The sequence below is a fragment of the Hirundo rustica genome, chromosome 18 (genome assembly GCF_015227805.2).
Source record: "Hirundo rustica isolate bHirRus1 chromosome 18, bHirRus1.pri.v3, whole genome shotgun sequence".
Taxonomy (NCBI): domain Eukaryota; kingdom Metazoa; phylum Chordata; class Aves; order Passeriformes; family Hirundinidae; genus Hirundo; species Hirundo rustica.
In genome coordinates this window covers 7,244,642-7,316,492 of record NC_053467.1, presented here as the reverse complement: position 1 = coordinate 7,316,492, position 71,851 = coordinate 7,244,642, and the positions used below count along the sequence as shown (strand labels likewise).

The 71,851-nt window shown below is 43.0% G+C and overlaps 2 protein-coding genes across 2 annotated transcripts; one reads left to right on the top strand and one right to left on the bottom strand.

The window, feature by feature from the left end:
- Nucleotides 1-7,444: 7,444 nt before the first annotated feature.
- Nucleotides 7,445-24,884, top strand: MMD (monocyte to macrophage differentiation associated). The gene is made up of 7 exons (XM_040081865.1): nucleotides 7,445-7,530; nucleotides 13,613-13,694; nucleotides 19,926-20,086; nucleotides 20,915-20,989; nucleotides 21,401-21,502; nucleotides 21,883-21,952; nucleotides 22,685-24,884. Exons 1-7 carry the CDS (start codon nucleotides 7,502-7,504, stop codon nucleotides 22,883-22,885), a joined length of 720 nt encoding a protein of 239 aa, XP_039937799.1. The 5' UTR covers nucleotides 7,445-7,501; the 3' UTR covers nucleotides 22,886-24,884.
- Nucleotides 24,885-34,216: 9,332 nt separating this feature from the next.
- On the bottom strand, nucleotides 34,217-70,019 carry HLF (HLF transcription factor, PAR bZIP family member). The gene is made up of 4 exons (XM_040081606.2): nucleotides 69,811-70,019; nucleotides 68,253-68,588; nucleotides 41,296-41,516; nucleotides 34,217-38,403 (listed from the first exon to the last, which is right to left on the bottom strand). Exons 1-4 carry the CDS (start codon nucleotides 69,914-69,916, stop codon nucleotides 38,188-38,190), a joined length of 879 nt encoding a protein of 292 aa, XP_039937540.1. The 5' UTR covers nucleotides 69,917-70,019; the 3' UTR covers nucleotides 34,217-38,187.
- Between the last annotated feature and the right edge of the window lie 1,832 nt (nucleotides 70,020-71,851).

Genomic DNA, 71,851 nt, shown 5'->3' with positions numbered 1-71,851 from the left:
GATATATCCCAAGAGTTTCCTGCTGTTCAGAAGGGACGTGGTGAAACAGAACTCCCTTTACTCTTTGTAACACACTATAACCAAGAAACAGAATATTTTGACTTTTGTCCTTAAATAACAGAAGTTATTTCTGCAGAAACACTGCAGAAACAGTCTCTAAACTTATCAGGGGAATTGCAAGTTAGACAAGCACTCAGATCTTCTTGTCCCTGCCAGGCACTCTGCTCCCTCTTCCCGAGGGTAATAGCATTATGCAGATTGGGAGATGTAGTAGGGACAGTGTGTCTGATGTTTGTTGGGCTCTATTAAAGAATATATTCATTTTGCTTCTGAATGATAGCTGTAAACATTTGTGAGCAACAGAGAAAAACCTAATTCAGATTTTATTAAGTCTGTTTAAAAAACCTAGAAGACCTGAGACAACACAATGCGTTGGAGTACAGATGTACAGTTGTAGAGATGTACAACCCTTTACAAATGTATTTAGGAAACCTAAAATAAGTAAAACTAAGAGCCTGTCAGCTAACTGGCGGAAGGGCAGGGTGAGTTCACATGTCCTATGCAGCCCCTGCCAGCGAGGCTGAGCTTCTGTGCAGATGATGCTTCATGACCTGCACAGGGCAGTGAGGCACCTCTTCAGTTTCACTGACTTACACTCACCTATATTTGTTTTTTTTTAACTATTGAGAAAACTAAGTACCATTTTAAACTGAGAGACTATCCAACCCGAGTAAAATGTCAACCGTTTAACAACTGATAATAAATCAATTTGTTTTCTTTTTCTAAATATGTTTAAAATCTCTAAGCAGTCCAAATGGGATGTAGGAATCATTTCCTCTCAGATGACAAATGACGGGCTAAATTCCACCCACTCTGTTCACTTTGGCCTGACCTAGGGCTGATAGGAAACAATGAGCGTCTTTCCGTTAACTTAAATGGATTTTGTGTCAGCCCATTAAGTAACAGCTTATTTCCCTTCATTGATTGTGATGTCAAAGATGAGGAATTAAGAGTGATTATGGATGGCAGACACATTCGCAGAGCAAAAACCCAGTGATGGAGAGAAGTAAGGAGGGGAAAAGATTTTGCATGCCAAGGTTATAAACATCAGTTAAAGATGGTCCACTGTGGACTGGGATTCAAACACAGAACTGCTTAATTTTGGCTTTGGTACAAGCGTGAACATTTTTCATTTACTTCTGAAAAGGAAGAATTTGGGGATATATTAAAATATTGGGTCCAAAGAGAAATCATTTAATTCTGCATGGGTAACACATTACTGAAAACATCTTCAAAAGCCTCCACTTTGGGGTGCTAAAATCCAGCATCTGAGAGAGGGCAAAAATGGTCTCTTTCCCCCAAGGGCAGGGTACAGCTGGGACTTTTCTTTGCAGGCCAGAATAACAAGACAGCTGGAGGATGGGGTGAGAGACCTCATCTCTTAGGATCTAATGACACTGAGAGGATATACTGTTATAATACAGTAGAGTAATTCCTTAGTCTCTGTTGTAGACTTCCTAAAGGCAGGTTGCAACACAGATCCTCATGACTCTTATCCCTTTGGTTTAAGAAATTGAACAGTGATTTTTCAGGTGGAAGCTGAAGGCAATGGCAGCTGCTTAGGTCCTGAGTCAGGTTGTCCTGATTTGGACTTTCATATAAAATTCTCTTTATGAGTGAATTTTACCTCTAATAACTCCCTCTTTGCCTGTGAGCCAAAATTCCATACTGATTTCTGCTAGAGGAACTGATAGATGTTCCAAGGGCTATAGGCCACCATCTTTTTTATGGTACAATTACTAAAAGCCAAACCCTTCTCCCATTTTTTATTTCTAATAAAGCCTTGAAATCTGGCACCTTTATGACTAAAGCTTCCCAAAGGAAGCACTAGAGAATCGATATCTGAAAGCAGGATGCTTCTGCATTTTTTTGAAGTAAAAGTTCTCTGCAGTCATTAACAGACTTGATTCATCTGATGACTCAGAATTTGTGCAGCTGGTCCAAGGCCATTGCAGAGACTGAAAAGTGCTACTTTTCTCTCCTCTAAAGAAACAATCTTTTCTCAGTTACATGAAGCACCTCCTGCCTTCGTGTCAGCTTCTTCATTTAAGGAGAAGGTTATATTCAGAACAAGCAACAGCAAGGAATTTGATTGAAAAGATAAATTAATATAAAATTTGATGTTTATTGGTTTTCCTAATATGCATTTTGAAATCTTTGAAATGTCCTTTTGTTTACTGGAAATGCAACACAGGACTATTGAGATACAAAGGCCAAATGACTGCAAAATAATGTTTCTCTGTTATTCTGCTGGAATTAAACTTCATTAGGCACATAGATAATCATCTAAAATTTCATGTTTGTCTCATTTTTTCAGGAGCTTCATGCTTATTGATTTGAAGTCCCTGAATCAGATACATTCTCTTTACATTTTGGTTCAAGTTTTTTAAACAATCAGAACTTACATTTTCGATGACACATTTAGGTTTTATTTTCATTATAAAATTCCAGTCTCACACCAGATTTTAAATGTTAATAATTCAGCCACTGCTTTTGAAGGGGTTCAATGGCTCCATTCACTGATGATTTAAATAGCCGATTTTCAATCATCACTCTCTTTTGAGAGTTTATAGCTATTCCTTTCCCATTAATTGCTGTCACAGTAAAGATTCCTATTGACTGGAAGTACTTTAATTTTATTCCCCATGGTAACTGTTTATTATTCCCACAAAATCTTGTGGGTTTGTGGGACATGAAAAATACACTTTCCTCAGAAAAAGGGACAAAAGAGAAACCTTCAGCAGAATTTGACATTTCATTATCCAGACTAATGTAATCTAATATGAAACCCATCCCTCTAAAATCCCTTGTTTCACTTGCAGGAAGTCTTTCTATGATGTGAGCAGCTATGCTGTAATCCCATTTCAGGTTTCGTGCTGGCAGCAAAAGCTGGGACATCAGGTAAATGTTTATGTTTCAACATTTCCTACTCTAAAGTCTGTGCCAAGGAGCCAGCCCTTCTTCGATACCTGTGTCATCCTGGAAAAGTTGTCCAGGCCAGAACTAATTCCATTAGTGTTTGGAAAGCTATTTATAAGCCTGCCTTCAGTGGGATGACCTTATTAATTAGACTGGGGGAAGGCTGAGGGAAGGACAGATGCTCATTTCACAAGACCATTGACATGCATTTCCAGAAGCTACGCTTCTCCTTCACACTATGCTCAAAAAGACTGTCATATAAAGCAAAAATCTGGGTCATTTTGCAGCAAGAAAAAAAGGCTATATCCATGCTGTCTGCAGGACCCAAAGCATAAACTTTTTACAAGGTAGTTCTGCTGCCACATGTCCTTGAACATGCTAACAAAACCCAAACCCTGTGTTCTCTAAATCCAAGAAAAGGAAAGAGCTTTACCACTAAAGGTTTTAAATCAAACCTCAATGAAACCACCGCCTTCCTCCATTATCATGCACACCCCTAAAATAGGAAAGCTAAATCCTCATATTGTTTTCCATGAAGTCAAAAGAAAGCAGGATACTTTTCTCCCCCTTATTTACCCCAAATGCTTGGTTTACTCTCTGGTGTAGACTGGGAGTGCAGAGGAGTTTCACCTTGCCAAACCCATTTCCTGTGCCTCACTAAGGCCTGTGCTGCTCTGCTCCCTCCCCACTGTAGTTATTTGGCTCCCTGAGCCATGGTGTCCTGCTCTGTTGCCTCTGAAGCCAGCCCATCGCCACTGCCAGCTCCAAAAAGTGAGCAGCTGGGAGCATTAGCAGTGTCTTGTCACTAATACATCCATTTTGGCAACTGAGGAACTGCTTCTCTGTTATCTGTTTAATAAATCAGGGGACTGGTTATTGTGCAGGTTTATAATAAGAACTCATCTGTGCCAAGCAGCCAAGAGAAACTCAACTTTTGTGCAGATGTTTACTTTTATCGATGTAACCTCCTGACAGAATCTCATTCACTGCTGGCATCCCAGTGGCAATTACATTTTTCATCTTGGGTGGGGAAAAGGAAGCTTTCAGCAAATCCTGCCTATTCATTTGATGGATCTGTACAACCCAGGACAATTTTGCAGTGCAGAGAAAACTACAGACCTTACTTCTGAGTCCCTCTTTGCATGATGCTATACAGATATTTAATGTCTCTTTCAGAATTCAGTATGTCTTTATGTGACAGTTTAATGCTCACCAATAGCCCAGAAGTACAAACTCATCCACCTCTAGACAAGTGCTTGTGAAGGGCTGGCAGGAGATTGTACATGGGTAAAATTTGACCTAAAAACAATAAAGACAAACCACTCATGTACTCCTGAGTGTCAAGAACTGTAATTAGTAACAGATTTGCTGTGCAAACATCTGTGAGGTACCAAATGGGTGTCAGTTGGATATCAAACTGGGATTGTCTGGTTCATTTTGGAAACCCATTTTACAAATATCTCACAGAACTAAAGTCTCGTTGTTCCATGAAAAAATAATAGGTTAAATGTCTTATTAATCAGCCCTTAGGTGTTCCTGTTCAGTATGTTTCTCCTTCCAAGCACATTACATGACTGGGCCCCACAGCAGGGATGCATTCAGTAAGAAAAGTTCTTTCACCCCTCTTGTAAACCTGACTCATTTATTAAAATACATTTCTGAATGAGTGCACAATGATATACTTCTAGTCTTAAGAACGTTTTTAATCAAAACTACTTCAGGTATTTGAAGGTTCTGGTTTTTCTTAGTTTGTAAATAAGAGTAACCAAACTTTTGCTTCCTTAATCTTGTATGCTGAATGCCAATTTTTAGAATTTAGACTTAGTGGTTCCTTGGTCCATAATAAGGGGTTTCTTTTATTGTGATTTTTTTTAAGGCACTCTGATTCATTTGATCATCAAAAGCAATTACAGAGATGAGTTCAACAAGAGTCACTGGTACTAAAAATATGTTATTGGTCAGGACTGCTCTAACAATACCTGTGCTGAGTAATTTAGTGCTCTCTTTAATAGACACAGACTTCCAGTAAAAAATCTTCCAGTTTCATCACCACTGTCATGATGGTTGGGGTGTTCTTAACCTGGTTCCACTCAGACAAGCTTTATGATATAAATGTTCTTATTTTCATTCAAAAGTAAACAAGTCTGAATGGTGATTTTTTTAAATTTTTTTTTTACTGTGTCTTGACTCTGTTTATCTTTGATGCTCCAGCAACAGGAAGTCACACTGGTTTGAGATGTGTCCACAGAACAAAGGTGGAAAAAGAGACTTTGAAAACTGTGAGGAGAAAAACTCTGTGACACATTTACAAGTAGCATCTAGATCAAATGTTCAAGGCAGCAGGGAAAGAAATGAAAACAACAGTTGCTTGGGAGAAGGCAGAAGAAAGAGTCAAAGAGGAGCAGAGGGAATGAGAAGAGATGGAGACAAGATGCAACACCTCTGCATGCACCTCTGAAGGTGTCAGTGAACTTATTTTACAGGAGTTAGCCCAGCTTTTTGCCAAAAGCAGCCAGCTGACAAAGAAGCCAGCCTTCCAGTCATGGTGTACACATCACATGTTCCAGAACATTTCTACAACCTGAAAGTGCAAATTACTGGGGGAGTTGCAGAGGAATGCAAGGATGGATGTGTGGTACTGAGCAGGAAGGCAGCTGCATCACCTCAAGTCCTACCTCAATATTGGATATTGCTGGCACTTCAGCTGTTGAAATGCAACTGTGAGCAGGTCTGGGCTCTTCAGCAGTATCCTTAAACTTTGCCCCTTTTGGATTAACAGATAACATAGGCAGTATGAAACTTTATTACCAGTGACACTGTTAAATTAGATGACAGATTGTACCAACATATTAACAGTGATACCTCACCAAGATTAACAGCAGTATTTCTCAGGGAGCTAGCTTGGCTCTGCATTTCAGGAGTTCCCCTTTCCAGCACCAAGCTCTTCCCTCATTCAGAAAAGCTGAGCAGCTGTCTGCAGAAGTCTTCTGGCCCAGGCTAACCTATCCTAGCAGCAGGCAAGTCCCTGTTGGAGAACAAAATCTGCAATTTGTATCAGAAGAGCTTATTCTTTACATCTACAGAATCTACAGAAACTACTCTTTACATCTACAGGATCTACAGAAACTATGGGGCAAGTCTTGCCATAGCAGTTTACAAAACTGTTACCACCTAATCCTTTGCTCACTGCTGGCACCAGGGAACAGTTGGTAAATGGGACCGAGTGCCATGATCAGTCAGATTGAGGCTGACATGCAGCCAAGATGTGATGCGCACACTTCCCTGTGCTGGAGGTGGTTAGCTGGCAGAGGTGACACGTTTAGCTTGGGAGAAGACTTACAAACCACGGCATAGCTGCCAGCAGATCCTGTCTCAGTTCTACTATGAAAGATGTTGACACTGGGTATGGTTTATTTGTCTAAACCCATGGTTTGCTTTGGTGTGCCTCTACTAATCGCTTTTGTTGAGGGCTGGAACTGTTCAAAATCCCACTGTAAACAAGATACTAGATTATAAGACTAGTGTGAATAAAACTTAATATTCTCCTAATTCATGCCCTGATTTGCACTGTACAAGGCAACAACACCACGTTCACCTTACAAAAATATGTTTGATATGGTCCATTCACTTGGTGAAATAACCCTTGCTTAGCAAAGTTAGGTTTCAGTAGGCAAGATTAGGGCATAGAGATGGGGGAACTCCGCCAGCCAGTTTATACAAGCAGTCTGGCCACTGTAACCTCGATTTGGAGCGGAGTAAATGATCCCAAGTGCAGGTTTACGTGACAGCAAAGCCCCAGCGTTTTGCTGTGCTCTCCTCTGCCACGCTGGGATGGACCCCATGGGCGAGTGAGCGGGTGAAGTCACCCGGCTCGGTCTGTGCCGAATCCCTCGCAGAAAGGCTCCTACAGCTCCCAGACAGGGAAGAGAAATCGTGTTGCCACCGCCAAGCCCTCCTCTCTAATGAACGAGCTGAGACAATGGCGATTGAACCGCCGCCCCCAACAGCCTCCCGGTGCTGCTCCATCCCCCTGCGGGGCTGCGGGGCGAGCTGCAGCCGGGCCCTGGGCACCGCCGCGGCCGCAGCCATCCACTGCTTCCCGGAACCCCAGCTCGGCCGGGCCACCCTCGGGAGCCAGGCCGCGGCTCCCGCTCCCATCCCGGCGCTCCCCCCCAGCCCCACTCCCCCCTTCCATCCCGCCGCTCCCCCGACCCCGTTCCCCGGTGGCACGGCGGAGCACCGACTCTCGCAGCGGGCGATGCCGCGGCTGCCCGCGCCGGGCCGGCTCCTCCCGCGCTCGGCGGCGGGGCCGGGCCGCGGTGGGCGGGCCGGGGCGGGGGTTGCGCGGAGCCAGGGCCGGTTAAAGCGGCCGCCGCCCGCCCGGCTCCGCGCTTAGCCCGCCCGGCGCCCGCCGTCTTTTGCGCGCCTTGGCTGCTCGGTCGCCAATGCGGGCCCAGAGCCCGGCCCGAGCCGCCCCCGGAGCCGCCCGCAGCCCCCCGGCCCGACCCCCCGCCCCGGACCCATGCGGCGGCTCCGGGAGCGGTTCCGGAGGTGAGCTCGCCGCGCCTCCGGCGGGGATGGATCCCCCTTCCTGCCCGAGCCGCTCCCCACGGGATGGGACCCCCGGGCGGGGTGAGGGGTGGGTGGGGGAGCCGCGGTTTTCTCGCCGGTGCCGGGCGGGGAGGGCAGCGAGGTCCCGAAGGATGCGAGCGGGCGGGGGCGAGGAGGGTCTTTTGTTCGTGTGCTTGTTTGTTCATCGCCGCCGTTAAGTGGGTGAAGGTTCGCGCATCCGGCCGTGTGTCACAGCCGCGCATCGCGGCGCTCCCGCGGGGCCCGACCTGTGGCTCCTGGGCCGGGCTGGGGCAGCACCCGCCGGCTCCGTGTGGCCATGGAGCTCCTTGTTCTGCTGCCTCCGCGGGCGCGCTGAGTATCACAGAATCACAGAATGCTCTGGGTTGGAAGCGCCTTAAAACTCGTCTCATTCCACCCCGTGCCATGGGCAGGGATACCTTGCACTAGACCAGGTTGCTCCAAGCCCTGTCCAAACTGGTCTTGGACACTGCCAGGGATGGGACAGCTGCTCCTTCTCTGTGGCAGGGCCTCAGCATCCGCACAGGGAAGAACTTCTTCCTAGTATCCAATCTAAATCTATGCCTTTTCAGTTTAAAAATCAACCCTCATTCAGCTGAAGATGCTGCTCATGTTCAGGGGAGGTCGGCTGGGTACCTGTAATCGTGGTTCTTGGATAAACATCTGTGGGCTTTGGTTCTTCTTTGTGCAGATGCCAGGCCTATAGCTGTTGATGGACTGCCCATCTCCTGGGTGAGGCCAGTTTCACTGTGGCTTCCCTGCCCAGGAACCTGCTGTAGGGCTGCCCTGCTCTCCTTTCACCAACTTGCTCAAGAAACTGAAACTTAAGTATTAAAAGGGAAATAAAACTGAAAGAGAAAAATATGAATGCGGTCGGACGTGGTTTCTGTGCGAGCCCACACCTCGGTTGGCTTGGTCCTTTGCCCCTGAGCTCAGATGTGCTGCAGCACCTGGGGTGACTTGTGATTGCTGCCCACTTTTTGCTTGAATTGCTGCCTTATGTACTTGCCAGAAGGCTGGGGAGGCTTTGAGGAGGTCAAGGGGATGCACAGACACTTTTTTCCATGACCGAATCTATGTACGATAGCAGAATTGTTTGTGGATTCTCAGAGTATTGCAGGTTTCCTTTTATCTTTAGTATCATGCTGTAAGTACATGAACCTTCACACTGCTTGTGATTTCACTGATATTTCCAAATAAGGGAACTGCTTCTGCACTGATCTGAGTTATTTCTGTGCCTCAGATGTTCAGTGTTAGTAAAGATTATGTGAACAGTTACAAACAACAGCTAGATATTTTCAAATCCAGGAAGGAAGGTGCCTAGTGCAGAGGAATATGGATCTACTTTTAACTGAATGAATTTGCAAAGAGGAAATATCAGCCAATTTGGTCAAAGCAAGCAAGCTTTTTATAAATCCTTTAGTTTCTCTTCAAAATCTAATCTAAATGGTCATCAGGAAAATGTAGTGCAGATCTGTTTTGACCTGCTTGTAATTTTTTTGTTGTTGTTGTTTTCCTCTTGAAAACAAAGAGCCTAGATGACATCATAGATATTGAAGCATATATTTAGATAATGAGGCAATTTTTAACCCCATTTGATGTATGCTACTGCTGGTTTTGTGGAGTTACACCCACCTTGTTGCAATTTCTCATATGATGTTATTTGTGGTTTATTAGGTCTAAATGGCTTCTCCTGCTGCTGGAAAGCACAAAGAAAGAAAGACACAAAAAGAGGGAATGTGCTTTTAAGCTGATAAAAGGAAGTATGAGGTCTTTTGAGCTGAATAAAGGAAATATACTTCCTGAAAAGACTAAAAAGATCCAGATCTTTGAGGCCATTATCAGTGCTTGCTGGTTTTACTGACATTTTGCTTTGTGCTTAAAATAATAATTCATTCAGCAGTTGGGAGTCGTCAATAAGGCAAGATTTGATTTCCCTTCTGCACTTTGGGGTCTAAGCTTGCTGCGATGCCAGACAAATGCCATGTAGATATGTGCAATGGATTTGGGGTTTTGTAATTTATTTTTCTAAGCTGGCTTTGCATGCAAAGACAAAGCATTAAGAACCCTCGGATCTTCCTTCTCCTTTGTCTCCCAAATATTGTCTTCTCTTCTGGAATCTCTGGGAAATATACCGCATCTATTCCTTGGAAATGAATAGGAGCTTGAGAATTAGGGTTCATCACAAAGGATGGATCAGTCTGCATGTATAGTATTTAAAATACTTGAAGTATTTCAAGATCCATGATCAAGTAGTGTGAAGGGAGGAGTATGAGTTTCTTCCCTTTTGTTTTAAACTGCCATACATCTCTCTCAATACCTTTTTCCTGCTTATAGTGGGAATATGTTCATCAAAATTTGTTTGTTTGCTGTGAAATTCTGAGTCTTGGACTTCTTGGCCTTGAGTAGATCTGAACATTGAGAATTTAAATTGTGAAAAAGAACTCACAGCTCAGTTCAGTGCAAAAGCATTCTACTCTTCTGGCTGGCTGCAGGCAGTTCTTAGTCTCTTAATTTCAGAAATTTCTTATTCTGGTATTGAAGGCATTATTATTTTGTCTTGGATATCTTGGATTGTCATGGAGAAGTATTTATGCATCCTTGTGAAATGTGCTGCATATCCTCTATTAAATGACTCTGGCTTCACCAGATCTGCTATTAAAGAATACATTAGAGATTTGCTAGAGAATTGAAAAGGCTTCAATTAAAGACATTTCCTGTAAACTGTGGTTCAGTTCAGTGGGACTTTATCAGACTGTCCTGCATTTGATAATAGCCTTAATGGCTGTGTTACAGAGAGCCTTTGTCTAGGAGTAAACGGCGTCTGAATGCTCTTTACTGAGCTTCCCCTTTTAGGAAGGTGAGATCATAATTCCCACAATTATCTTTTCCAGAAGAGGCAAACATGACCTGTAGATAGGAGGAAGAACAATGTCCCTGTGTTGGAGTATTCACAAAGCAGGAAACAAGAAACATTCATTGGTGGTGGTGGCATGGGGTTTATTTGCTTACTTATTTATCTTTAAGAAAGAACAGGGCTCTTTTGCCTCTAGAATGTGAATAAGTCTGCAACCACATTCTTCTGCCTTTGTGTTGCAATGTCATACATGTCTATAACTGCAGGAGTACATGACTGACTTTAACAGTGTGTGTCAAAATAATTTTCCTGGTTTTGATGAGCACATCACTAATATAACAGCAGCTATTTTCTAAATTCACATCTGTTTCTTTAGACATTAAACCTAAACTGCCAAGCTGGAAAGTGAAAGGAACTTCAGAGAAGTCCTGGCTAGCATTATTGCCCCTACAACCACCTTGTTAATGATCCTCCCTCTGAAGTTGTTCTTGATAACATTTATAAATAGTCAATTATCAAAAGGCAGAGGTGAGGTGAATAACTGAAACTTTGCTTTACTGAGACTGTTGCCTGTGAGTAGTGACCTGAGCATATGTTTTCAGTGTTTGGCATCAGGGGCTGCAGCCTGTTGATCCCTCTCAGAGGAGAGAGGAGGTTGCAGGTCCCTCAGATGTGAAGCAGAGTTGGTGCTGGGGCATTGTGCCACCCATTTCTGCAAGGCAGAGGTAAAGCTGAACACTTCCCCTCCTGCCAGAACACACTGATGGTGTTGGTGTTATTGGTATAAACACTGAGGTGAAGGCGATGGGTGAGGTGTTGCTAATGCCGAAATTCTGCTGGAGCTCTGGGGCAGAATATTTGCATCATTTCTGTGCTGCCACAAAGAAAATAGGGGGAAAAAACCCAACTCTGTGTAGGTAACACAGAAAGGATAGATTTGTTATTGTCTTTATGTTCTGTTCTACTAATAAATGTCTTTAAATTAGTGACAGTAAGAGGTCCTAATTTCTAAAGTGTTTGTTCATAGTTCTAAAATCTAACATTACTCCTAGATCCAATGTGATTGCTTTAGAAAGATGCAGTGTATTTCCTACTGAAAAAAAGGAAAAAAAAATAAAAGTAGTCTATTGTTGGGTAATAGAAGATCCTACTAGGAGGTGTCAATTATTTATAGAGTTTTATATGATAATTGTATCCTATATAGAAATTTGGAACAACAGGAATGATAAAGCTACTACAGAGTATAAGCTTATTCCTTTTGGTTTGAGTTTGTTTGACTTCTTTATTTTTTATTTCTTGTGAGGCTTTCAAGATACCACCACAAAGTAATGTTATAATACTCTTAATGTAACGAGTGAAAGGTTTCCCATGACTTTGAATTTATGGAGTTGGACAAGGGCAGTCCAAGCCTGGCCACTCACTGAGCCAACAGATGCTTTTATTTTTAAACATTTTCCTAACTTGGAAGCAGAACCGAGCAAACTGAATGTTCCATCTTTAGAGGATGCCGAGGTGGTGTTCAGCAGCTGTTGAAGACATAGAGGCACTGGGAAAAAAGTAATTTTCCAAATATTCTGCGAGCCTTTGTGATGGGAGTGTCATTGTCTTCTTGGAGAGGAGAGCAAGGTGCCATTTGTCACAGACAAAAGAATTACCATTTTTAACCACGTATTAACTCCTGCAGGGGTACTAATTTGCTAACCATTTGTGTTCTGTGTCTGTAAATTAAATCCACATTTTCTTAGCCTTTGTATTAGTAGCAATGAAACTGTTCCTTGAAATTACTACTGTTTGGGGAGGGATCATGACATGGTGTTATTTTCCCAATGCTGCTACATTTTCATTTTTCAGTTTAGGGGAAAAAAAAAAAAGTGGTTTAGAAGTCACTTAGTAAATCAGTCAAGAAAACCAAGTGAAATATCCCAAGAATCTGGAACTGCTTATGCCAACTGTAAGATTTGGGTTGGACTTTTTTAGTTAGTTGTTTGTTTGTTTTTCCCTGGTTTGAGATTGGCCAATATTTTTATAGATGTCATAAAAATATGATTAATTTTGATTTAAAGCAGGGGGGACATGGGGAAGGACCAGAGTTTGTCTAACAAGCTTTTTGTATAAATCTAGGTAACCAAGCTGCTCTCATTTCTGAGCATACAGACACGTTCTGTACTTCTCGTGAAGCTGTTCCTGGCTTCTGGAATAGCAGACTAATTTTCAGTGCATAGTTTTAGAATAGCCTGGAGTAAACTGGAATTATTGGTGAAAGATAATCACTTTTACAAGGGAGTCATCAGTGGTGGAATAACAGACTGGAGCTGGAGAAGTTCACAGCTTTCATTTGCCTGTTGCATATAGGTGTGTGCTGTCTTCTACAGGTGTTGTGACACAGGTTTAAATGGCTGAGTTTCACTGAAGCAGCTCAAGTGTTTGGGTTTTTTAATACACTTAAAGAAAACGTTTGCATTGGCAAGTTCTTCGGAAACTTTCTCAGGTTTCATCGTATTCTGTTCGGCTTGCATGGACTGCATTTGATGTGATTGTTTGTTTGTTAGAATGTTTGAAAATTCTTAGAGAAAAGGATGGAATGTCTATGGCAAACCTCTTGAAATGTTTCCTCTTTGGAATTGACCATCAGAGTTTCCTTTCATCATCCCGGTGTAGGGGATGTTTGGTTCTTGGTTAGAGACACGAGATCAGAAAAAATGACCCACTTCATGCTCCAAATACAAATATTGCTTGCTATAGGAGTCAAAAAGTCAGTGTTCAAGTGTTCCAAACTGGAATATTGCTGCAGTTTCAAGGACTTCTTTAAAGAGGAGTAACCCTTGACAGCTATGATAAATTCCATATTTCAAGAATAATTTGAGTTCTTACTATGTAATTTAAATAGGAAATAGTTCATTCTTCATCTGACCAAACTGTCAGAAAAGAGGGAATCTGACTGTTCTGTGTGAACTCTTGATTAAAGATAACCATCCCTTGCACCAGGCAGTCACAGGAATTTATTTAACATGTGTGTCTCGTAAGAGACTTTACTTGGGAAAAATTGCAGTTTAAATCACAGTTACTTTGAACGTCCGTACTTATAATTCTTAACATTACTAGGTTGAAAGTATTCCTTCATTTCATTCACGACACTCAGAGATGTTTTAGTAACTTTCCTAAAAATACTTCTTAATTATTCAACAGGTTCATGAACCACCCAGCTCCAGCCAACAGCCGCTACAAACCCACTTGCTATGAACATGCTGCTAACTGTTACACACATGCAGTAAGTATACTTCTGACTTATTTTCCTAATTTTTTTAACCAGATGTTTCAATAAATTTTTGTGGGTTTGGCTTGCTAAATGCTTACCTTTGCCCTCACTGTGTTCATATCAACAGCCTCTCTCTGTTTTTGTGCATAGAAGCGTTAACGGTAACCGTCCAGAAAATTGTATGCTTGGAAATATTTTGAATCTCTTGGAACTCCAGATACTTCATAAGATTCCTTTTCACCATTGTTACAGGTCTTTAACTTGCTATTTTCCCTCTCTTCCCCCCAGTCAAAGAATGCCTGTAGTAAAGGGGGTACAGGCCACTTCTAGTTAGCCTACAAGGTGGATTTCCCAGGTCTGTGCTGACGTAGTGTGCAAATTGTAAACTGGAAGTACAAGAAAGATTTATCCATGTGACAGGAGGGAAGACTTCATCAGACTATCTGTGGGTATGAACTACAAAAGCTGGAATGTTTTAATTCTGATACCTACTGACTCTTTTAAGAAATCTGCTATTTTGCAAGGTGCCCCAATAATGCTGACAGCCCTGCTGAAATTTCAAGTCTTTCCTTATTTTCGTAATGTAAGGACTATTTCTAGGTTTGAATATATGGTATTCACATGAAGAATAACAAAAGCAGTCCCCTTTTTTTTTTTTTTTTTTTTTCCTTTTAGTAATTAGGAAGTTTAATTTGCTGTCTGGCACTTTGTAAAGGACTTAAAAATGTGTTTGTTTGCTTTTTAAGATAGCATTTGCCCTTTTATAAAAACAGCTTGTGCGTCTCTTCAATCCCTCAACTCCAAACATCTGAAGTATGTTTAACATTGTCCTCAGTCTCTTATCTCCAGTGTGTCTGAGTGAGCTGCAGATATGAAAGCTCAAAGTAGTGCCTGGGACTCTTGAGTTCTAGAAGGAGCTCTGTTCTTAAGGATCCCTTCTATGTATTTCATAAGTAACCAACATACAGCTCTGTGGTGCTGGTAAAAACAGAATCACCTTGGTTTTGCATATAGACATAAAGCTGACTGATGCTCCTGTGTTCTTAAGCCAGGGGTCTCATGTACAGCATTATGTAAATATATGCTTATTTGCCTAGGGAATTAAGCAACATTCAGTTAGTTAGCACAAATATGTAGTTTATCTCATAATCCTTGTGCAAATCTTGTTTGCTCTGGCCAAAAGGTTAGATTTCAAAATATCTGGCAGACATTGCCGTGCTCCTTAGCAATTTCAGCTTTCGCCTAGTTGAAAAACAGGTATGTTTTACTCCTGCCTGTTAGCAGGAGGTGACAGCCAAGGTGGATCAGTGTTTTTTGGTAGGCTGCAGTTTCTGGTGGAGCTGTCTGATTACTTTCTGAGCAGTCAAGCTACCTGCTAAAGCATACGATGAATTGCTAAAATAAATATGCAGTAACTTTAGTTCAATATCTAAAGTCTTGAAATGGGTGTCTAAGCTGGGAAAGCACAGCAAAAGCTGGGGGGGGGATGTTTTCATCTCCTTTGTGTCACAGACTTGCTAAATGTCAAATGACTGAGTCTTTGCTGCAAGTTTTCAGTTAGACATTGATGATTCTATGAAACAGAATTCAACAATGGTTCTCCAATATATTTTCATTCCGAACGTTTATTAATAATTCAGGAAGCAGTCACCTTCTACTTTGTGTGTGGCTGTACTTCTCAGTAGGTATCCCATGTGGTTTTGGACTTAAGAATACAGAGGAATCAGTTTATGGCAGCTGCTTAATTTAAAAAAAAAAAAAGGCAACAAAAAAATAAGGATAAAGGAGGTTACAGAATCCCAGGTACAATTTTTTTGTAAAACACTTAAAAGGTAGCTTTGTGTGGCATGGTAAGGGATCTTTACATTTCTTACTTGTAAGGCTATTTTAAATGTCTGGCTTTGTTTTTTTAGCTTTAAATGAAGCATTGACTTGCCTTCAGACACTGGGAGACAGGAATGGCAGAAAAGTAGTTGAAAACAGCAAAATTGTTCTCTGTGTTCAGAGGAAGAGGAAGGAAACAGTGTGTGAGAAGAGCAAGGATTTGGGAATTGGCGGGGAGAGATGGCTTTTTCATCATGAAGCTTTCTGGTGTATGTAAGGTTTATCAGACAAAAGGTAGACAGAATTTAGACATGGCTTGCTTTATGCTGCTTTAAATATTTCTTTCAACTGCCTTAAAAGGAGTAACTATTCTTACAAATAAATTATAGTCCGTATTCCAGGTTGGGTTAGTGAAGTGCATGGAAAAACAGAAGTAGTATAAATATTTAAAAAATGAGACTTGGAGCATTTAGAAGACCATTTCAACATAGAAGAAGGGGTCATCAAAATTTCAGAAGGGCTCTTCTGATGAAAATGTCTCCATTCCCACTGAGTGATATAAGCAGTTTCTCTGATCTCTGTGTTGCACAGCCCAAGTTGCTCATGGGCCTCTCACTCCATGTTGCTGGTCTCCTAAAGTTAGGGGAAAATTGAAAAGTTGTGAGAGATGGCAACAGGAGTGCACTCCTGGAGCAAGCAGCTGGAGATGGGCACAGCCCTTCATAGTTCCCTCTAAGTGTCACCTTTTTGGGGTGAGGCTGGCAGCTTTATTGCTCTTTCTGTTGCCTTCCTTTCCAAAAAGGAAGTGCATGGACCATCTTTGTGCGCTTAGTGTTTCCCTCCCAGTGAGAGGCCCATGAGATTGCAGCAGTGAGACCATGCTCTGCTGCAGTGGCTTGTGCATCAAGGGGCATTGTCACTGCCTGCATGACGTGCAAGGAAAATAACTTCATTTTCCAGGAATGTTATATACAAAAGCAAAACTTCCAGCAGGTTTTTAAAGCTCTCCGTGGCAGAGGTTGTCTAGAGAAATATGGAAAGAATACAGGTTAAATTCTGACCATTGGAGCAGTATCCTGAACAGCCCCAGACAGATGGAAGGTACTGGATATTTTGCTGTAAGTTGGTAACCAGAGAGTGTAGTTTCCCTGAGGAGACCCTGATCACATTCACGGCTTTTTTTGTCAGACTCTTTTTTGTGCCTTAAGATTTTTTGCTTGTTGTGACAGCAGAGTTTGTGGTAGCTGGTTCCCCAAAATACACCGCACAGAAGTTGTGCTGAAATCTATTCTGAAAGACCACCTGTAGATGTAAATAAACATATTTTAATCCTTTATCTTCCTCCTTACTGCAAAGAGCTTGTAACATCATTCTCTCATTTTGTTCTGGCATTTCTCTTTAAGCTTAGGAAGCTCTTGCCTTCTCTCTTATTCTGCAGGTCTCTCCTTTCCAGCCCCACTTCTGATGCAGCCAGGATTAATCTAGGTGCTAAAATTAGTAAATTTGCACATCACAGTTTCTGGGTTTGCTCACAGTACATTCAGTTACAGGGTTTGATGATATCCACTCAGAAGACTTGCACTCCATGATGAGATAAGCCAAGATTTTGAGACTTGTAGCTGTTTTTGTTTTTTTTCCAAGGAAATGCTAAGAAATGCTTTGTCATGCTGTAAAATGACACAGCAAAATCCCACTCATTCTGTTAGTTCTGATTCTCTGATTCCGTTTTTGGTAAATTCCCCTCCTAATAAAGGGCTGATTAATGGCTTTTCCATTCTGAAAACTGGAGATTAAAATGCAATTCTTGTGCAAGTAACTTCTTCAAATGAACATGGGAAAATCTGCCTTTTTATGAACTAAAGTTTCATATTTCTTTTGTAAGATGGGTAAAGCCCACTGTACCATATGTTACCAGTTATGGCATTGTCATCTAAAGAACTTTCATCCTGTTGGCTGGAACAGCAGGGTATAATTTCTGGATTTTGTATTTTATCTAGCTATTTTTGGCCAAAAAAAAAAAAAAGTTATAAAACATCTTTTTTTGTCTAACTGTTCCCATGGTGCCTGTCAGGGACAGAGAGGAAAATGGTTCAAAAAGATCACTTAGAAAAAACAATCAGTCCTCATGGAATACAGTGCTGTTCCCTGTGAGAGGTAGAATTGTTCTTTAAAGCAAGACAAGGCAGAAAAGGATTAAGGTCTTCATTCACGTGCTGTACTCTTGATTCTGAAGGTGCAAAGAAAGAGGTGATATGAGAATTGCTTCTTTGTTTTAACCATATCACTTTATGCACAATAATTACTGGAAAAAGTGATTGACGTGAACTTCATTTTAGCCACCTTGAGCATCCCATGTCACAATTTAGCTTGTGGGATATCTGTTTGAGAAAATTAGTAAAAAGCTGGGGTGTCTGTGTAAGAGAGGCAGGTTATTCTGTGTAACATCTAAATCTAAAGCCCAAAGAGGCTCTTTTCCTATGAAGTGGTCTCTGTCTGAGTCCCTGAGCAGCTCATGCCTAGCCTGTTAGAGGGAATTAGTAGGAATTTGCTATTTTACCTGGAGTACTTTACCTGGAATTTATGGGTACTCGATCTCTCTGAAATGTTTTAGTTCTCTGTCAAGTTTACTCAAAACTGAAATTTGCACCAAAAATTGGGAAGGAAACTGAGGAATGCGGACGCAGTGGGACTGTACAGTTTAGAGCCATGGCTGCACCAGTGTTTCTCCTGTCGCCTGCAAAAACGAAACGAAGCAGCTGTCACATCTCATCAGTTCCTGCCTGTCCCAGGGGCTTCAGCCACACTTCATTCACACTGTGTGTCATGTGTGGAAAACAGGAGGGACTGATCTCCTGAGGAGTGACACATTTCAACCTTCCCTGCATTTGGGGGCTATCCAGGATGTGTGCATGGAAACTTAGGGTTGGTGATAAATGAGAAGCCAGGCTGGCACTATTTCTGGCCTTGAAGTGCACCAAGTCAACCTCCATAGTTTCATTACAAGGAGCTCGGGAAATGTTTTCACCTCTAATCCCCGTGCTATGAATGCTTTTTTTTTTTTTTTTTTTTTTTTTTCCCCCATGTCTCTCAGCTTTTGGCACAAATAAACTAAATTTTGCAAAACACAAGAAAATTCAATAGTAATGAAGCTACAGTTGATGTATTTCAAAGCCAGAAGGAAAACCCACTTGTTTTTTGTTGTTATTCTCTGGCTTAACCAGCTGCTTCTCAGATCCATTCAGTTCGCTCTGCATCCTCTGCACTGAGCAAAACCTCAATTTCCTCTAGCCTGTAATTAGATAAAGGACAGACAGGTCAGCCTAGCCTAGAACTCTGCAGTCTGAGCTATCAAACCTGTAATTCAAAGTGGCCAGATTTGTTTAAACATTGCTTGTTTCTGGCTTTATTGTTTAACATATGAGACTTGGGTTAAATTACCAAGAGTTTAACCTAAGAAGCTTATTTGCAATTCAAGGGAACAAATTAGCATGTTAGACATGCTGTAGGGCCTGGAAGGGAATTTGTGCAGTGTAACTTGGAAGGCTGACTTGATAGTGGAAGGAGAAGGGTAGAAATGTCTGAGTCAGTGAGCTCTCTTCTTTAAACACTTGTTGGACATAGGGTGTTTTTTAGGCTTTTTTTGGGTTATTTTCTCCTTCCCTCCCTTTTCTATTTGCCTTTTCCTCAAGAAGATAGAGGTACATCACATATTTTATTCTAGAAGGGAGTGTAGTTTAAACTGTATGTGAAGCCTGCAGCCACTTCTTGGATGCTTCATGCAAGTGTGGTAATTTTATCATGTTTGAATGGGGCCTGTTCTGGAAGAAGTGAATTAAAGACGCTTGAGAGGGAGGTGGGAATGAAAACAGTTGGATACGCTGCATTAGAAGAACATCTTTGTGCATTAAAAATCTATTCATGAGAGAAGTTGGCAGCTAATTTATTTATGATAGCTTAAACCTAAGTTCTGCAAAACTATTGCTTCATTCCTGCAACTGCACTTTGCTAAATGCTTTGTTTTTTTCATTTGGGATTCAAGTTTATTTTGATCTGTCTTGTGATCTGTGTCTGTGCACAAGAGGCGGCGTAAATTCAAGCCTAGAGTAAGATCAACATGGTTTGAAAACGTGAGGCAGAATGTGAAAATAAAACCACTGCTAATACTTACCGAATTAGACAAAAGAATTTGCTGTCAAGGCTAGAGGAGTTGGTAACCCTCCCTGGTACCATGGGGGGAGAAATTTAGAAAAAACAGGTCTAACCTATGCCTGAGACATTGTTGAATTTCTGGTGCTGATGTGTCAACTTAAAATGAAATGACAAAGCTCTCTCTGGCTGGGGCTGAGCGCTCTGCCTGCTGGTGCTGCTCTGTGGGTGGCACCACAGCGGAGACCTGACAGTGGCCTTTTGTTTTGCCAGTTCCTCATTGTTCCTGCCATCGTGGGCAGTGCCCTCCTGCATCGGCTCTCCGATGACCGCTGGGAGAAGATCACAGCATGGATGTACGGGGTGGGGCTCTGCGCCCTCTTCATCGTCTCCACCGTGTTCCACATCATTTCCTGGAAAAAGAGTCACTTAAGGTAGCAGGAGAAAATGTTTCACTTTCTCGTGATGTTTCTCCATCGTGTTTCTCAGTCAAAACCAATTTTACAGGAGGTTGGAGTGCTACTTTCTATTGAATCATGATAAAAACACCCTTGATTTTTTTTTTTTTTGGAAGAAATAGTGAACCAAGCTCATGTACCCCTAAAACCCCAAATTCTAAGTTTCTAGAATTCCAACAATGTACCAGTGAACTTGAATGTCTGCTGCCTTGTCACAAAGAAGATGTGTTTTCGTAGGTCCTAGTGGCTCTTAATCCAGAAGCAGAATGGGAAAAACATAGTGTAAGTGGTTGATGGATAATATCCCATTGCAGATATAAAGATATTGTCTGGGACTATGGCATGCTCAAGTGCTTTGAGGAACACAGCGTTTGCCAATGCCCAGTTAACAATCAGGAAACCTCCTTGGGACCAAGGCAGCAATAGCAAAACTGACATGATTTATTTTATTTTACATTTTATTTTACATTTTATTCTATTTTATTAAGAATATTTATTTTTCTCTTGTAAGACCCCTAAATAATTCTGGGCTATAAATTGGATTTAGCCAGTAATCACTAAATAGTAACAGTGTCTGGATTAGGCAGAGTTGATGTGACAGGGATGCCAGGTGGGATGGAGGAGAGGAGAGGACTGGAGAAGTGCTCAGCTCTTATGTGTCTCACTTCCTCCACGTGGCTTTAAGAGGGATGGAGGTGATGGTATTTTCCCCAAAGTAATTCCAAAGCATGTCAGGAAAATGAGATGGTGCAAAAGTCTTTCCCAAATGTGTCATGGTGACCTGTTCTGTCTCTCTCTCCCTAGGACAATGGAGCATTGCTTTCACATGTGTGACAGAATGATGATCTATGTCTTCATTGCAGCATCCTACGCACCATGGTAAGAACTGGGGACCACAGCTGCAGAATTAAAGCTTTCCCAAAGCAAACAGTTTGTCATTGCAGCTTTCCAGAATCCATAGATGCCTTCTTGGATGCAATAGAACACATTCTGTGCTGTTACAGACATTGCAATGCAATTGTAATCCTGGGCCTTGCTGAACAGACAGTGATGCTAGAAAACATGAGAAAGTAGTTTATTTATATTCCACGTACCTCAGTTCACGCTTTCCACCCATCAATGCAAACACCTTCTGCCTTTCTGTGGATAGAATATCCCATTGTTTGTTCCCCCATCATTCCGTAGTTAAAGCTCTGAGTATTTATTTGTTTTTATTAATCCCTGCTGCTCTTGTGTCAGTGTGGTCTGTTCACTCATCAGTTTTGTCTCTTGGAATCTTCGTGCCTCCAGGTTAAATCTCCGTGAGCTGGGACCTCTGGCATCTCACATGCGATGGTTTATCTGGCTGATGGCTGCTGGAGGAACCCTTTATGTATTTCTCTACCATGAAAAGTAAGAATTATTCTTTGCATTTAACTTTAAACTGAAAATTATCCTCAGAGAACAAGACCAAACTTTTTTTCATTTTGGAGATGAGCTACCCAAGGTTCTTATCAGATAAAATTTTTCTCAGTGTTTTAGTCTCACTGGTACCCACTGCAAGTGAAGGCATCTAGGCAGTATTTAGAGAAGGTATTGCCTGCAACTCTACAATGCAGAGATAAACACTAGTTTTAATTTTGTCATAAAACACCGGTTATCTATCTGCATGGAAAGCTTTTTGAATAATGACCCCATATCAATACATAATTTAAAATGTCCTTTTTTGCTGTTGAAGGAAATGTTCATCCTTTTGTACACATCCTTAAGTGACTCAAATCGTTCCTTTTTAGGTATAAGATCGTTGAACTCTTTTTCTATTTAGCCATGGGATTTTCTCCTGCTCTGGTAGTGACATCCATGGTAAGAAATGTGACTATTAACAGTGCAAACAAACAAAACTTGCCTTTTATAACCAGCTTAAATTCCAGTGTAGCTCTTTCCTCTACAGAGGTGTTCCTTTTAGTACACTGTACTTATAAATGTTCTCTGCAGAGCAACCAAATACAATCACCTATAGTTTGGATTTATAGTTCACATTTCAGTGAAATGCTGCCTTGTTTTGTTCAATTTGTGCTGCATTGTGTAGTAAAGAGAGCCTGTGTTTCTTGGTGCATCTGAAAAGCATCCTACTCCAAACTTATTTATAGTTACACATTTTAAATAATGTTGATTAATCCTCTTTGCTGCTAATATAAACCTGACACATTTTCAAGTTAATGCCTTAACTGGCTGTATCACAGCCTTGCTGGTAGGAGCTGCATTAATCACTTCCACAGAGTAATGTGGTTTTCTTTGTCTCCATGTTTGCCTGCTCTGCTGATGAAGCAAGCCATCAAGCTTGTTTTAGTTCTTGAGCTGTCCCAGTATAACTTCTTTAGCGCTGTGGGAACATAGTATATAAACACATTATTGTGCATTTCACAAAGTGTCATATAAATACACTGCATTTCTCACTCATCCATCTATCCTACCCAGCACTTTCTGAGCTGTCACAGCCAGCTCTCTTTGCTTAGGGGAGAAAAGCACCTTGTATTTAGTGCATAAATACACTTTGCCCCCTTTACACCCTGCCCTGTCCTTGTTCCCTGGCAGAGCAACACCGAGGGACTGCAGGAGGTGGCCTGGGGAGGTTTGATCTATTGCCTGGGTGTGGTGTTCTTCAAGAGTGATGGAGTGATCCCCTTTGCCCACGCCATCTGGCACGTCTTCGTGGCCACAGCAGCTGCTGTCCATTACTACGCCATTTGGAAGTACCTTTACAGAAGTCCTGCAGACATCATTCGTCACTTATGAGATGATGTATATCTCTACATCTACAGATATATACAAAAAAAAAAAATCTGCACTTGGCCTCTGTAACAGTATTATTTGACTTAAAGAATTTGGGGGAATTGGAAAAATTGCACAGCAAAACTGCACTGACTTTGGTAGTTCTGTGAACAACAATTACTGTGAACTGGTGTTTGTGTCCTGCCATTGCCCATCACATGGCAGGTGCTGTAAATAAGATACTGTACTGCAGTAACCAAGAGTTCATTCCACATTAAAAGAACTGGCTACCTGATGTTTACAAACAAATTTTGTATGGTAGTTTAATTTTACGATTTCTAACTATGTGAATTTTTTCTAAATTAGTCATTCAAATGGTAAAGTCAGTGCAATAGTGAAAATGTAATGCTCTTGACCTGAAATTTGTTTCTATCACCTTTCCACGAGTCATTTCTTAAACATGAATCAGAGACAACTAATCTACTTTTACCACCCATTATCTTGGTATAACGTGACTTTTATAGAATTTTTTTGTGTTTTTTGTAAACTTTAAAAGTACATTTGCTGAACTGAAGACACACAACTGTCATCTATGCAGTTACCCATGTTGCAAACTCTTGCAAGAAATGGTTACATTCCACACCCTGTCCTGAGGAGTGAACATTTTTTTGTACCTCTTCGGAAGGTTGTATTGCAGCTGTAATTGCAATAACCACTTTCACAAACTAAAACCTAAATGTGATTCTGCTGGGCTCTAACAAGGCAGCATTCTGCTCATTTACAATACCACTGAACCAGACCTGAAGCTGGCTTTATTCGTGATGAAGAGCTGTAAAAGGAATAGCTGAGGTGATTTTCTCCTCCAGGTTCCCAGGTGTACCTGTGCTGCCCAGGGTGGGGGTTTGTGTGGGAAATATCCCCCATCCCAGCCACTTGTGTCCCCAGCCCATGTACACACATGTGGCATTGAGGCTTAGATTTCCAAAGGGACTTAAACTGACTGCTGTCACCAGCTTTTGGTGGAGTGGTTCTGCTGGGAAATCCAGGTGGGAGCAGCAGCAGAGCATTGCTGAGCACCTGGAGCTCAGGGTTCTTCACAAGCACAGCCTGGCAGGGAGCAGAGCTTGGAGAACGTGATAGGGTGTCATTTGGCATCCTGGGACTTCACACAGAGTCCAGCTGGTCTTTGTTGCTGTCTGTCTGTACAGGAAATCCAGCTGTGGTAGCAAGTCATGACTAGAACATGTGCTCTAATGACCAGTGTAGAAGAGTCATTGTAATCCTGTTTGTCCCATCATTGTATCCTGTCCCACTATGTAATGAATGTCTTATATTAAGATTGACTTTATCCTTTTTATAATTTACTCAGTTTTTCATGTCAGTATTTAAAAACCAAAATGTGTTGCCTTTTTCAGATTTTGTTCTGGATATTGCCTGTCTGCAAACAATAAATAACAAGATAGGGATGTTTTAAAGGTCCTGTTTCACTCAGATTTGCCAGAGGGTTGCAAGTTTTATAATATTTACGTTTGTACAGGGAATTTACCAGAGGGACAAACTTTAAATTCAAGATACTGAAGAATTGCTGTGTGATGATAGCAGGTGATCAGAGAAGTGGCAGCACCATAGCAAACTTATGAACTGCCCCAAAGGAGAGCAAAGGGAACAGCTGGGCAGGTGATTCTGCTACAACAGTCTTGCACATCTGGATGCCTCAGTTTTTTAACATTGTGTCTATTTTAATATTTTCCACATTTTGTGAGTCCATATATTTTGTTGAAATGCAGTACTGCTAAAACCACTAAAATACATGTAAAAGTTTTCTGTAGTCAAAAGTTAAACTATTGCTTGAATATGTTTGTTTTAATTTTAAGTTAATTTTTCATGGCATTTGCTTTTTGGAGTGTTTGAAATGGTTTTTAAAAAGTTTCAATTCGCCAAAAATATTTTGAATTACTGTATTCTAGTCAATATGATACTGAATGTACTAGACTAACAATAAACATTTGGTGCAATTTGGAAACTCGTGTATTCTTGGTAGTTGCTTTTTCCCCCTCCATCACCTGGGCAGGGCAGTCAGGGACTGACACTGTGGCCTCTCCTGACAAAAGGGATCCTGAGTTGAAGCTTAGGACCCTCATGCCTGCTCAGCCAATGCTTTAAAAACAGTAGGAAAGACTGCAATGCAAATTATTCAATTTTTGAAAGTATGGAAGAAAAATTCTAAATTTTGGTCAATATTTAGAACTTGCTTTTTCTCTTTTGCTGTTCTGGGTCAGTTTTCTTATACCATTATATACCATTGGGTTTTTTTTTTTTTTTTTAATTTCAGCTTAGAACATTGAAATACATAATTTTGCTCCTATCCCTGGAGGAGTATCATTGCATAAAATATAGACAAGCTGAACTAAAAATGTGCTTCTGTCTGAAAAGCAAGCATATCAATTATTCTTTTCTTTTTTTCTCCATCTAATTGCAGCTTTTGAGGCTGATTCCTCTCAGGAGGAAGGATAGTGCTTTTTCCATTAATGCTAGCTACAGTACAGAGATGGGCTTTGTCTTCCTGAGGCAAATGTTTTTGAAAGCACTTGCTTCTGTGTTTTCTCTGCCTCTAGGTTTTAGAAGTGCAACAAGTAGGCTGAGTCTAAATGAAGCAGCGTTAGCAAACATTTTAGATGGACCTTCCCAGAAGATGTCTGGGATGCAGCAGGTACTTTGAATACTGGATATATTCCTAGGTCATGTTTTAATAACACAATATCCTGTGCATCAAAAAATAATTCTGTTAAATGAAGGACTTCATTTAAGGATTTATCTAAGAGTGCTTGTTGGAATTGTATTGGTTTAAATTAAACAGCGAGGAATGCACAAAGACAATATTAATTTTTCTTCCTGTTAACAAAAAGAGGTCTAAAAGCAGGCTGCTGTTCCAATCCTGTCTGCTCCACATTCCTCTTACTGATTTGTGATTATGGTAAGAAATTGTATTGCCAACTCCCAGTTCTAGGTAAGTAAGGAAGTCCTTTCCAAGGAGGCTTGAGTCACCTTGTGGGACCCTTCCAGCAGGATATTCTATAAAATGCACATTGTTAGGGCTGGAATGAGCAAGTTAAAGAGGAGATACTAGAATTTTTCATAGGTTGTTTTTTTTTTTCTTGCTTAAATGCCCCTCCTGCTCAGAGCCTCTACACAATTACTTGGGTCTGGTATGTTTAGCTACAAGATGTCTCTGAAGACCAAAGCTGTCATGGTCACATCATGGGCTTGACTAAATCTTCATGCTTTTCTATTTTTAAAAAGTGCAGGATGTTGGGCTCTGCTGCTGATTGCTTTCACCCATCAATAAGTGCCATAGGGTTAAAGCTAAAGGAAGTTGATAAAAGTGATTGGGATGGCACGGCAAAGCTGGCAGAGGGTGTGGGGGTTTCCTGCCTTCCCTTTCTCGGCCTGTGCCTTGGACCACTGCGCTCCAACAGCCAGAGGCTGCTCCTCCATCCTGCTGCCTGGGAGTGTTTCACTCATCATTTGTCTGAATAAATTCACCAGCCACCGTCAGAGGGAAGGGAATGGACAAAAGACACCTGAGATATTCTCTAGTGGCTGTTGAAAGTGTTGGGATGTCTTTAACTCGGCACTCCCAGCACTGCCCAAGTGGCACAAGCAATAGCGGTGTGCTAACACTGTCCCTGAGGCTAAACTGCCCCAGGCTGCTCGTCCTCAGGGTTGGTGTGAGCTTTGCAGCCTGCCTGGAGAATTCAGCAGAGAGAACGTGTCCCAGGTGCCAGCTGAACACCAGAGAAGTTCCACTCACAGGTCCAAGTCCCAGGGAAAGCCGGGCTCTCGTGATCAGAGGGTTTTCAGATTTGTATTTGGGTAGTGTTGGTGGATGGTGTTTTGGTACTGAGCTGGGTTTCTGTCACTGGGTTGATTCCACCCCAGGAATTCTCCTCCAGTCTGTGGTGAGCAGTAAGGGGGAAGTGCTTTTTCCCTTTGCAGAGCGAGGGTGCTTGCTCTAAGGATAAGCTGGGGAACCAAAATCCTGCTGCAGAAGGCTGGCAGAGAGGCCAGTTTTATAACATGTTACATCACTGGCTAATGAAGCTCATGTGCTCTCAGGGATCTGTTCAGATGTCTCTGTTGCTTAGCAGCCCCAGCCCTGCTGGCATGGATTTGAGTGCCCAAATCCTTTAGGTGCCTTTGCAAATCTCCCTTAAATTTTCAGAGGTGAAAAGCTGTTGGTAGAGACTGACTGAATGAGTGGCTGAGCTCCAGCAGGCGCCTCCTCACTGTCTGGTGGGTGGTGGTGGCTTCCAGGAGAGGCCCAGAGGTGTGACCAGACATGGCATGTGGCTCCTGTGACACAGCCAGCCAGCAACTGAGCCATTCTCCAACAGGACATTCACAGCAGCCCACAGGATGTTTGCATGGAGAGCAGTCGTTATTCTGGATGTTGAAACACCGAAACTCAACCCACAACACCTACTGAACATGGGGAGCCTGTTGCACTTTTGGCTTCAATCAGCAAGGATTTAATAGCATCTTAAATGCTGGAGGATTGAGCATTGTTGCTGTGGGAACTTAGCTGTCTTCTCTAATCAAAACCCATGAACATGGGAAGCTTAGGATTGGTCCAGGAGGGGAAAATGGATTCTATTTTTTTTTTTTTTTTAATATGTGCCTTAATATATGAATATGTTTGAACAGAAATGACTTTTGTCTTGAGGCTGATGGTGGTGCTGAGCAGCTTAATCAGCCTTCTGCTAAAACACTGAAAGATTGAAAGGACTGTGAGATATTTTTAGCCCCTCCTCTGCCTGTGGGCAGGATGGACTCTGCCTGTCAGTCCTGACAGGCTTGTTCTAAAATGCCTCTAATAATGGGGATTTCACAATCATCCCAGGCAGTTTATTTCAGTGTTTCACCCGCTGCCCTCTTGGTTTTTATTGTTTTTCTGGCTGCCCAAGCACTGTTTTCTTTGCTGTACTTTACGCCTGTTACTCCTTGTCCTGTCTGCAGCAGCTCAGAGAAGAGCCCTTGCAGGCGGGTTTTCTGTAGCTGGAGACTCACTTCTTCCCTTGCTTTCTTCCTCTAGATTTAAACAAACTCAGTCCCTTCAACCTTGCTTCCCTGCCACCTTGTTTGATAGAGCCAGCAGGGTGTTCCAGGCTCCAGACACTTTTCCCAGCTGATGCTGTGACACAAGGACATGAGTGTCACAATTAGTGACAGTGCAGAAGGATGGAGAGGTGGAAGCAGGAGCTGTAATCCCATGTTTTAGGAGAGGGGCATCAAGCCAGAAAATTAACTCTACCCCAAAACCAGCACACACAGCATCCCAGGAGGGCAGCTTTTCCTTCTTTGTAGCAATGAGGAACAAAGACACAGGGACCTCCTTGCTTGCTGTGAGGGAAACCCTTTTTTGCAAAAAAACCAAGCCTTTTTATGCTCTAGATTTAAGCAAACCAAACAAGCAGTGGCTGCCTGCTGGTGTGGTGTCATTGTTCACGTGTCCTTTTACCCAACCACCTTTTCGATCACACAGTGTCCACACATTTCCCCAACCAATCACTGCCCCACGCATGAGGTGACCACGTGCCAGCCACACTATTCGTTCTCTGCTTACATGACCTATATTTTACCTGCTTTTAGTTGAATCTTTCCCAGAGTGCTTTCTGGTGAGCATGAGTGAACAGAAGTTAACAGGATTTCTTATATCCTGCATCTCCCCCTTCTTTGTTGAATCAAAAAAATCACACCAAAGACAATAATGCCATAATATACTACTAAATGTTTAAACCATACCCCAAAGCAGGGGTCATCTACAAGATTAGAAAAACCTGAACAGATCCTGAAACATTTTCAGATGTAATATGACTGAGCAAGGAAGAGGAGGAGTAACCCAGTAACAACCCTTCAAAAACACCAGCATATGCCTGTGACATGAACAATGTGCACATGCTATCAGTAGCATGGATGGGTAGCATCATTTGTTTGCTCTGTCCCTCTTCGTGGGTAAGACATTTACAGTGCCTTTGCCAATCAGGATGGCACAACAAATGGCCACATACACCACAAAGGAACCCATTTCACATGGTGGCCTGAGGAGACACAAGCAAAACCCCTGCCTTATGTCAGTAGAACTAAGGGTCCTTTCCACTGCCCTGTTAACAGGTCCTTTACCATCACCAGAGGTCTGAGATGAGCTTTCATATCAAAAGAGTATTTTGTTTCACATGCTGTTTGGCCGACCTCATCTTGGTTCAGAAAACTGAGAACATAAAGGCTTTTGCTGGCCTGTCATGTGAGCACCCTGACTCTCCCTTCTTCTGTTTTTCAAGCCTGGTTTTCAATGTCCTGTGGGCACGTTCAGCAGTAGCCTGCCCAGTGTGAGAGTGGGGAATACCTGTGTTGTGGGAGAACCTGTGTTGTTGTAAGAATTGTCGAGTCCATTCAGAAGTGTAGGCTGGCCCCTTTTCCATTTTAATCGTGGCCAGAAGGCCTAAAGAGGCAAAGCAGATGAGGCAGTGCTGAGGTACATCGTGGGCCTTCTCTCTGGCGTGGGCAGTTGCCATCAAGAAACAAAGACTAAGTGTCAACAGATATGTGAACATATTTCAGATGACCAGATTCTGGAACATGAGTGACAACAGTTTGCCAAATAGTTTGGAAAGGCTGATCAATGGCCCCTGTGATAAAGATCTGTCAGTGAAGCCAAATCTATCTGCGCAGTAGTTCCAAATTGTCCTAAAACATCCCATCCCCATAATGTACATGGTATGGCAGCAATAAATGGTGCAATCCAGGCACTTTGCCCATCAGGGCCAGGAACAAGGCAGAGATGAGCGCTGTGACTAGGGTACTGCATTCCTACACCCCAATGAGAGTCGAGGTGGGGTTAATCGTGGGCCAGTCACTGAGCTCACTGCTGCTCACTGCATTCACACATCAGCGCTGGCACTGACAAGCCCTTTAACTTTTCTGCCATCTACGCTGCATACCAGGGTTGGCTGAGCTGTTGTGATAGAACCTGTCCAAAAAATTTGTGGCTGACCCGTTTTCCCAAAGCCACCCATGCCACATTTACCCTTACCATCAGGGGTTTTGTTGGAAAATGGAGCAAGTTGTGCCAAACGCTGACTGGCAGGTATAAATCAAGGTGGCACAGTGATGCAAAGCATAATTTGTGTGCCATAATTGTTGTGTAACACAAAAAGCCCCAGCTTAGTGGTAGAAGAATAGCCAGTTAATAAGCCACGTTTCCTCCAGGGCCACTGGGACCAGTTCATCTGCAAGGTGGCCCCAGGGCTGAGACACAGCTGAGCAGGGGGCTCTGTCCTCTCCCAGGGGGGATGTTTCTGTCTGGAGGTGGGGAGGTGGAGAGGGAAAACGGAACAAAATACAGGTTAAAGGAATTAGGTTGCTGGGCCAAAGTCCTGGTTACAATAAATTACCTCAGACTGGTTTCATCCATCCCGGGTGAAACCTGGCTGTTGGTGCTCTCTGTAGCTGGGGCTAATTCTCCACATTTCGATTCAAATTGGGTCCGTGGATGTGCAGAATGAGCGAGCATTATCCTGTTGTGTCCGGGTGTGTCTGACGCTTCCCGAGAGCAGCTGCAGCACCTCGGGCGCCCCGGCATTTCCAGCCCGCCACGTCTCACGAGGGGCTCGGGCGGAGCAGTGGCCCTGGTGAGGTGACACTGTGCTTGTCCCCTGACCACCGGTGACTTAGATCTTCTCAGGGTCTCACCTGCAGCAGCTGCACCGAGGGAGAAACACCCGAGGGAGGATAAAGGGGGTGCTGAAGAGGAAGAGCTGGCGGTGCTTCGGAGCCGAGCCCGGCGCTCGGGAGCCGCTCACGGCTCTTGTGTGACCTCTTGTGTCGGCTCGGAAGGGCTCTCAGCATTTCCATCAGGGCTCTCTCTCACTTCAACACCCACATTTGCGTTTAGGGAATGATTACATGTTAAAAAACCACCCCCACACGCTGCGGAAGCGCACGGGTCACAGTCATAGTGACAAATCCCGTGCAGTATCAAGGATTCCTTTTTCGCTGTCCAGATTTCCGTGGGTACAGCCGTGTCTTTGGCTCCAAAACAATATTTTAAAGCAGCTTGGGCAAGGGAGATAGAGGATCTAAAGCATCTCAAAGATTCTTATATTCTCACAGGTTTCATGAAAACTGGGACTTAGGTAAAATAAGTTAAAAAATAAGTTAAAAAATAAGTTAAAAAGAAACAGCCAACCCAGCCCTAGATGCTCCAGAACAGCCAGAGCTGGGGCTGTGCCTGCCGAAGGGAACACCTCGGGACCGGACTTTTCCAGTCTTTTTTATTATTATTTTATTTTTAAATCATAGATTTTCTGGAATTGTTTCATCCATGAATGACCCAGAAATGTTAAATCCGCCAAATTTATGCTGAAGACAAAGCAGGTGGGTTAAAACAAAAGCACTAAGATCTCGAAGTGGCAAAAGCTCTGGGAAACTACTCCAGAATATGCTCTTGGCTTCTCAGAAAGATGTGTTTGGGGTGTGTCTCCTGGGCTTGGGGTGGAGAGGAGACAGTTTATTTTAAATACTTACATATTAAAATATATTTAGGCTACTAACTATGCTGTATTAATAATACTTTAATTTTCTCTGGATATGTAAATGGGTACTAATAAATACCTCATCATACTGTCATCTAAAGTAAATAAAAATGTCTCCAAAAGCATGGTTTATGTATTATCTGTTCTAGACTTTATATAAAAATATAATAATAAAAAGGCTGCCAAAAGCACACACAGAGGCAATCAAGAGGTCTCGTGTGTTTCTGCATTATAACAAATATATCTTTTACATAATAAATAACATGTATTGCAAATATAATCTTTGTAGCAGTAAAATGTGGATTCAAAAAGCTCTAAATTCATATTAATGAAGAAAATGCTGTTGAGTTGGCAGTGTGAAATATAATTATTTAATATCTCTAGTTGTCTGCATGTAAAGATAAATGTGCACAAACATCTAGACAAGGTAATGTATGTATTAGAAGAAACACATGTTGTGTCCTGTATAGCATTTATTACTCTTCATAATAACATCTACTTCATATATTTTTGAAAAAAAAAATCAAAAATATAAACCTACCCTTTAAAGACGTCAAAATATCATAAGCCAATCATGAGCTATAGTTTTGTAATATGTATGAACTAATTATTGACACTATATATTTGCTATTAATCTAAATAAAGCTGAGACTTGTTGATCATCATCAGATGTGGCTTGTCTCCCGTTGTTTTCCGACATTAACCTTTAAACCACACTGTTTTATACACGTCTCTGGGGTGAAATATATCCTTTTTTTTAAACCTGTGGTGACTGTGTCCATGGAAACCTCTGTGACAGATACACCTGTGTACAGAGGGGCTGAGCACGGGAGCCACAGGGAGCATTTCTGGATTGCTGAAACACATTTTTGGTACACAGCATATACTATATATTTATAGTCAGATCTTTAGCTGTCAGTGAGGACAATTTTTAGATGAATCTTCATATAAAAATATTAGAAGCCTTATTATTTCTGTTCCATATGCTACATGGAAATGAAATTATTAAATTTCTGACTAGACAGTGAGAGGGAGTGCACATGTGTGTGTGTGTGCACATACATATGCCTGTGCATAATATAGAATGTGTAGTAAAAACAGACCTTTACAGCAGGTACAAAAAAAATCCCAACCCCCCCCCATGATTATAAATATAAAAATATTAACCTAAATTATTCAATTCTGCTAAGTATGCTGTATGAAAATACAACTGAATTTATATCAGTGTATACAACAGTATATGGACACACTACATATATATATACACACACACACACACACATATAGGTATGGTGTATATATATACATATATATCTATGTATATAAACACACACTTTCTCTGCATATACAGTTGATAAGACACCCAGAGCTATATGGGCACACAAGTGGGTGTGGAAATGTACATTTATTATGACAACTCTTGTGCATAATTCAGAGCAAGTATCATAAAGGCACCTTTCTAACAATAAAATATTTTTCATGTGTATTAAAAAGCTTTATTCAAGTAGTAAATTCTGGTAGCCTAAATGAAATACAGTTATTAAACCTGTAAATATATAAAACACAGAGAGAGAGAACTACAAGGATGTGTGTGCCCACACTGTGTTTGGAGCAATTATAGTTTGTGCATAACATATATGGCAAAATCAGACTTTATAGCAATTTTTTTTTTTTTTTTAGTTATAAAGGTTTATTAATAAAATAAATGCTGTTAAATCTATGAAAGTATAATTAGTCAAATAGCTCTATGGATGCACAGAGATGTATGTGCTTGTGCAGATGCATGTGTGTGCATGGTTATTAGACCAAATACACTGTGTCTCATTAAAAGCCTTTGTATTAATAAAGCTATTGATATATTTATAAAGGTGTATAAAAATAAGAAGCTAAGAGCAATTATGACAAACATGGTATATGAAAATTCAGTTTTAATGTATATATTATAAATTTATATACACACATACCTTTAATATGTGTATTAAAATATATGAATTTATATTACAGCTATATATTTAAAACTAATGAAAGCAGGCACACAAAGAGAGGGGGAATCGAGTCAGTGTGTTATTAAAACATATATTTTGTGCATGACAAGTACTATTAAAATGCAGAGTTTTATAGGTATGTGTACCTATATATCATGCTCTGTGCCCAGCTATAGAGATACACATGTACACATATTTAATAACTTGTGTACAGGAAGACTTAGTCCTGAGTTAGTTTTCTCTCCCAGACTGTATCTATTTATATAAACTAGATATTTAAAGCCTGTAGTATGTATTACCTGTCATGTGGTCCATATAAATAATTAGCTATAATGGAGAGTAAAAATAATGAATTATGTTGTATACTACAATAAAAAGTACTCTTTGATATCAGCATTTTTATGAATTTACTCTATGAATTTAAAGTGAAGTAACACTTGACCACATCTCATATATATAGTGTATAATGTAGATATGGAAATGGTGCTTCCACTGTACCACTTTATTACTTACATATATATATATATAGTTAAAATAGTAAATAGCACTAATTATAGTATAATCTGAATTATTTCATCTCATGTAAATACACATTTGCTGTGGTTATACCCAACCTTGGTGTCAGCTGGGAAGATTAGGGGATATTTGCCCCCTCCCCCAAATTAGCAGGGATCCATCCCCTGGTGGGACAGACTGGAGGATGGGGAAGAAAAATTCCCTCCCAAAAGCCCCATGCCCTGATACACCACTGATACATCAAAAGCTGAGAGAAGAAAAATTTAAAAGTTTATTAAACATTAAGAATAACAGACAAAAAAAAAAAAAAAAAAAGAAAAAAAAAAAAAATAAAAAAGAAAAAAAAAGATTTGGGCTGAACAGCATACAGGATGCAAACCATTTCTTGTCATACAGATAATTTGCTCTATTTGTTAAACTTGTATTTAATTCTGTCTTGTGGTGTTGCCAGAAATACGATGGTTGATCACATATAAGTTTTAATATAATTTTTTTTCTTCACATAAAAAAGTCAACAAAATAAAAATAAACAGCACATCTCTATTGTAAAATTACATGCAAAAATAATTTTAAAGCAATAATTGGGGGTATTACAAACCCACAGAGGCAAGATATTCAAATGAGAGGGGTCTGAACTGATCCCACCCCTGGTGCTCGCTCCAGCTCCTCCCCTGCATTCTGAATTTCTTGCTTTTGTGGATTCAAGTCAGAACTTATTTCCATGGTGCTTGGTTTAGTGACTTCAGCACCACCTCAAAACAAAGAGAAGTACCCCTGCTCTGCCTTCTCTGCCACAGGCTTTCCCACAGAGACTCCCAAGGTGCTCAGATGCACAAATCCATCTCCAATCCCACTGATTTCTAGAGGGCATTCTTTTGTAAAAAGAAAAAATTCACTTCTAAGTTTCAGAAAAAAACAAAAGAGAAGACAAGCATTTTACCAATGCTTATAGTGTAATAGAGATCAGTGAATTATTTAGACAAGCTAATAATTATTCTGCAAATATATATATTTCTGTTTTTATAAAATGACAATTTCTTATACCTAAAAGCTCCTTCATGAGCAACAAAGCCATCAGAGGTGTGATGAGCCCAGCTGAGCTGTCCTTGGGAACTGGAAATGAGCTTAAGATCCATTTATTTATTTTCCTTGCTATTGCAGGGAGACAACTTGGATAGTGAACCTGGGGATTTTCCAAGTTTTAAGCCCACATATTTTGCCACCCCCCCCCTTTTTTTTTCTCTTTTTTTCCTTTTTTTTTTTTTTTTTTCTCCCAGGCGAGCTTTTCAGAGCAGAGTACCTAAGTCCCACAGGAAGTAGGGAGTGCCTGTGCCCCACAGGCTCCTCAGAAAGTCCCCACCCCAACAGAGATGCTGCAGCCTGTGACATCCCAGTGCCAGGATGGGACAAGGAGGCACTGAAGCAGCTCTGGGACTACTGGACGAGGTAGAGCCAGGAACCTCTGTGCTCCTCTGTGGCCATGCCTCAATAAAAATCAACCTGTGATATCCAGTCTCAACAATGTTCCACCCCTTCCCTGCCCAAAACCACAAAAAATATATATATTTTTTTTTTAAACCAAGCTGCTTTTTGTACGTGACACCAAGTTTTGTGCTCACAACCTGCCCTAGCAGCGGCACCGCTGACCTCACTCTGCTCTTGGGTCACCCCCAAACTGCCCTTTGTGGGGGTGAGCAGAGACTGCTGCAGTTTGCTCTGCCGCTGTTAAAGGTGTGTCCGCAGCAGACCCCAACTGTGCCACACCCTGCTGTCCCTGCAGTGCCTTCTGCTGAGCTTTAGAGAGTAACTCACTGCCCTTCAAACCTTGCTGCAGCACATGGAAATTCGATTTGCTGAACAAATGGTGCACGGGCAAGCAGCGCACGTTACGGGACACCGAGGGGCCAGGTATGCTTGTGGAAAAATACTGGAGAAATGCCATCCATGCAAGGATGCGTGGTTTTTAATGCTGACCAAAATGCTGAGTTCTATGCAGCCATCTCCTGAAGCATGAATAATGATTTAATGGAATGAACAACCTTTTTATTTGAAAATAATGTCAGAACACTTAGAAAACTTTGAGCAAGACATGTAGCACCGTGTTTTCCTCACTTCACTATCTGGATGCAGTACACACAGCTGTGTACAGGATCTGAGCTGTTTATAGCAAAAAAATTCAGCTGGAAACCGTTTCTAGCAGCAGCAGGAGACTGGAAATGACCGTGAGTGGTTTTATGTTATATATTATTTTTCTGCTATTACAAAATGTTGTAACGTCCAATCAATAGTTGACTAAAATCCATGTTGTGCTTCGTCCCTGTTAAACAGTTTCTCTATGTGTTTCTGATGAAAAATAAAAAAAGTCTCTCTTTTTCAGTAATGTGGAACATCCTGGAAAGCCATATTACTTCCATAAAAATTTAATTTAAAGCACAGAACATGCCAGTGTGCCAGGCTAAAAATATTACAGGTTTTAAAAAAAAAGAAGAAAACAACAACCAACAAACCCTTAAGCATTTCCTTTCTATACATAATGGAGAATATATACCTTTGCTATATATTTTAAACATGGAATAGCTTTTTCTTTTTGTTATATATATGTCTTTCAAAATACATTGTCAGTATTTGTACTTGAAAAATACTGTACAAAACAAACATACTATAATTATTCTGTATAAACTTTATACATTTTATAATATCTATCCTTTTGGTCTAGAGTAAACACTTAGATTGATTGGATTAACCACAGTATATGACAACACCATCCCCCTTCTGAAATACACCAGTGTCTCTTACATTCATTTTTCAGAAGTCCACTTTATATTAGAACATACATGTTCAAAAGCAGAGTTTAAAACAATAAAGTTCAGAACCATCAGTTCGTGTCACACTCAAAACAACAATCACTAGGAAAAAATGGGCTTTGCAAACCAGTGACTTCTAACTGAATAAAAGTGATTCTTTTTAAAACAGCAAGATATAATCCACAGAAAATATATTACAAAACATGGGGGAAAAGCAACTTAATTTAGGTATTTATTCAACTTTTAATCACAAAATGGAGTAACTAACTGAAAACAGAAAAGCCCCTCTGATTTCGCCATCAGCTCTGATTTGACGCTATTTAATTTTGTTCTCGTTTCCGACTAATGATCCTGCTCCTTACACATGCGCTCCCCCACGGCAGGGACACAGTCAGCATGCTCATGGGAACGTGCCTGGGACTTTTGGAACTCCTTGTTAAAGACATCTAGACTCCTGTTGGGTAGGGAAGCACCCCACGTCCACTGGGAACATCCGGGCAGCATGCACGCAGGATTATTGCTTCAGGTACAGGCAGTGCAAGGTACACGCTCTGTGCTCTACCCACAACTCCTACCTACCTACCTGGGGTCCACGGAGAGAAAAGGAACCTTAGTAGCTACAGAGAAGCCATTATGGGATCTATCATGAGGATAGCTAAACTCAGGCTAACAGCACTTTTAAATCTGAAGACAATAATCACCAAAACTTAAAAATACAACGAAAGCGATCTATAAATTAATAGTTCTGCAGTGTAGTACTAAATTATTATTTGTGCACTTTATTAGCATGTTAACTTTTCTGATTAGACAGACTTAAAACGATAGCTTGTTACTCTCGAAAAAAAACTGAGATCTACTTTTTTTTTTCTTTTTTCTTTTTTTCCTTTTTTTTTTGTCGTTTATGCTGGGATCTTTCCGAGTAAATCAGGAGGATGGAACTGATTACGAGAACATAAAACCCCTACTCTGAAGCAGCACTGAAGAAAAAAAAAAAAAAAAAAAAAAAAAAAAAAAAAAAGTAATTAAAAGCTTACTATGGCAGTTCTCAACAGTCCAGGTAAAAATGTGGCACCCTTTGAAGAGGGCTGATAAAAATGGGAAGTGCTGAGATGTGCACGCACACCCACACCCACAGACACAGACCTGGGCACGCACGTGTGCACGCACACACGCAGGGATACGTACACGCAAACAAAAAGGAAAAAAAAAAAAAATACAACAAAAAAACCAACGTTAAGTCAGTTTTGTTTCTGCTTCTGGTAAAGTGCTGAAGACAGAAAGGTTGGTTTGGGTGTGGTGCTATCAAACAGGAAACACATTGTCCATCTAGTCAAACGCCAACCCGCAACAAAGAAAGAAGAAAAGAAAAAAAAAGAAAGAAAAGAAAAAAGAAAAGAAAACCAAAACACCCCGCTTCCCCCGCTTCGGATTTACAGGGGGCCGTGCCGAGCTTCGTACTTGGCCAGGACGTTCTTGCACTTGCCCAGCTCTTTCCGCAGGTCAGCCACCTCCTGGCGCAGGGCCGAGTTCTCCTTCTCCAGGAAGGAGGCGCGGATGGCGATCTGGTTCTCCTTCAGCCGCCGCGCGTCCCGCGAGCGCTTCGCGGCCATGTTGTTCTTTCTGCGCCTGGCCCAGTATTTGTCGTCCTGCTCGTGAGACACACAAGAGAAGCAAGCAGAGGTGTTAGATTTTTGTAAAAGCGGAGCTGCCCGCCGGGAGCCGCTCCCAGCGGCCACCTCCGGACCGCGGGTGACCCCGTGGCGCAGCAGGACTGGAGTTCCAGCTTTGCACGGCACAACCCGCCCTGGCAGCGCAGATGCCCTCACTTGTTCCTGTCGATGCTTACACTAACCCCCTCATCCTCCTGACAGGGAATTCCTCCAAGGAAAAGTGAAGCAACGTTCCGGAGGTACAATCCATTTCCCATCTAGGCTGACCTAGTTAGCACGTCCACCTTCAAATGCCGTGACTCACCCTGCACAGTGGCTGCAGCAGCACTGTTTACCCCTGGCCCTGCTCAGCACTGCCAGCCAACACCTGGGTTCACTCTCTGTGTTGCTATTACCCATTTCATCTACTGCTCCGCTCTTTTTTTAATGTTCAAAGCACTCTACAGAGCCCCAAAAAGTTCCTGTCTGCACTAAGTCACTGCAAGAGGATTCCTTGGCAGAGTGATGATGGCTGCTCTGGGACCAACCACAGAGATTAGTGCAATAGGCTTTGACTGTGGAAAAAAAAAAGGATTGGACAGAAATAGGTCCACTACCCCCTGAGGTTTCATAAGCTAACACATTCCCAAAGTGTTATCCCCTGAAGACTTGCTTCTAGATCTGCATTGGTGTATAGACGCTGCATTGGTGTATCAAAGACTCAAAGTAACTACTGAATTTCACCTGATTTTTCCACTCTTCCAATGAAGTGGCCTTCAGCAAAATGGAAGTTATGGTGTTGCTTCGTAACTGAATTAAGTTCTAGAACTTTGGAACAACTCAGGTAATATAAGCAGGCAGAATTTCTCCTAAAAAGTGAAATTCAGTCCCCTGCAGAGTACGAGTGATGCAGCCACTCAACCCTCAAGCTGCCTGGCCAAGTCACAGAGCTCAAACTCCCTCTTACTTCATCTTAACATGCTTCCATTTCCCCGTGCAGCTCCCAAGGACCAGCACAGGGCAGGAGATCCAGAGGCTATTATGCTGCACTGAGCAAACACTCACCACTCCTGGGTCCCTCAGCCCAGCCTAATCCTGCTGCTCTGCACCCTCTGCTGCTGCACAAGGCAAAGCAGGATCAAAACAATTGCTGGCAGGAGGGCTCTTGAACTGCTTTCTATCAGTTTGGCCCAACAAAGTGTGCAAGAATGCTGATCTGGAGCCAGCATTATCTCTAAATGGCTCTTCACCTGTATGTAGATGGGGCCCCACAAAATCCTCCAAAATACAAGATGGAGCAAAAAGCTATGACCCAAATCTTGTTTATAATTTCCCATCTCAATTCACTCCATAAAAATCAGCTTTAAGCAATTTATTAGTGTGCCACCTAGGCTTCATCCCTCTTTATTTTAACAAATTGCTATGGCAAATCCCTTAATCCAGGCCTGAGAGAGGTAAGGCTGGCATTTCCAAATCACATGCAGCCCCGAGACGATTGACTGGTCTAATCTGCTTACCCTCCCCCAGAACCCAGAGGCTGGAGGCTGCTCCACATGCCAGGGCAGAAGCAGCACTTGGGTCAAGTGCTCGGAAACAAGTCAAGGGCAGGCGATGGGACGATCCTGAGAGAATGAGAAACCCTGAGCTCCTGCTGGCATCCACCTCTGTCTGGCCAGCAGGACCTTTGCCAAAAGCTTGCTTTGATGCATAAGGGTACCTGGGAGACATGACAAAGGGAGAAACTCCAGCCATTCCTTCAGCAATACCTCTCCCTTGGGCACTGCAACCCAGCAGGGCATCACAGGCAGTAGAACTTGCCCAGGTAAGCAACAAGGGGCAGGCAAACCTTTGCAAAGGAAAGCTGAGTGACAGCAACCTGAACACTACTGCAACTGTGATTTCTGTGCTTTTAACTTGCACCAGAGCGTGCTTAGGGATAAAAATAGCTTCTTTCCCTAATGCTATCAATCTGGTACAAACACATGGCATCCCAGGCTCCCTGCACATGCAGCCAGGGATTCCCACTGACTCCAGCAGGCTCTCAGGCTGTGTCTCTTGGGGGCAGTAGCAACAGCAGAATGAAATTCTGCCCTGACTGCCTCTGACAAAAGAGATCCTCCTGGAAAACACATACTGGGAAAACAACTTTGCAAATAATATTCAGAGTGTTTAATAACCTGGATCCATTTTCCTGCTATCTTCATGCACTTTACTCTTCATGTCTCAAAAGCAGTGAGTGGCACAGACTCTTTCTTCTAACTTATTGATGTAGTATTGTATTTTACATATTGTATTAAAACACACCTCTCAGCAGAAAAATTCTGTTTTCTTCTGCTTCCCTACCACTTGTCTAGATTCTTTCACCTGGATTGGTGAATATATATCAGTGAAATAGTTTTTACTATAGTGTTCCCATTCATTATTAAACACAGAACTACAGCAACTTCCAAATAAGACACAATATACTTCAGTTTGTCATCAGAGTCCTCCATTCTCCTTGAAGGATTCACAGCCTGTGCTGAATAGACAGAGGATGAAGAAAAAAGAAGCGAATAGAAAGAGGATGAAGAAAAAGGAAGCATGATCAGGCTGTTTCATAAGTGGGAAATATAGGACAAAGCAAGCTTGTCCAAGGTCAAGCAGGATGTTTCTGGCATACAGAGGAAATGAATATTGAGCTCATGAATTTCAACTGTTGCATAACTAATAAGGGACATCCTCCCTTCAGTCTAACCCAGAACACTGAACAGTCTTATTCTACAGCAAAGTCAGATTTAGACTGAAACATCTACCTTCCATGACAAAATAGATTCATGCTCCAAACCTGTACCTCAGTGAGCAACTGTCAGAGACCCTGTAGGAATCACCCTGTCACTAGTTCCAAATTACCTTCAGGTCATCTGGGATGAAGACTTTGCGAGCTTTCTTAATCATGGGCTGAGGTTTCAGCTCTTCTTCGGAGAACTTGCGCTTGCGAGGATCGAACATCTCCTGGCCAGGAATGCTAGACAGAGCAAGATCTGCAGGGTCAGGTTCGTAGCCAACAGGAACTTGGATAGTCTCAGGATCAATGGGGCTTGGTGTGTTCCGGTTTGCTGGCAAGATTTGACCTACAGAAATACAGGGTAGATACAGCTGGGTTAGAAAAACTATGTTAATTGTGCCAAAGGATTTTAGAAGATCTCTACTTATTTTACATGCAATAAATGTTTCAGCTTTCCCTTCGGATTTGGTATCTTTTCTTGCTAAATATTAGACTGCCCATTCTACAAGGTGCATATTCTGATCCAAGACACGCTAATGGCCCTTACAGTCAGAATCTGTTCCTAACTCTGGCTGCTAATCTTGGTTTCCCACATAACATCACTGAACCCAACACTGAGTTGCACTGGACTGCAGGCAGAAGATATATTGCTGTGACCTGTGTCACTTCATTAGGATCCCATCCTCAGGGAACAGATCATAAGCACTGCCATTTAGTTCAGATCTATCAGCACACTGTAACCCCTCACAGTTATACCTCTGAGGGTATGTTTATTTTACAATCAAACAATGTACAGTACTTGCCATGAATAGCATCTCATGAAAGTGTATTTTCAGTTGTGCTGAAGCACTCCTAGGAGACTGCTATTTATTCTTTATGAAATCCTACCAGGGATATTCTAAAAGCCAGTGAAGGAAACCAGCAACATGAAAGGCTACAAAGATTCCTTAAAGACGCTCTGCAAAAATGAAGAAGACACTTATTGATGCTGCATTTCTCTTTTATGGTATATAAAATCTAATAAAAAGGAGCATATCCCTGGAAAATGAGTGATATACCTCTAATTTTTCTCTTTTTGATTTTAGATAAAGCCCTCAAGATACTACAACACCAATTTGTGCACCATTCCCACTAAAAATCCAATTTAATATCTCAACCAAAGGTTCCAAAAATAGGATCCTGAAGTCAGCTGCCTAAGCATGGACTATCCCCGGGAGCAAATTTTCAGAAGTTTTCACATGCCTCAGAAGTAGAAGCCTCACAGACTTCAGAGAGAGGACTTCTGATTGAAGCAGATATTCTTTTATAATTTTGGCTATTTGCTAATTCACTTTGACTTTAGTGATATGATGGCTTTCATGATAACTACAAAAACATCCTGTGGCTGTGTAATATTTCCTTACTTGTGCCCACATTGCAATATTTAGGGTGTAAACCAGTAAACATTACATCCCATTTCTAATTCCAAGGCCAGCATTAACAATGTAGTTTTTATTTTAATAATATGGGAACCGCACGGAAAACGCACCAGGGGAATTGCACTGTGCACGGCTTGCTAAGGGAGAGCTTTTGCAACTCCTATTTTAGAGCTGATAAAATCAGCTTCCAGGAAAAGCTGGTGAGGGCCGGGGAGAGGAGAAAAGGAGGATCAAAGTCATCAAAATGTAGATGCGGCTGCAGGAGAGGGAGCGGGAGGAAAGGATGCTGCACGCATTGTGCCACTGCGGAGCGCTGCCGCCCCTGGCTCGGGACGCGCTGCCGGAAACGTGGCGCTGCCCGCGGGCCCTCGTTAATCCAGCGGGGAACCGGCGCTGCCAGCGGCTTCTCCCCGCTCTCGGGGCTAGGAACGTGGCGTTTCCAGCCGTCCCCCGTTAATACAAGCGGGAAGCGGCATTTCCCCAGCCCGCCCGCGGTGCCGCGCCTGCCGGGTGCGCGCTCCCAGCGCAGCGCTCCCGGCGCAGCGCTCCGAGATAACCGGGACAGCCCGAGGGGACCCGGCCCGCACGGCTGTGGCTGCGGAGCGGCTTCTCACGAGCTTCAGCCCTCCTGGAGACGGCGGTGTGCGGGTCTGAGTCACCACCCTGCCCCGCTGTCACCTCCCGTCAAGGGACGCGCACCCCGAGCACCCCGGCAGCCCTGCCGGCCGTGGGGCCGATCCATCGCTGATGGATGGATGGATGGATGGATGGATGGATGGATGGATGGATGGATGGATGGATGGATGGATGGATGGGCTGCTATGGCCTCGTTTAAAGGACACAGGAAAAGCTCCTTGGGTGAGTGCCTGCTCCGGAGCAGCCAGGTATTCCTTACTGCAGACAAATGCACAGATGTACGCACCTAGAAATGGTGTGCATTCTGTAATACAGACAAAAATGAAGCAAGACACGAGCTCTGAGTACTTTTATAATATTTCTGGTGAGCCTGCAGGGTGTTTCTAAAAGTCAAACGGATTGTGAAATCTGGCACAGCTTTCTAAGTCCCACGTGAGAGAGCCTGTATTTCAATATTGCTGAAGTTCTTGATATACAGGATCAGTTTGCATATTATCATTTATCTATAATGTGCAATATGACACAATTACATGAGCTCTGTAGTCACTGGCTTCAAGAAATTTTACAGTATCACCCTGAAAAAAGGGCAAAAATGCTCCTTTTAAACATGGGAAATCGAGGCATTGCATCTTAGCAATGCAAGAGCAAAACATTGCAAGAACAATGCACCTCCACGGTGGTCTGGGAGAAGAAGTCAGGGTCCTGCCTTGCTCCCTCCATGCACGCGTCTCCTCTTCCCTGCTCTAGGAAGCTCTCATGACTACAGACCTGGCCCTTCAGCAAACACAAGATGTTCCTGTGCCAGTGAGAAGCTCGTTCAAGGGGAATGGTGTTCACTAAAGCCTGAACAGACCATGTGTCTAAACACCATTACTAGGAGTCCCAGGAGTGCTGCCCCATGAGATATCCTACACCCACATGGCACACACACCTCTGCCAGTCTCTGTTCTGTCACGTTCCTGCAAATGATCAGCAACTCCATCAAAAACAACAGAGTTAACAAGGGTATCTCAAGCCCCGGGCAGGAAAACCAGAAATGCTTTGTCCAGCATTTTACATTGGGCAACTCCTGGCACCCGGGATATTTTTATTTATTCTATCAAGTTTTGCCAATAGTGCAAGCCAGGAACCTGTCTTCGTTAGTTTGCTGGCCAGTGGCCATGACATCTCTGTGGTGCTGGAACTTGTTGTAATCCAAGTCGACAGCGTGGGCTGTGCTGGCCTTGGCACTGCTGTCACTGCAGGAGCGCAGAGCGTGGCCTCGCCTTACACTGCTCCCCGGCCTCCTCTCCCCGGGTGCGCACGGCACTTTCGCTCTGCATCCTCCTGCCAAATTTGTTTGGGGTGTTATTTTTATGCACTAAATTCCTTGCAATCAGAGGTAGGTCAAATAAGCACAGCAGTCTGAATGTCATGTGCCCAGCAGCCGACTAATCCTCGCATCAGCAAGCTTCCCAGCTGTCACAACAGCCACAGAGAGGGCTGCTTGGAGGCTCCGATGCACAAGGAATTGGCCAAGGAGGAAAGCCACTCTGCAAGGTAAGGCCCCTCAGTGCCCAGCATCGGCAGCCAGATGCCTTTGCCAGGGTCTGCATTATTTAAACACTCTGTGCTCACAACAGTGAAGTGGCTGGACTGTTTAATGTGCTTAAGCTTTGTTCTCAATGGGGACTGATGACTGCCAAGTGTTTTGAAAAGAACTTAGCCCCTCTATTTAAGTTGCTGAAATGAGAACTCTTGAGTATTAAGCTCTTTTGGAAATCCAGCTGCAGAGCTCCATGGTGGTGGTGGTGGTGGTGGAAGCAAGCCGGGAACAATTGTTAATGGAAACTTCCCCTCATACCACCCTAGTGATGCGTCTCAACCATGGCCTGGAGAGACCACAACTATGTCAACACTGGCCTTTTGTCTGGAGCCCTTCCCACTTGCAGAACACCACTCAAGCAAGGAGGAGTATGCCAGGACAGACACAGCTCAAGGCTTCTCCTGGAAAGGGGACCAGCAGGTTTTGACAACCCCATGAATTCCGTTGCCCTAACATCTTGCCTTTGCTAATGCTTTTGCTGTTAGCATAGTGGAAAATTCTCCGGAAAAAAGGACTTGAAAGAAAACCTGCTGTTCTAATCTTTCCAATTGTCTCCCTCCTCCCGGCAAAGACTGTGAGAAGTCTAAAGTAACGGCAATATTTTCAGTGTGGGTCCTTTTTCAGAGAGAAGTGAACTGAGGCCATTCACTTGTGTTATCTAGGTGACCAAACTGCTGGTAAAAAAAAAAACAAAAAAAACCAGCAGCTTTAAATTGCTTGCAATAATTAAAATTCACCATCCAAAGTATAGCAGCACTTTTGTATACCTACAAAACCCCAAATGCTGATCTGGTATCATGGGGAGTTCAATCACCATATCCTGACTCTTAATTTCCCCTTTTTGAAACATCCCACCTACCAGCTGTGCCCAGGAGAGTGAAGACGGAAATAACCTCTTCAGCTGCACTACTGCTTGGCAGACTTCTTATCTGTACTGCAAGAGATTCCTGGTAAATTATGTGGAACACAATTCTGAATCATTCAACTCCCATAGAAATGTGTCTGATTTTCAGAAAATCTCCCTTCTCACAGCCCTTCTACACTCCTCATCAGCTCAACAGCTGCCTGGAGAACAGCACCAAGAGGAAGAAAGGGAGTGAAAATGTTCTAATCAAAATATTTTTCCCTATTTTTTACACACATTGGAGGGAAATAAAAGAGGAGTTTCCTACTCAATTTATTAGCAGCCCAGAGATAAAACATGTGTTTGCTAATAATTTTCCTTTATATAAACAGAAGGCACTTTGTGTGTGTCAGTCAGGCTCTGCAGCACAGTGGTTAAACTGACAGATAATCCTCACCCAGAGCTGCTCCAGAGCTTTCCCTGTATGTTTTCCAAGCCATCTATCCCCTTGGCAGCTGGCCAGCTTTTTGAGATAGTTCCCTTACTCCAAATCACAGCCAGTCCTGGGCTAATCTGTCATCCAGCTCTAGATTAACTCCTTCAGCCTCTAGGAAAAGTTCTCTCACTGCAGAACACATGGCCAGAGCACAGGGATCGAGACAGGCAAAAATTTGGGAGGCAAAGCAAAAGGGGTATTCTGGAGGTCAAAACTTATCTGAGGACAGCATCATGTCAGGTTATCATTCCTCACCTACAATATTATAAGCACCCTTTTATCTATCCTATCTTATTCTATGTGATTTCCCTGCTATTAGGATTGCAGTTGTTTTCCAGAAACCAAACCATTTAGGAGGATAGGACTAAAGCCACAAATTGGAATCCTCCTGCCCTCAAGTGGAAGGACAAACCCAACCACTCTCTACCTTGGAGTGAAGAAGACACTTCACCTCTGGGTGTGTTTATTCAAGCAGTTATTATAGGAGCTTTATTTTCTTCCCAAGCAACAGGAGATCCGTGTATTTTGACCAGGGCTCCAAGCTGGCACGGACATTCCTCTATTCCTTATCTTACACAAACTTGATTCTGCCGAACATGGGGTGACGGCAAACACTTCCTGCGGAAAAAAGGATCTCAACCCAATGCAACCACAACATAATTTGCTGCTTTTAACACACACTATAAGGCTGGGACACAAAAGTGGATTTAAAACGTGTACTTTTTAAAAATATCAGCATTGTTTACAAACCTTGTACATTTAATTATGAAAGAATTGTCATTTCCCCTCTCAGCATTGTGTGCCTCCTGCTCCAGGCCTCTACAGTATTATTCCAGACAGGAGTGGTAGTCTTATTAAGACTGTCTGACACTTCCCATTAGAGGATGCTGTCTTCAGTTCCTTTGGCCTTTGCCAGATTTCAACCATTCTGTTTGGATTTCTTGTGTGCCAACTGTGTTTCTGCCAAAATGGTTCCACAGTTTCCTGAAAAAGGTTCCACAAAAAATACTTTGTTTTGAACCTGTTAAAAGTTTCTGTCAGACTTTTCACTGCAGTGTGCTATTGGCCTGTGCACTGGAGAAGAAGGCAGCTCTTGGGTCAGTGTTACTTCAGAGAATCACAGAACAGTTTAGATTGGAAAAGCCCTCCAAGATCATCAAGTCCAAGCATTAACCCAAGACTGCCAACTCCACCACAAAACCATGTCTTTGGTGCTACATATATGTGTTTTTTAAAAACCTCCAGAGCTGTGATGCAACCACTTCCCTGGGCAGCATGTTTCAACTGTGGGCATGCTCAGGCTGGAGGAGAAGGGGAAGATTTCATTAAGTGATTAGGACTCAAAGCTGAGAAGGTGGTAAGGAGGTGAGGAGGACAGAGACTGGCAGCCAAAGATGAAAGGGAGAGAGCCTGGAAGGGAAAGGTTGTTCCAGCAGTCTGCAATGAATGCATTCAGTAGAAGAGCACTGTTGGGAGGACAAGGGCAGGATCAGCCTGTGCTGATGGTACAAACACAGCTCCAGGTTCCCAAGTGCCACAGATTCTCTTCAACAAACAAAACACTGGCAAAGCTCCCTGTCCTCCTTCAGCTCCTTACAGCGAGGGTCAGTTGTCATCCTCTACTCAGTCCCAGCAGCAGGACACTGTGGGGTGCTGTCAGATCCATTTCTACTCATTTCCAATGTGCCTGTCCTAAGAGTGGGACATGAGAAAGTCTACGTTGTCCTTTCAATTTGTTTTTAAAATTACGTGTAAGGGTTGTTTAAGAAGTACAGTTATGGTTGCAACAGTCTTCAAAGTTTCAATCTCATACTATCTTACCCAGATTCTTTTCTCCTTAAGGAGACACTTGTTTCACCCATTTTGATTTGTCCAAATAAATCCATATAATATTTGCCATAAATTATTCCAGCCTCCTGTAGAGAAACAATTTCAGGAGTTCCCTCTGGCACTGACAACTAGTGCATCTGTGTGCTTCAGAAACAGCTTCTTCCCCACAAGACTCCCATGAAAGAAGGGGCAACACTTCTCTTTGCAGATGAAGAAGCAGATATTTTAAAACAAATCATCATTCTCTCAGATTAGCAAATTGTGTAGGCATTGGCTGCATTTCAAATTGACTCTCATGGGCTTCTGCAGCTGTGGGACACAGGTGAGAGCCACCTAAGGTGTCACACTGGGCTCCTCAGAGACAGGGAAGCAACCACATGGTGTGACATGTCCCAAAATCAAATTAATTGTTCATAATTCTGCTGAAACTTTAAGGAAAGTCCAGTCTCCCCAGACAAAATCCTTCAGTTCTTCCTGCCAGATTTTCCCTTTTCCTCTCGCTGTTCCCTGCATCCTCTCACATCTGCAGAAAATGAGGTCAAGATCCAAGATCCTACAGACAACCACTTCCTTCCTGCAATGGCCCAGATTGTGTCCAGAGCTGGTCTGAGCTCTGCAGGCAAAACGGGAAAAGGGGAAAGAGGAGGATATAATGCAATTAAAGCCTGCATTTCCAAGGGACAGGGTTTGCTATCCAAGGCTGCACACGTGGCCTTCAGTTGTGTGTTTGCAGATCTTTGAGAGATTCACTTGGCAAGTCCTGCCTGTGGTTACCATGGAGTGCATGGAATACCCTTTGCCTGCTGGCCCAGCAACATTCTGCCCTTTAAAACAATAAACAAGCAAATAGGAGGCACCAGCAGGTAAAATCTTCCACTACATCTCCTGAACTTCAGACTCATCTCTTCTGTAAGATCCATATTCTGAAAGCCCTTCCTTGAATTTAGCCTGTGTGAAGGCAGCACTTAGGAGCTCAATGAGGCCTCATCCCTGAAAACAACCAGGAAATCAAATTTTTATTCCCTTCCAAACTACACCTGCAAGATGCCTGACAGTAGTTGCTCCAGCTCTGAACAACTCCCTTGCAGAATGGCTACATGGAGGAGCAGAGGGTTTGATTCTGCTCCCAGGACACTAAACAGGGATTTTAAAACTCCTGAAAAGCATGAAATCCACAGCATTCCTACATGCCTTTCTGATTTTTCTGTAGGATGCTGCTTTCCTTACGAAGATCAGCCAAGATGGAATTCAGTGGGGACAAGGGCCGAAGAAGAGCTTCAGGGAAGAATGTTCACACCGGTATTTAATTTTAATTTACACTTGGCTTAGAAGCATGTCTCAATTCAAGATGCTTATGTTCTCTGGTACATTGGAGCTTCTTGACATCCTTTGGCATATTTTTGTTATCTGGCAGTTCACATATAGTGAGATTCCTCAAAAAGTACAGTAATTCTTTTCTTAAAGGGAAGATTCCAGAGAAGCATCAGAACTGTCAATCTGCTCTGAAGGAAAACTGATGAAAAACATCCATTTTCCTTTCCTTGGACAATTATGTACCCAGCTTTAATAAATGAGTAGATTTTAGACAGAGCCCCTGGTCTAGGTAACAGCTTCATATAGCACAGAGTCACAGAATCATTGAGGTTGGAAAAGATCTCAAAGACCAATGAGTCCAACCTGTGCCCAATCACCCATCACCAGCCCAGAGCACTGAGTGCCACGGCGAGGCCCTCCTTGGACACCTCCGGAGACTGGGACTCCAAACCTCCCTGGACTGCCCCTTCCAATGCTAAACCACCCTTTCAGTGACGAAATTCTTCTGGCATCAAGCAAGAACCTCCCCTGGTGCAGCTTAAGGCTGTTTCCTCTTGCCTCGTCCCTTGTTCCCTGGGAGACCCTCACCTTGCCATAACCTCAGCATCCACAAATGTGCCCTCATGAGGAACTCTGCCCAAAACAAAGACAACACTTGTCCTCAAGATGTGTCTGTGCCACTGCCAATGTGCTTTTCAACGCTCCAGACCAAGTCAGTCCCTTTCACATCGTTCTGATGATTTGTCTATCTAGGGCAGCACGCTCTCAGTAAACAGGTCTTGCAGAGAGCCCTCCTGTAATTCTGACAGCATACGCCACCCATGACTCAGGGATCTATTACCCAGTTCTGGTACCCAAGGCCTGCTTGCCTGGGTGTGTTATCAAAACACAGCCAAGGGAGATTTCAGCTGGCATGGAAAAGCCACGTGAAACAGGTACAGTTCCTCTGCCTCCCAATCAGCAGCCAATGGGGAGCCCGAGAGACAGACAACAGATGCTATCAGCAGCACTGGAATACATCCCTGAAGGAAAAGAGGTCACTGGGCAGAGTTACAGAATTTGAAAATCTCCTCTTCTCTTTTGATCTGCTCTGTGCACACGAATCTGAACTATTCATTGCAGTTACTTTTTAATTTTTTTTACATTTTTTCCATTTTAGATTTCACTAAAACAAAGTACACTTTTTATGCGACAATTTATTGAGGGTAATTTGTATAAAATAATCATATTTTAAGAATTAGAGCTGCCAGAATGGGAACCCATTGTTCCCATAACCTAAGTAAGGCTGAATACATTTTATTTTCTCTCTGCCTTATATTAGGATCCTCTGTGTTTGGGGGGGGGCGGAAAACAAACAGAAAAACCTGAAAAATTATACTTGGGTTGTTACAGCCCAATAACTGCAGAGGTCTAACTTGCTTTTTTATACTTTTATATAGCTTTATTCCCAAGGAGCACACATAAAGTGTGTGTGGTTGTAGCATTTTCTCTACTGATACGTTTTTCTCCATTTATAAACCATCCAGATGCATGAGGCCTGGGTAGCCTGAAAAAGGGGGCCAGAGGAAGGAAGGGAACACGTCACCACTTAGGGAAAATTCCAGAACAGGCTGTTGAATATGGATGTTACCCCTGTGTTCGTAACTTCTTTACAGCTGCTGCATGAAACAGGTTTTGGTGGCATGTCAGACACAGGCAAAATCAGGTAACTTCAAAAAGCAAGCCTAATTAAAAGATATTATGGCACTGAACACTGTGCGCTGATAAATTCACTTCTAAATGTGATGGAGTCACTGAGCACTAGAAAATGGCAAGAAACTGCTTTGCTGAGGAGCCTCCAAACCCAAACTAATGCCTGCAGAGACTTCTGTGCCTCACAACCACACTCGCATGGACCAGACAGAGCAGCACATACCAAAACCTTTGGGCTAATCTTTTAAAAACAGAGACAGTGAAAAATGTTGGTGATGAAATATCTCTTGAAGAAATCCTGGCATTCTAATACTTATATTCCTTCTTGTGACCTCCTCTGCAAACTGCCCACAGCCCTGAACTAAGCCTCTGAACAAGCCTCTATGCATATTCTCAATGCAACAGGCATGATGAACCTGTAAAGATTGTGAACTATGTCAAAAATTGCATTAAAATGCCCCAAGACACAAAAATCAAACCCCCCTTCATTTATTGTGCAGTGCATTTACTGTGATGCCTTCAGGAGGCATGTCAGCAAAAGGGATCAGAAAAATCTGACTCCAAGAGAGACTGCCCTTTCTTCTAAAAACTCTTCCCCTGATCCACAAGTAACAAAGATTTTACTCTTGCTGTCACACACAGCATGGAAAACCATTAATATATTAAGTCAATATATTTTTAAAATATCAATATATTAAAATATATATTTTAATGTAACCTTGAGGCCAACGTGCACTGGCAAATCATTGATCGATTCTCTGCATATGGGAGCTTTCAAACATGGGAGCCAGCATTTTATAAAAGCAGAGGTATGGAGCACCACTATTTTGGGCTTATTTGGGAGGGGGAAAAGTGCCCTTATCCCTGAGACCTTCTGTGTCTAAAACATTTAACAATTCATATTAAACACACCAGTGCTTTACAAGCTGAATCCCACGGAAGCAAATTGACTGCTTGGCTTCCTTTTTACACTGGTGGCCGTCCCATTCTCTGTAGAGACAGCACAGTTATTCTGTTGCCTGGGGCTTTTGGGATGATTTGGAGGGAGGACAGGACAGGACAAAATCCTTCATGTACTTTCCCCCCCCCTATTTCCAGGTCACCTGCAGAATTCCCACCATGTGCCCCTGTTCAATGCAGTATGGGGTCTGCCGGAGTTGGCCATGTGGAAAAAGGTGATTATTCTGTGCCCACATGGAAGAAAAAGCACTGGAGAGCTGGAAAACACTGCAGGCTGAGGGCAGCAGCAATTCATAGGCTTGGAAAATTATGTGGGCTTTACCTTTTACACTCCTGTTAACTCTGATTTTCATGAAGTAGGTGGTGTTGCTACAGCAACTGTCGTATCACATCATTTCTGCTGTCTCTGTCACAGGGATCATCTTATTTTATCTTAAACTCAGATATGCAGCTTTTCTTCATCTATTCTAAAGCGCTCTGTATTTTGGATATGAAAAAATTATACAAAACAGAGCTGTGTCATATAAATGGTATTTTTTTTAATGTAGCAAAGCTTACAGAACATTTTTTATTTGTTCTCCTTTTACAAATGCAGAACGAATAAAGAAAACTGCACTGGCAGATTTATGGTGCTCCAGATTTTCAGAAATAAAATTAAGAGCTGGTCTCACGATAAAGATGTTTCATGCCACCTTTAATGTGTTCTCTCTACAGAAGCTAACCCCATGTTCCTGTGTACCTCAGCAGAAGTAATTCATCTATTCACAGGTGAAAACATTTTGCTTCCTCATGCCCAGGCTATTTATGCACCTGCATTCCACACAACTCACACCCAGCTCAGATGCTGCTGCCCGCCCACAACGTAACCCCAGCCCTCACCTGCTTTATCTGAAGTCTGAAAGAAGCACCTACTGAAGCAGAAGTCCCAACCCACCCTTACCTGGTTCAGAGGGTTTGTTCAAGCTACCAGGAGTGAGGTGGTCACCCAGCTTTGCAGCTACCTTGATCAGTAATCTCAGAATTTGGCTCTGCCTCTTTGGCCTCCATTTTGCTGCTTGGAAGAGGTCTTTGAGGGTTCAATGCACAAGCAAAACTCAATAAAATCCTGATGATGGAAGGTGTCTCTTCAATTTTTATTAACATGCATTCCAATGTGTACAGTCACAGATCTTCCTTTTAAAAATAAAGAAAAAGCAACGTGGAATAGAAGTAAATATTCAGTTACACCCTTGGGCTACTCAGGAAACAAAAGAAAAGCCCTACCTATAGTCAAAGGTTATTTCACAGATCACTCAGCTAGCACAGCTCAGACATCCAGATCAAGCTCTGCCATAGCCTAAGCTGACGAGTATTTTGATTTGCTTTCCCTGAGCATTTCCAGCCACTTCCAAAACCATCAGTGCAGTCACCAAATCACCCTTCAGTGCTTCAGATAGGTCCTGGGCAGATAGAAATCTGCCAGCACGGATCCAACCTATGGGCAAGGACTGTATCTAGTGCACCTGGTTAATGACCACATGGAGAATTAAGATATCAAATGGCCCTTCAGTTCCTCCAATTGCTTTGCAAACTTCATTTCAGTCCCCCCAGTACTTGACAGTTGTTAACTGATTTCCCACAGAAACAAGTTTTGTGCAATCCTGCTGTACATGTCTGTCCAGCCCCTTCCCAAAAGATTGGGAAATTGTTGGCCAATTTCCAACAAAATTGGTAGCAAGGCATCCACACAGTGCTACCAACAAGCTTTGTGAAAACAATGTAAATGAAAGGAGCTCTTCCCTCCCTGGCTGCAGGAGCCTTGTTACACATCAGAAAACACGTGGAGATTTTGCTGCTCACGGAGCCAATTCCTTGGCCAGGAGGTAGGAAGGGAAAAAAGAAAAATATTCACCAAGTCACTGTTTGTCAGTCGCAGTCAGGAAACCCATTTCATCTTCTTGTTCTCTACTGGAATTGAGAATATCTCTTCACTTTATCCTACGCACTCATTTACTATTTTCAGTAACCATGAGCAAAATGATTTGTTTCACAACTGCACTGTCACTTGACAATCCCTCTGAATTCCAAGCAGACACATCTGGTATTGATAGCCAGCAAGCAGCCATGCACACAGCCTGTCTGAAGAATCAATGCAGAAGACAGTCAGATATGGACAACCCAGCTGTCTGCTATCATCTGAGCATTTATTTATTCTTATAGTATGTACTAAAAAACAGAACTCTACTAGAAAGCGCTTTTTAAAATATTATCCCCAGCATTTATTATGCAAGCAATTTAAGCCCTCCAACCAAGATGCAGCAGGAGTGTTTGGGAATCAACAAATTTGCTCTGGCAGTGGTGAAATATTCATTATCGGCTTTGAAGTAAGGAGGGGTTTGGTTGGAGGGGGGAATTTCTTTTATTTTCCTCAGATTTTCTTAAAATGTGGACAAAAAGCTGGTTGAGGTATGCTGGGTAGGACTCAGCTAAGAAATCAGAACGCTGTAGATTTATGCTGGAAGCTGCTTGTCTGTCCCACCTGAGGGATACAACCCTACTGTGTTTTTAGTGTGGAAGGTCAGAAATTCCCTCTGCCCCTCTCCCTGCTGCTATTGCCACGTTACACACCCACAACTACTCAGGCTTAGGGAAGAATGGGTTAAACTTAGCAAAGAAAAAAAAACACAAGCAAGAGAAACACCTTTCCTCTTTCTGCTTAACTGGATAATTGGTGAGCAGGAACCTGCTTGATGAGTTTCAGCAGCTCCTCGAGATCAGCCAGGGCTCTTTCTGAGAGTGGCTCAAGCTGCCAACTGGATAAACACCAACAGGGCACCCCTTGCTAAGGGTTTGGATAAATAAAAATTTCCAGAAGGCAATGAAGCATCCAAACCCAGTAAGAGCAGGGAGCTGAAAAGGCAGAGTATTTTATAGATGTTATACACATAAAGCTCTCTTACAGTCAGAATAAATAGATGAGTATAAAAGAAAAAGTAAAGACTGAATAATTTTTACTGTAGTGGAGAGAGTGCAACAGTAAAATTCAAATTAATAAATTAACAGGTTCTGTCCTAGGAATTTAGAGGGCCAAGAAAATTCTAGTCCTGCTCTGTAAAATCCTCTGGGCTTATTACTTGATACCATTTATCTATATGCAAAGATCTTATTCAAGTACTTAGTGATTTTGAGTCCAGCTGGCTGAAATAAAAGTACACAAGGATTCATTTTCACATAAGGCTTATCTTGTCCTACCTGTATCAGATGTGTGCGCAAGCACGTGAGTTAAAAAAAACAAAAACAAACAGAACCAAATCCTGGTAAAACCTTGCTGTAATTTCAAACCAGTCTCAGCTGTACAATCACCAAAGCAGCCCCTATGGCAATCACTGCCCGTCTCAATTTCTGTTTATTCACATCACTGTTTCAATTAACACTACAACTGGCAAATAGGCATTTAGATGTGCTGGGTTTTGAGATCAAGACCCAAAGCTCTCCCTTGCTGAAGCTCTGCCAGTTGACTACAGATGAAAGCCTCACCACTGGGCTCTCTCCCAGGTTCGCTCCTTTCTGAGGATGCAGGAAAGTTTAAGAGGAAGCAAAAATATATTTATATCCGAAACAACAACATATAGGTTTGGGGAAAAGTACTTCAGCTTTGCCAGTGTTGATCTGTTCAGACACAACTCTTAAGTTTTTGATGAAGTAACCAAAACCCCACAATTCAAGGCTCAATATCATCCATCTAAACCAAACCAACCAAACCCCTCTACACACATTGGAAGAGTGATGTCACTTTGGGAGATGACAGAAACTATCCCTCAAATATTGGCTCTTGCCCTCATGTTTTGTACCCCTTCCCCAAGCATGACTGCTTTTTCATACAAGGGTGCCCTTGGAGATGTTGGGGTTTCAAACCCAGAGCCAACTTTCCAAAATATGCTGCATTTTGAAAAGCCCCCTTTCGTTTTACAGAGAAATAAGGGAGTTTGCATCATAAAGCCTTTATCGCCCCCCGCCACCCCCCCCCCAAACTCAAAGCCTCCCATACAGTTAAAAATTTAAATCCAGCTTTATTTTCCTGCATGAGTCAGGCTGCATGCAAACAGCTTCTGAGGAAGGTAGCTTGGGGGGGGGAGAGTAAAATTGAAGGAAGAAATCCAGAGAAAAGAAATTCTTCTAACAGCACACTCCTATTTTCCCAAGACATTTGCGAATATTTTCATTTTAAAGCTAGAGGAAAGCCACCCCCTTCCACCCCAAAAGAAGTTTTAAATATTATAAAGACACACAAGGACACACTTTATTATTTTAACAATTACTGCTATTTTCAGGGTTCCAGCACAGTTACTTCCTTCCATAATTGGACTTCAATCAAACCCTACTGAAGCTTTTGATCGTGGAAAGAGTAACAACACAGCACTGTTATCAGCACAGAGGGGGAAAAGAATAGGACATCCAGCATTTTTCAATAAAAGAAAGTTAATTGCTTTGACTTATATTTATCAAAGGTCACAGCTACAAGTTCTGAGTGCACACACATAACAGGGCACACTGAGAAATCTCATATAGACTGGACAAAGTGTTGGGATTATACTATCTGTGTGCATTAGGAAAAAAAAAATAAAGAAAAAAACGAAGAAAAAAGCAGCAAAACAATGCTAGATTACTATCCAAATATACCCCAGTGGATGTCCTGCCAAAGAGCAAATATGTGGCTGTAAGCTCCAAACTGAAATAAAAGCTTGGCCAGCAGCCCAGAGCTTCACTGTATTTTGCTCAGCCAGCCATAATCTGGCAGAACAGAGTGAACACATTTGCAGCCACGTGATGGAGAAGCCGTCGGGCCAAGCCGATTTCCTTGTGTTGGTTAAATGTGATCTTCAGACTGTACACACCAGCGACTTGGGAAAACGTGAGAGAGTGGGAAACAACCAGCCACGGGCTGGAAACAAGGGCAGCAAAAAAAAATTAACTCGAGGAGTTTGCTTCAAGGTTTGGGTTGCCAGCGGTGGATTTTAACGAGGTGTTAACCGGGCTCCCAGGGCTGAGCACCCGGCGTTCAGCTGGATCTCCACTGGAGTTACACACCACCAGCTCCTGCGAGGATGCAGATCCTGAGAGAAGCCGGTTTGGAAAAGGTACTGGAAATTCGTTCTTGGATAGGATTGAGAGCTACCCATCAGTGTTTCAAAAATGCAGAATGCTGAGTGATTTTGAAGTTCACAGTGAGGAGACTCAGAGGCGCTTAGGCCTGCCAGGATGTGGCCCAGGATGGATGGTGCACATCCTCCAGGGTTCAGACTGTGCAGACACCCCTTGAACAGCCACTGCTGAACAGAGAGAAACACTCATGAAGTGAGACAGAACCTGGCCAAAGGATTCAACCTGAAAAACATGTGGGATAACAGCTGCCCCCACAATCAGGTATTATATTTTGATAGTAGTGATAGTAATGTTTTTAAATAACTGACTTAGTGAGAGTCAAACAGCATCCCTGGCCAGCATCAGAGCTGCACATGATCCCTGAGAGCAGATTACATATGGATGCAGAAAGAAAAGCCCCCAAATACAAGACCTCAGAAGTACATCCCTGCTCCAGATAAGAGCAACTTGGCTGAAGCAGTCAGCAGAGTATGTAAGAAAACTGAGATTTGTTTACTTTCTAACAGAAATAAATTGATAAACCAGACACGTGCAGCACCTGGTGAAATCAGAGACGCACACGAGTTGACAATTATACCTCCAGCTCTTTCTTTCTCCTTGGCTAATGACTCCTTTTCACGTGTTCAGAACAGCTTCCAGACAGAGACTACCACGATTTTCAACAATGACATCAACTGTGTCACACTGAGAAAATTGAGCAGATAAGAGACTCTGGAAAAGTGCTTCTTAAATCTGGTGATGAGCATGGTCCAACTGAAAGATCAGCCTTTCTGAGGGCAGCCACGTGATTATGGATGCATCAACATCAGGCTTTGGAGCCTGGACAATCCAAGCCCTGATTTTTTAAGAGCAAAGGCACCCATCCACAGGCAAGGTGTTTCAAGCAGACATCCAAACCACAGCTGTCCAAGATGTGTTACTGAAGGCTTGTGGTTTAACCTCTTCAGAAGGCAGATATGCAGATTAACTTTAAATATGCCACACTCTTCCCCAACTCTCTCATGTAAGCATGGAGTTGAGTGACGCAGATGTTCACAAGGTCAGCTTCCTGCTCCATTTTACTCAATTGGTGTTGCTCTCAAAAAAGAGAAACTCTAGAAACAATTCAAAAAAAGTTCTACCACTCCAGAAACACCTCTACCTGGCGAGCAAGCCCTGTGGTTTTTTGCCTTTGTGAGTTAGTAGAGTAACACACATTAACAACACTTGGCTGATGAGGATGACATAATCTAGATATGTGATTTATTAACCTGATCTGTTATAATGCTCTTCTCTTCCAAGAGAATCAATCTTCACTACAGGCAGAGACATAACTCCTTAGTTTTCAGTGTAGAGCCCTCGATACAGAGGGCAGGCTCTTAGGCAGCTGGTGACAAAGGTCATGCTACGATCAGTCCATTGTGACTGACCTGCTTGGGTAACTCAGGTCCCTGGAAAAGTCTGGAAAACCAGGGTAGGAATTAAACAACAGTGCCCCAAGGTATGTGTCGTTTCACTTCCCAAAGTCTTCACACTCTTTATTAATCAGAGCAGTAATCACCTAGCTGGACAGGGCTGTGATTCTGCCCACCTTTCTTTAGTACTCCACCCTCACCCAGCAATAAGCAGAGAGAATTGTTCTGTTTCACAGGGCAAGCCCAGTGTATAAAAAGGATACACCAAATCAAATTATCTCAGGATGAATGCAGCACCAAAACCAAAACAAAATCAAAAATCCAAAACCATTAAGCAAAGATATACTACTGTGAAAATTTGACATTGATATCCTACTGTGGTATACTTCAAAAACCAGTGAGCTCAGCACTTGCACTTATTTCAGAACTGTATCTGCTTATTCACTCTTCGAAAAAAAAAAAGGCAGACAAAAAATTGCAGCATTTACCAATAAACTTTCTCCAGCTTAATCCTGAGGAAGCAGGAAGAAACTCGTGTCTTTTCAATTATTTTTTTCTTTTTTAGAGACATTTAATATTGCATATGCCACGGCTGGACCAAACAGGTCCTTAGGCCTCAGGTAAGTGTTACTTTATCAGAAACAGTACTAAAATGTCTTCATGCTGTACTGGAAACAGAATGTAGGGACACAGAGAGGTTCTCACAGGTCTGTAAATGCCCTGCCAAGGATATGTGGGGGGAGACAGAGAAGGGGAGTCCACCCAGCAGTGCTGCATTACACTGAGAGTGGGTTGTGTCACTACAGCTCTATCCCGACACACCCATATTTTACAGCACACAATGTACTGTACAATTCACAACGCCAAGAAACTCAACATATCTAATCTGGCAGAAAAACAAAGTCATATCAGGTTAATCCAATTCTTAAATTGCACAACTTTGAAAAGCCAATAGCAAAACAAATCTTCCCCCCTCACTTGTGCTCCCCCAGCCCTCCTCCCAGTGCATGTACCCTGCCACGACCTACTTTTCCTCTTTGATCCCTCAACATTTTTAGCCCACTCTCACTCTCCCCTCTTCTTCTCTGACTCCTGAGCTCGCTGCAGCCCAGAGCCCAGTGGCAGGGTGGAAAATTTCCCAGATTAGAGCCAGCCAGCTCCGTGTGCAGTGCGGGTTGAGCAGCGGGATGCACGCACAAGGTCACTTGGACGCCCGCCTGCAGGTGACACTGCAATAATTGTGATCCATCAAAGAAGCATCAAATCTGAAGTTAGATCACTGCAAAGTAGTTTCAAACGAGGCAGCAGAGCTGGGGTGACTCTGCTGCACAAGAGGAAAAGGATAGCGCAAGAGTGCACAAAGTTGAGAAAATTCTTCAGTAAAATAACAGTGCTTGGCTTTGGAGAGGATCAAGACCATTCCATTGCATGGGATCAGAACTCTCAAGATCTTACTTACAAACCTTACAGCTCGTCTTCTAAATTATCTTTTTAAATAAAACTCCAGAGTCTCATCTAATCACAGAAGCCAAGAAGCTGAGGAGTTCCAAGGAAGAAGAATGGCGGAAAAAGTTTGTGTCTCCCCTCACTCCAATAAACGCTAAACCAGTAAAATTTGGTTTCTTGCAGATTCTTTTCTCAAAGAGAATTGGCATCTCATGGTGTCTAAAAGGGTGTCAGCTTTATTAGAGGCGTATCATATAGATCAGGCATTTCAAAGGTCTTTCTGATGTAGAAAATGCACATTTGCATTATTCCTGTTCAGCAACACATTCCCAATCCTATATCCACTCACACATCCACCCATTCATTTCCATGAAATTTTAGGACTATAACCAATTCTTCAAAATCACAACTTTCTTGCTACGTTTAGTTAAAATCTGCTGATACAATCAAAAAACAGCAAGCAGGAATGGGCAAGAGGCCATACACACCTAGCATAATCAGTTTTGGTTTGCTTTCATAGAAAGCCAGTATCAAAAAAATACCCCAATGTTCATCTCTCACAGTAAGCAAATGCTGCAGGAGTTACAAGCCCAGAAGGGCCAGTGCCCCACTGAAGGGCTGCAGGGACTGCAAACATCACCAACATCCGTATTTCCATTATGCAGCACAAAGAGAGGCAGCAGTTGAGGGCTGATTGCTGCAAGGCCCTTCAAATTCAGTTTAACCCTCTCTCTTGTGATGAGGAATAGGATTTGGGTTTGAGTGCTTAGTTCCTACTTACTAAACATTTCCAAATGTTGCAATGGTGAGTTGGTAAAAATGACTGAATTGTTCTAAGTCATCTCTGCTTCAGCACAAGCCTTGAGCCTGTGCTTTGTGTTCTGCAGCCTTGTGCAATGTGTTCTTCTACAAGAAGGTTTAGTGCAGTTATTTCAATAATCTTGCTGTCCTAAAACTATTGATTGCTCCACTGACTGCATTTCTGCAGTATTTTGTGCTTTCAAGTTTCACATTATTGTTCCTTTTTTCCAAATGGAATTTACAGTTTCCCTCCTCTCCACATTTAATTTCTGTTGGAGTGCCTTCACGTGTGCCATGAGCGCTGAGTGACCAGGTCACCTCAAAGACACCAATGGCCACACAGACATTCCACATAGCAGGAAGGCCTTGCAAGTGTTTCAAATAAAACTTAAGATCCAATCACTACCCCACAAATTAATTGATCTTGCTGCAGAGAGAGAACCCTGTTCATTCATTTGTTTATTAAACTCAGGAGAACCAACCAGTTCTGTAATGAATCTTTGAACTTAATCTTTGACCTATTGTCCATAGCCAAGTTCCAGAACAAAGAATTTACAGCAAGCTGAGCTCCCTAAGGCTAATTGGAAAAGAATGCCTTTTTAAAAAAAAAAAACATTCTCCATCTTCAACAAATCTTTGCCAAACTCTGTATTTTACAACCACATATTTAAGGATGCTTTACAACCACATATTTAAGGATGACATTTGGTTACAGGTGAACCTCTGCTTTACAACCACATATTTAAGGATGACATTTGGTTACAGGTGAATTATTGCTCCAGCTCACTGTAGCTTCTGCTTGTAGGAGACACATACTAATGCACCCATCTGCGGGTTTCTGTTTTGAGTAGTAATCTACATTTGTGTTCCAGTTAACATGGAGCTGAGTTTTCTAGAACCCTAATGCAATTTGGATTTTTTTTATTTCCTCCTACAACAGCCATACACCAAAACAAAGCGCTCCAAGATGGTCAGTGCCTGTTTTAATTAAATTGCAAGTAATATGAACAAGAGAATAATACCAGTGGGATAAAGAGCTAGAGCTATTTCTCTCAAAGTTGAGCAGAGAACCCTGAAGCAAAAGTTTGTCACATCAGAGGAGCTAAGCAATGGTGTTGGAGGGTGCACAACAAAAATCTGGCCCAAATTAGCCCTGGCAAAACTTAGTTGAAAGAATGGGACAGCGGAAGCAGAACTGTACCACAGCTTCAAGCGTGTCAAATATGAGAGGCTGAACGATATTTTGCATTTGTTTAAAACTTGATGGATAACACCTCAGTCATGCAAAGCTGAAGTGCTGTGAAGAGCACCAGGAAAAAAAAAAAATTGCAACACATGCTGCCTTACCCATCTGTGTTAGCTCTCCGCACTGCAGCTCTCAAGCTCTCAGGACCAAGTTCAACTTTGTGATAAACAGAGAGCTTCTTTATCACCATTTGTTCATTAAAAAAAAAAAATAAATTATAAAGCTACAAAAAACCTGTTTGTCATACACTCATTTTGACACAGTTGTGCATTTTACGCTTATTTTCTATACCAAGCGATTATGTATAACTTAGTCCATTAAGTGTAGTAGATTTGAGGTTTAAGTAAATGGTTTTTTTTCAGAGCTTTCATTATCTACTTAAGATCAACCCACAGTTTTTCTTGAAAATAACTTGGCTGAAATATTTTTTCTGATTGCCAGTCTTCTGTGAAATTCAGACAAAATATTGAAAATATATTTTACTTGTTATGAAAGGAGGATTTAACAAAAGAAAAAAGAAGAAAAAACCCCCAAAAACCCCTATGCTCATATTTTGTGTGATATAAATACTAAACAGCTCTATAGTGTACTGCCAGACAACCAAACTTGATTTCAAAATGCACTAAAGTCCTTTTTTACTGATGGTGACTAAGCCCTTTCATCCTGTAAAAACTCCACTGACCAGTAAGAGCTGTTACCCCCTTAAAAAAAAAAAAAATCCAGAAAGATGAATGACAAGAGAGTGAATGGTGACATTTTGCTGTTCCATCAGAGAGGTGACGGAGAACAGTCAACAAGCTGCCTACCTGCTGAGCAACACAGAAATCAGGGAGACCACATGAGGAGCAAAGTACTTATTGCTGAGATTAATTGGCAGAATCTGGCCACTGCAGCTTCCACAACTGCCAATTTGCAGTCACAAAAATATGTAGAGATTGAACAATTTAATGTGTTTCCTAGTAGCTTCATCTAATCAGATAATAGCAGTGTCTTAGTATACATCTCCTGATGAGGTCTTCTCTCTTCATAATAATTTATTGTTTTATAAAAGACTTCAGGGTGTACTCGCTCCTTAAAAAAATCAAATCACCGCACTGAGAACCATTCAATCACTCGGCAATGCATTCTGAGATGGAAGGCAAAGCTCTGAAAAATACTTTGTACTTTTCTAAGTAATTGTAACAAGCTTGACACTCAAGACATCCTTGCAATATCTTTAAGGGGGAAAAAAAAAACCAAACCCACAAACGAAAAAAAAAACCAAAACAAACAAACAACCCCCCCCCAAAAAACAACCACCCAAATCCTAGGTCTTCCCTGTGCTCTCCTCCTAAATCTGCATAGCCCTTCCTTGCACAAGGAGCTCTTCCTGCAGAGCCTAACACCGATTTCATGCTGTTTACTGTTTGAACTCCAAACTAACTTCAAGTTTTTTCACACAGTCAAGCAATTATTTAACCAATAATCAACATTTAACTGTGAATATTAAAATTAGCTCTCTTGAAGGAGACACAGTGTTCTTGCTTCCAGCATTAACAAGCCTGTGTGTTCAGCACTTTTTTTCCCCCCCTATTAACATGTGACAGGCTATTTTTAATATTTGCCTGAATATATTTTGCATCTTCCTTTGATCCAGATAGCAGTTTGGCAAGGTTTTGCCCACGAATTTCACCTCCCTGGCAGTGGCAGCGCAGGGCGCAGCTTTTCCATCTCGGCGCAGTTTGGACCCGCGCTGGCAGGAGCAGAGCTGGGCTGAGCTGCACAGGGCAGGGACACGTGCCCGGAGCACATGGTCCTGCAGGCACCCAGAGCCTCACGTGAGGCTCAATGTGCAGAGCAGCTCCTGGTACCAGCCTGGCCCTGGTGGAGCTGGTCATTCCCATCCTCACGTGGGAGGCCAAAGGTCAGGAAATTCCCGTGGAGAGCCCGTGGCCTCTGGGAGAAAAGGGGTTCCTGCAACACCCGGGGACGGCTTGTAAACAATGATTAAAGCTTAGGAGAGGATTCCACGCACAGGCTGGCAGCTGGGAATGCTGCCCTTCGCTCTGCCAAGCTGCGCTAGAAGAGGAGGAGGAGGAGGAGGTCACATTAAGAAATGCAGGGGAAGGAAGGCTGCAATACAGGGAGTGCTGCACACACACCCTTTGGGGGCTGCCCCGGCACCACCTCACCCCAGGAGGAGCTCTATGGAGCAAGAACAAGCCTCTCCCAGCTGGCTGCTGAGCCTAGCACAAACACGAGCTCAAAAAAACACTGAAACCCACCCAGTGGTGCCTGCTGTCAGTCACTGCAGCTCAGTGCCTGTGCAAGAAGCCAGAGGTAATGGATACTGAGCTCTAGACAGAATATCTGAAATGATCAAATAAACCACAGCATTTCATAAAAATCTTTGGGGGGTGGGAGGTGTAAGTGCACTTCACATGGAAACAATTCTCAGCTGTTTGATTAACGTGCCTCTAATTTTACTTTTTCTTAAGTGAAGACTTGCAGATACTGCACGTAGGTATATTTCTGCAGTGGATTACAAAGCTTGTTTTTCTTTTTTTTTTTTTTCTTCTTTCCTTAAATAATCTTTGGCAAGTAGTCTAAGGCACCCAGCCACACAGGCAACGCAGACATAAAACCACCACCAGAGAACACAAAGAAGGAGGGAGCTCTCTCAGAGCCCCCAACAGCTCCTTTGGAGCAAGGCAGAAACAACACCGGGTTATCACTGTGCCAGCAGCATCCCTGTGACACAGCCCCACACCCAAGGCTTTGGTGGAAAACAGAAAACTCAGATCTCAACCACAAAATGCCAGAAACCTTCTAGTTAGGATTCTCTGCCAGATCTAGCTGATGCTTCTCCAATTCACACCTTTCAAACCCTTGGCAGTACCTGCCCCAACCATCTCCATCAGGGCTACACGGGGAAAAGAGCCAGGTAAAAAGCAACAACCAACTAATTACCTGCAAAATATACACCCTCCCTTTACATATAACCAGCTAAAAATTACTCCAAATTTCCTTAAGGACTCTGCATTTAAATGGACATTTATGTTCCACCAAAAGACTACATGATGTATGTAACAGATGAACCACAAAAGTGTGTTTGCAGTAATGAGTTACTTTAAAAGCTTCATAAAAATCTGAAAACCTTTTTTGAAGAGCCCATACATTTCAACCAACCTACCAGCATCTGATATCAAGACAAAACAGAAGTTTTAAATGTATCTACACATGACAATGTTGGTTTGCAAAAGTAAAATAAATCAAAATACTACTTTTTATTAACAAAATCAGCACTGTGAAAGATAAATACAAGGTTTCATTCTTGCAAGTCATTACCCTGTGTCCCTCATCAAAACAAAGCCAGAAATTTTGGTAACTACATTCCCTGAATAGAAATCTATGGGAAGTAGGTGCTCGCTTTGTTCTTTGCAGATGATAATCTGGTGAACCTAAACATCTATCCATTGACCAGACAATTTAAGCTGGAAATACAGAATTAAGTTATATTCATACCGATCCTTTTTGTTCCCATCACATTTTTTAGCAGGGAGAAAGAAAATCAGTGAGGATTTTGGTAATGTCACATCCACAGTCAGGGTCAGGACAGCTTTGCTGAGCCTGATGACGCTCAGGGAATGCCAGTGCAGATCTCCTGATCTCTTCCAGACATGGCACAAAACACGTTTGGGCAACACCACTCACTCCTACAGAGAGATGAGCCTTGTGCTGGAACACATGCACCAAATGACATCTCCTCACGCTGCTCTCCCATGGACCATCCCTCGCCCAGGCGTGTCCCCAAGGCACAGAGCCACAGCTGGGGCTCCAAGTGCAGGGGGGATGTCCCCCCGAGACAGGCACAGCCAGGGTGGGAGCTGTGACCACCTGCACGCGACCCCTGGTGCTAAACCTGCTGGGCCATTTAAAGAGGGACAGGAGCATCACCCTTTAGCCCCACATGCTCAAACAGGCTCCCACTGCAAGGCAAAATAAAGACAACACACCAGTGAAATATTTTTAGAATTACTATCACCTAAAACATTCCGTTTTCCTGAAAGTAATAAGATCACATGGAATTAATCTGTATTGAAATTGTATACTTCCTACTACTTGTTCTTTGCTTTATTACAGTAACACAAATCACAACACTATGCATACAGGAATGATAGCTCACACCAACTAAAAACTTTTCTTTATGTGACAATAAAAGAATCTATTTTAAATGTCTTAAGATATATTAACCAACAGGCTCCATTACAATGATTTTAACATTTATCTCCCTATTTCAAAGCAGCACATTTGCCTTGGCCCTTTTATGATAACTCTTAAATGCTCATTTTTACTTTTACTATTTTTTTAAAAAATATGCTGTTTTATTCTCAAACTTGCTTGAATGCTAAACCGTGAGATGGTCTTCTCTTCAGTACTGATTGTCAAAGAAAGATTTTCACATGACAGCATGTAAAAATTTCAACAATCTGATGATAAACCAGACTACTGTTAAGTCAGTCACACTTCCTACCTGTAATGGGGGACAAGAAAATACTATTTAAGAAGTGAAATGAGCTCCCTTTAAAAAAAAACCCAAAAAACCCAAAAAACACACTTAATGAAAAAATTTATTCTTATTTTTTCTATTCTTATTAAGGCAAGATGGTGTTGGGAAAAATACCTACAAATTTAGATGTTCTATCCTACCCCAACAGACATAATGTCCTTTGCAACAGTAAAAAAGTGCACAGTGAGATAAGTTTGTAACGCTGAGCTGCAAAGGGCTCAGGAAAAACTGAAAAAAAAAATCAATGAGTTGAAAAGTCACACAGATAGCTGATTACAAATAAATTCTGACAGGTGATCATTAAAAGCCTGGCTCACCACCAGGCTCCTCTGAAAAAGAATCAGGACAGATTATCTGCTTTTAATTTTGTGTTCACAAGTGACAGAAAATGGTATAGCACATATACACTATTTTTAAAGCTAGTTCAGAAAAAGCAACAGGTTTCATGTTCTGTTCTTGCCTACTCCAAATATATTTTAACTTTGGACACCCTTATAAGTTATTAGTTAACCATGAAAAGCCTTGAAACTGAAACACAAAGCAAAGTCAAATCCACACAAAGTAAAAGTAAGTAAATGAAATCCATGACTGTACATACACTTCTGATGGGGGCCAAGGAGTCTGTTGAAAGGTTTGGGAAGCTTTGGGGGATATTTTACTTCTTTTTAATGAGACAGGAACATTGCAGACTAGTGAGATACTTCTGTTTCATCCTGCTCCACAACTTTTGCATCTCTAGTTATTTATTTTGCCTCCTTATCAGATGATTCTGAAAATGACTTCGCATGCTGAGCATGGCAAATGATCAAGCAGAAGGGAGAGGAGCTGTTTCCTGCTGCCAGGAGCACACTTTGCTCCAGCACACCTCATGTGAGCAGAAGAGCACAATAAATAAGTCACTCTGTATTTTATTTTTTTTTAAGGAGAAGGGCAAAGCTCCATGTTTCCCAAACTTCAATGCTGACACTCTTCCACTATCCATGATCTCAGCCATGCTGGTGTCAAGCCAGTGCAGTTACTCTGGGTTCGGCCTGGTGTCTCTAAAGGGATGATCTCAAGTGCTAATAAAATAATGAAAGACTTCCACTGACATCAGATGGACTGGAATTGTGCATTACAACCAGGCCTTGGACTCCACGGTGTTTTCTTAAGCTTAAGGTGACCACAGATGCAAGTTATGAACTCAGGTCAGAGTTACACTCAGTTTATGCCAATTTAAGCAAGATTATAATGTTGTTCCAAAACTCAGTTCCTGTGGCAAATCTTACTTTGCGCAGTAGAGAGTAAGATTATGGCCAAAATTTCAAGTAAGAAGCATTAACCTTTAACTCCAGAATAACTGCCCACTCCTGTGTTCTCATATAAAATATTGGCTGAAGGAATATTCTCTTTCACAGTCCTTCTCCCTGCTCTTATAACACTGCTCTTTTAACACTGTGGCATCTATGCCATTCTGTCTGTGGTCTTTTTACTTGCTAACAGCTAAGATACCAACTAAGATAGCCAAGTTTCCTTGGAATCCCCAGAGCTTTCCTTCAGTAATTTAACAAAAATCCTGGTGGAGCAGCTTAGCGATAACTGGAGCTATTGTTTTTATTTGCTGGAGTGTGAGTGACAGGAATCCTCTGGGCTCAAACCTGCCTGTCAGATGCACAGGGAGAAGCAGCGATTTACAGTGGGGAGAAGGAGTGCATGCCAAATTCCAGGGAAGTTCTAAGGGCTGATTTACCTGGTCTGACTGGGCTCTGCATGCAGTTCTGCGACACCATGCCTGGATGGACTGAAGTAGAAGCCCTGCTGCTGAGGTCCATGACAGAAGGTGATGCTGAGGTAGCTTGCTGGAGACCTGACTGGTGTGGGCTAGGCTCGTGCTGGTTTGGGCTGGGTGGAATGCCATTTTCTGAGAGGAATTCTTCCAGGTCCATGTATTCCAACTGGAAAGTGTCTCCATCATATGGCAGTGTCTTGTCCCATAATGTTGGACCCAAGAAAGCTGACTGAGGGACTGTGGTACCAGTGCTGTCGTCATCTAACTTTTTCTCTTTGTCTTTTTCTTTACCGAATGCTTAAACAAAAACACATAATAAACATGTAAGAACCCAGTAATTAAAACATTAGCTACTACTATTTCCATTATTTCTGCTGTGCTCTCAGGTGTAAGAAAGGAATACTCTCTTCAAAAAATAACTCCTTTGACTCACTCTACTTGGAACAGAATTGAGGGGTCATGTCACTGAGCACCTCTGTGGGAACCAACCACATTTTTGAGATTGCCCTTTGTTTTTACTTAACAATTCAACCCAATGCACAGCTTTAAATGTCAGCATCAAAAAGTACTCAACAGACATAAAAGTAAATATTTAAGTACTCCAGCAAACTGGAAGCTATTGATATATTCCGTTGAAAAGGAAAAGTCTTAACCTAAAAATCCCTGGGAACCTGCCATTCTCCTAAATTAAGGTCCCAATCTTGCTAGTCCTTGCACAAGCACAGTAGTCCTCAAATTCTGCGCTTCTAAATGTTACTAACATACAGTGGCAAAAGCTAAGAGAACATGGTTTTGATGTGCACAAGAGATAACAAAATATTCAAAGGTAGAAGCAAAAAAAAAACCAAGTTGAACTGAGGTTTCCTCATTTCTGCAGCCCCCAGTGATTTCAATGCACGTTTTTTAAGGGAAACGCCTGATTTCTCTGCAAGATCTGCAAGAATCTGAACTCATAAAGCTTCCTGTCAGCTACCAAGCCTTCGCAGCATTTTATTTTTAACCTCGTACAACAGACTCGGTGAAATCCTGCGTGTCGCTTGGCAGTGGAACTCGGAAAGACGAAGAGACAGGAACTGCGAGACCTTCCCTCAGTTTCTGCTTTTCGTGCGCGCTCGATCCCTTCGCCATAGGCGCTGCAAGTATTCCAGAGCTGCCTCCGCCTCCCGGGGAAGCCCCAACTTTCTCCCGTTGAACCGAGGGACGCGGGGCCGGGAGTGATTTGTTGTGGGGCCTGAGATGGGGAGCACGGCCTCCTTTACCTGAGGCACCGAGCGCCCTTGGCATCCATCCCCCGGGACTGGAGATGGGAGCACCGAGCGCGTCCCGTTAGGTCGGGCCCGGGCGGCCGCGACTCCCGCAGAGCGCCCCGAGCGAGCCGTCCCGGGGCTGCATCGCCGGGCGAGCCCCCGGGGCGGGGAGGGGGGGGCGCGGAGGGGAAGGAAAAAGGGAAAGCCATGCCGCGGACCCCGAGTGACGGTGGGAACGGGGGGCGTTGCGAGGGGTCCCGGGGAAGCCTCACCGTCTTCGTGAGCGAGCGGCAGCTTGAGCGGGTTTTCCAGAAGGGACTTCAGCACGCCGTAAGTGGGCGGCAGGAACGGGGGGTTCAGCGGGAGCGGCCGCGACATGGTCGATGGGAGCTGCCCGCGGCGGCGGGGAGGGGGCCCGAGGGGGCAGCTGCGCGGCGAGCGGTTCCTTCCCCCTTGCTGTGGCCGCTGTCGCGGCGCGGGTGAGCCGGGAGCGGGGCCGGGCCGAGCGCCGGTGGTCACGGGCGCTGGGGCCGCGGGACAGGGCGCGGACCGGGCGCGGGTCAGGCCCCTCCGCCGCGCAGCTGCTCCACCGCCGCCGCTCCCGCCGCCCGCTCTGCGCCGCTCTGCGCCCGCCCGCCCCGCGCCCACGTGCAGCAGCCGCCGCCGTTGACGTCACGCCCGAGAACGGCCCTGCCATTGGCGCGCCCGCCACGCCCCTCCCCGGCACCGGCCACGCCCCTCCGTGCGCCCCGCCCCGGCACGCGTGCGGCCGGTAGCGGGGAGGGAACCCCGGGACAGCCGCCGCAAACCCCCGCGGGGCCGCAGCGCCTCCCCGGTAACCGGGAGGAATGTGTTAATGAGATGTTAATGAACCTGAACGTTTGAACCCGTTCAGGGCATCCGAGCGTGGCAGCTCCCCCGGGGCAGCGGGACCCGGTACTGCCGCGGTCTGAGGGGTCCGGCCTGCGGGGCACGACGGGCGGGGAGTCCCACCCGTGTCTAAGGGAACCAGCCGTGGGGTCTGCGAGCGTTTCCCACGGAGCTCCCTCTGCCTCTCTGCCCGGGTGTCACCCCGAGGTGACAGTACTGTCACCAGCACTGGTAGGGTTCTTGCCATCTCACAGAACCCTTGATATTCTGTGAGATGGCAAGAACCGTACTTGGGACCTCTGGGCATCACCCAGTCGAAGTCCCCTGCCCAGGCAGGGTCACGTGGAGGAGGTGGCACAGAAACGTGTCTAGGTGGGTTTGGAATATCTCCAGAGAGGGAGACTCCACAGCCTTCCTTGGTTGGTATTCCGGGACTCTGCCACCCTCCATGGAAAGAAGTTTTTCCTCACGTTGAAGTGGACCATTTTGTGTTTTAGTTTACGGCCATTTTTCCTTGTCCTGTCACTGGGCACCACCAAAGAGTCTGGCACCCACCTTGGAGATATTTCTATGCACTGTTGAGATCCCCTCTCAGTCTTCTCCACAGGCCCAGCTGCTTTCAGACTCTCCTTTTAAGAGGTGCTCCAGACCCCAAATCATCTTTGTGGCTTCTGCTGGACCCTCTCTAGCAGCTCCTCGTCTCTCTTGTCCTGAGCAGTCCAGGATGGGACACAACACTCCAAATGTGCCTCATCAGGGTAGAGGGAGGGGACACACTCTTCCTAAAGCACCCCAGGATCCCACTGCCCTCCTGGTCTCAAAGGCACACTGCCAGCTCATGGTCAACTTTTCATGCGCTAAGACTCCCAGGCCCTATTTTTTACTCAAACGGGACTTTCCTCCCCACTCACCATGCTCCTTATTCAAGCACAGCTGATTTTCCATCTGCTCTGGCCTTCAGCCCATGCAGGCTGTGCAAGAACTGCATTCATCCTGGAATAACTTCACCCTTCAGGTGTCTGTGGGCATCTGCATCTCCCTTCTTCTTATTTGGGTTTTCTTTTGGATTGCATTTTGCAAAGTTTTACCATCTGTGTTTATTTGTGACTCTTTCTTCAAAAGTCAGCTTTTAACCATCAACAAATACTCATAAATATTCACTAGAAGCAAATAAAGATAAGTTATGTGTATAAACTGCCCAGTATTTAGAAATAAAAGCTGCCTGAGGAACAGTTATGCTCTCCCCGTATGTATCTACTTATCACGTTATGTATCTGTCATGTGTGTGACCAGGAATAGGACTCACGAACGGCTGGAGCTGTGTCAGGGAGGGTTAGTTTGGAAAAGGTTCTTCCTCCAGAGCATAGTGGGACACTGAACAGGCTCCCCAGGGAATGGGCACAGCCCCGAGGCTGCCAGAGCTCCAGGAGCATTTGAACAATG

Coding starts and splice junctions, on each gene's coding strand:
- MMD (XM_040081865.1), top strand. CDS start 7,502: ATGCGGCGGCTCCGGGAGCGGTTCCGGAG. Junction 20,990..21,400: donor GCAGCATCCTACGCACCATG/GTAAGAACTGGG, acceptor TCGTGCCTCCAG/GTTAAATCTCCGTGAGCTGG. Junction 21,503..21,882: donor GTATTTCTCTACCATGAAAA/GTAAGAATTATT, acceptor GTTCCTTTTTAG/GTATAAGATCGTTGAACTCT.
- HLF (XM_040081606.2), bottom strand. CDS start 69,916: ATGTCGCGGCCGCTCCCGCTGAACCCCCCGTTCCTGCCGCCCACTTAC. Junction 68,589..69,810: donor GCCGCTCGCTCACGAAGACG/GTGAGGCTTCCC, acceptor TTTTTGTTTAAG/CATTCGGTAAAGAAAAAGAC. Junction 38,404..41,295: donor TCATCCCAGATGACCTGAAG/GTAATTTGGAAC, acceptor TCTCACGAGCAG/GACGACAAATACTGGGCCAG.